General features: G+C 42.8%; 2 protein-coding genes, 1 long non-coding RNA gene and 1 pseudogene across 4 annotated transcripts in view; 1 reads left to right on the forward strand and 3 right to left on the reverse strand.

The window, feature by feature from the left end:
- Positions 1-936: 936 nt before the first annotated feature.
- STXBP2 (syntaxin binding protein 2) lies at positions 937-24,938 on the reverse strand. The gene is made up of 19 exons (XM_075206985.1): positions 24,799-24,938; positions 17,046-17,095; positions 16,282-16,363; positions 15,428-15,504; positions 13,317-13,395; positions 11,020-11,123; positions 9,369-9,517; positions 9,099-9,183; positions 8,503-8,633; positions 7,060-7,167; positions 6,924-6,981; positions 5,816-5,881; positions 5,539-5,619; positions 4,687-4,825; positions 3,943-4,049; positions 3,701-3,799; positions 3,415-3,503; positions 3,176-3,333; positions 937-3,020 (listed from the first exon to the last, which is right to left on the reverse strand). The coding sequence occupies exons 1-19, from the start codon at positions 24,833-24,835 to the stop codon at positions 2,959-2,961; spliced, it is 1,761 nt and encodes a 586-aa protein (XP_075063086.1). The 5' UTR covers positions 24,836-24,938; the 3' UTR covers positions 937-2,958.
- A 2,394-nt stretch (positions 24,939-27,332) lies between these two features.
- On the reverse strand, positions 27,333-37,415 carry PET100 (PET100 cytochrome c oxidase chaperone). Its single transcript, XM_075206986.1, has 4 exons — positions 37,310-37,415; positions 33,567-33,653; positions 30,277-30,309; positions 27,333-27,551 (listed from the first exon to the last, which is right to left on the reverse strand). The coding sequence occupies exons 1-4, from the start codon at positions 37,334-37,336 to the stop codon at positions 27,483-27,485; spliced, it is 216 nt and encodes a 71-aa protein (XP_075063087.1). The 5' UTR covers positions 37,337-37,415; the 3' UTR covers positions 27,333-27,482.
- Positions 37,416-48,343: 10,928 nt separating this feature from the next.
- LOC142155738 (U2 spliceosomal RNA) lies at positions 48,344-48,458 on the reverse strand (annotated as a pseudogene).
- An 18,320-nt stretch (positions 48,459-66,778) lies between these two features.
- LOC142151393 (uncharacterized) overlaps positions 66,779-72,089 on the forward strand; it is a 7,272-nt gene continuing 1,961 nt past the window's right edge. Inside the window, exons 1-3 of one of the 2 annotated variants that reach the window (XR_012691186.1) lie at positions 66,779-66,853; positions 67,779-67,831; positions 70,957-71,205. This is a non-coding gene — a long non-coding RNA (uncharacterized LOC142151393). Of the gene's footprint in view, positions 66,854-66,959; positions 66,984-67,778; positions 67,832-70,956; positions 71,206-72,089 lie in introns of those variants that run through there. The other variant, XR_012691187.1, reaches the window with a different exon arrangement.

The raw sequence follows: 72,089 nt of genomic DNA on the forward strand, positions 1-72,089 counted from the left end.
GTAGAGGTGTCTTTAAACTCCATCCAAGGATACTAGGTGGAGGAAAATTCCTGGAAGTTGTATTGACCCCATAGGGTGAGCTCATCCATAGAAAGACAATAATTGATTCTGGTGACAGATTCCGTGATAGAGCCGTGGGTGGGGGGTACAGTGGACCGCCAGTGACGGGGAATAACAGCTTCTGCAGCATTATTCAGATGGTTTATGAGAGACTTTTTGTAAGTGGGTATCAATGTATTGGGGGAGTGAGAGAAGCCAAAAACAGGGATTGTCTGATCCCCCAATTTCTCTGGATAAACAGATCACCGTTTTCCAACAGAGTTTAGGGCAATCCCACCATATGTGTAAAAGGGTTCGAGCTGCACCTCCAGCAGGATGCTGAAATCTCAGGAGAAAATTTGTGAATTCGGATAGGGGTCAAATACCAACCTGATAGAATCTTAAACTGGGTCTCAACTACTGATAAGATGAGGGAACTCGTCTGTGTGTCTAGAAATATTATCTGCCATTTATTATCAGTGAGGGTCCGAGGTAGATCCCTATTCCAGGCTTCTACAAACTGAGGGACTGAACAAGACATATCATCTAAGAGCACTTTGTACAGCAATGTAATGCCTTAGAGCGGTGGGGGCTAAGCACATTAACTCAAAAAGCGTTGGATCCCTTCCAAAATCTGCTATGTGTCCTGACGAGGGGATAAAATATAAGTATATATTTGTAAGACAGCGAGCCCATCCAGTTTTCTTCTGATTACATATTTTCATATTTTGTTTAATCTATTTTTGATTGGTTGCTACAAATAATTATGTTTTTACTATTGTTGATTTTCTAGGACTGGCAATTTTGTGTTAGAGCAGCATTTTTTGGACAGTCACATTAAGTCTCCCAAAGCACATGCATGGCTGTAGATGAACACAACTACTGCCACAAATAGAGACATCGGTATACTTATTCTTTATTATTAAATTATCACAATCACAGAGCATTTTCATTAGACGTTATTACAATCACTCACTCTACATTGGAGAAATTTGTACGGTGACACAAACTTTACCACCGCTTGAATGATGACTATTAGGGAATGTATTGCTAGGTGTATGCTCTGTAGAAATATACATTTATAACATGTACTATACACTCTACAAATTGGGAGTCATAGCTTAGATGTGGATAAACGTGGTCCTACAGCTTTACCCAACACAGACCTTACAATCAGATCTCCCACATAAAACTCCAGAATATGACAGTGCGAGAGACAAGAAGTAGCAGAGACAACTAGTTTATAATGGCACAGATAATCTCATTACACTCATACCAGAAGTTACTTGCTAACATAGGTGCAAACAACCAGACACTTGCTTCCATTAGTCTAGCTACTACTACACAGAACAATGCTGGTTACCGATTGGTTACTATCAACAATGCATCTTTATTATTAAATAAGCTTTACTAGGTACAAGATATAAGCACGTTGTAAATAAAAAAGGAGAAGCTGCTATTCAATGGAAAAGAAAATGAAACAGATTTAAAAAGGTGAGAAGACCACTTACAAAAGAACCATTCTAAACTACAATACTGACTTACAGCTATATAAATGTATATATATTTCAAGATGAAAAGGAATGTTATTTTCAATAGCAATATTAAAAAAAAAAAAAAAAGGCAAAGCACCGTATGTAGGAATATTCACAAGGTCAGATGTGTACATACACTGGATTGTGCACTTCACTCCAGTTTCACACCAAATCCTTCCTGCTCTCCTAGTACAAAACATCAGCAGTCTTCCCACTACAGACAGAATGGAGGAGAAGCTAATCTCCCTGGGAAGGGTGACGCTCCCTGACCTCACCCATTCCTCTGACATCTGGAGAAAAGGCTCCACCAGCCTTCTTCCCTGTAATTCAATGCCCCAAAGCTTTATAGAACTCCGACAAACTGCTGCAGACACTTCAAGAAAAAGCCATCCATCTCGTATATATAGCATATAAAAGAAGCATCTCTTTAAAAAGGAAAGCATGTTACATAAATATGTATTCACACATACTTCTTTCAATACGTGAGGCGTATGAGCCCCATAAAACAACCTGTGTTACTACATGACAAGATAGAACGGTGTTTAGCCATTAGAATGCTCTGTTTTTATGCCTGACAACAACAACTCCTCCCACCAAATATCAGTTATAGCCATATACTTTTGTCTTTACAGACTTTTGGCAAACGGTGACCTGTACTAGGCTTCTTCTCAGCATGACATCACTCATTTTTGAACAGTTTGGAAAACATGGGTGAAAATAAATGCACGGATAAGACGTATATAAGGTGCAATGCCCATCACAGGATCATACCTACAAGGGTTGAATGTCATTAAGTAGAAGTCATGAAATGTCTATGGAAAGTGAACCCTACTTACCCAGATTATTGCAGTGCTAGTAAATATAACAATCCTTCCGGTGTTTCAGAGGTGAGGGTGGACAGGTAGACTATCTGTCCCACAGCAACTGCGCACTAATGATTATAAGAATATCCTTACATTAACTCTTATTAAAGACCCCGCTGTAAATTCTTCATTATTTTATGGAGTTTTAGTAAAAAATATATTATCAAAAAGTCATAGCAATTTAATAGGGGGTGAGAGAAGAGCAGAGGACTCAAAGATTCTAACAGGGAACTAGTTGTAGATATCGCTGGAGATCGGACAAGATAAATGATTGTGCGGTTATACAAAGTGGTTTAATAAGGCAGGTAGGTAGCCCCACGGACATCTGGCAGGATGGAGTAGGTGTAACAGCTCCTCTGTGAAGAATGTCCTCAATGGAAAGAAACACAAAGGACTTTGCAGTCTCCATTGTTGGTATGGTCGCAGTCTGACACTGGGGAGGACGGAGAGCCAGGGTGGAAAAAACTTGCAAAGAATAAAAAAAAAATTATAAAACAAGCTCTTCATGAATTTTTGATGGGCTACTGATCCAGAGACTTCAGTCCATCCAGGAAGATGGTGGGTGTTAATATGTGAGTAGATCCTAATATGGAACACAAAGAAAGAGAAAGTTCAGTGAGCACAATGCAAACGATAGAAAGGAGACCAAATAAAATAACTTGCAGGCATGTTTTTTCATTTAAAAAAATAAATAAAATAAAATAAGAAAAAAGACAAAAATGATTATTTAGAACTGACCTATCAGAACCTCCCATTTCGATTCGGTAGCTTTGGTTAACTCGTAGGCACATCTCATTTCTGACATGGAGACCCCACCCAGGACATAGACTAGAAGCCGGGGTCCAGATCGGTATTCTGCAGCACTACGCGTTTTGTGCCAGTGTCCAAACCGCGCACTGAGAGATACAGACAAGAGTATGAGAACCAGAGACTGGAAAGGAGTTCCAGGCATTATACACAGACTAAGAATTCCTCACCTCACCACTGTGGGGGCCGATCCTACTTGAGCACAAGGCTCTGACACAAAAGGCCATTGTTTTTTATCCAACTTATCATCAATGGCATCCTAAAACAGAGCAGAGAACACAGAGTTCATTATACTGTTGTTATCGAGCACAAACATGGGCAATACACAAGGTTCTATTAGCCTCTGTCACATCCATAGAAGATAGTCAAAGTAGAGCTAGATTTAAAGGCTGCAGCACATTGAGCCTAGAAAATACTAATAAAAACATTATAGATAAAGGTCAACAACTAAATTACCTCCATGATGTCTTTTAGGGCTGGCGTCCAACGCGACAGCTGGTAGGTGGACTCTGGACGGACCTTTCTCTCAGGCTTGTTGGGAGTAGAGGTTGGTTGCTGTGAAGAGGAGGAAAGAAGATGACGCAGTCTCACCATGTAGCGCAATAGTTGTGTATAGTCTCTGGGACATAGTGTAAAACAAGGAGCAATCTGCAGACTCTAGAGACATAAGATGGACAGGCTATAATCGAATACCATACCCCCAATATCACACGGGTCCCCAGGTGTTGCAGGTTGCGAATAATGTTGCTGTCACTTTGAATATTGGCATGCTGGATTAGTTTAGTTAAATTTTCTTCTGTTATACCTACATGCGAGAAAATGACAAAAACAATATTAAATTAATTTCAATTCCTTGACACACAGCAACAACAATGCACAAGAAAGAAAATATGGCCCTAACATTTATCATACAGATGAGAAGAGTTAGTCGGTTTGGACCATTATAAGTGACTTTGGCCAACAGAGATATACAGTTGCAATGTATTTGTCTCCTCAAGCCTATTATTAAAGTACTGCCGACGTTGTTTGATGGCTCCAATGCCTATTACCAAGGTATGTCGTTCAGCATCAGCCTGCCCTGATCTATATGTGATGCAAGATTGAATCAATTTGCCTCATTCAAGTCATGCATTGCCCTATAAAATGTTTGATCTTACATATCATTAACAAAACAGTGACTAGTAATATTATTCTAAAAAGCAGATTGGGTCTCCTGTTTTAGTTTGTCACAGATATATTGGTCAGTAAAAGGTACTTATATATAGGTGCCTGTATGGAGAAGCAGGGTCAATATGTCTGGCTGGATATTGAGCATACACTATTGTTCTCTCATATGATTCATAATTATTATTGCTCTGCTGGGAGCAAGCCTGCCACCATCAGGCAATAAGCGGTATTACAGAATGCTGAAGTATTAAGATTGCCCTATAGCAGAACCTTACCATTCTTCAGATAGATATAAAGCATGATAATACGGATTTTGTCGTAAGGTTTGACGTTTGGATCCAGTAATACAGGGACAATAACCTTCATTGGATCCTTCAGTTTCTCGCCCCCTGCGTCAGAACCCATGGCCAGGTCCTTTGAGGGGAAGAAGAAGTAGTCAATCTCTTACAGGACCTCTAGTTGTATGCAGTAATCACTTTTCACATCGTTAGGACTTTCATGTATATAGCAGCCCATATTCACAACCTTTCAACCCCATAAAAGTTTAACTACCCTGCCACATAGGAGTACATTGCAGCTACAATACCACACAAAGTTTTAACTCACTTTTAATAATGGCATCATTGACAAAAGAAAGGAAGGGAAAAAAAAAAAAAAGTGAGCCTAAAGGTGGGTGTGATGGTGGGTATGACATGCAATTATGTAATGACATTTAGGGGCAAATAATTAGCATGAATACTTTACAGTACAATTCTGTGGTTGTGATATGACATTCACTAACATCATTATAGAGCCTGTGAGTTTGAGATCCACCAATTGGACCATTTGCCTATATTTGTGCATAAGGCTGTCCCTGTATGGACAAGTAAAGCAGTGGTGGCACATACATCGATATAAGCTTAGTGCCCCTGATCTCAGCAGTCTATGAAATTTGACAACAGACTTCTGAGAACAACCAGGACAATTGCGAATATAGTCGAAGCAGAGCTCGATCCGAATACAGTGATAATTCCCCCATTTGGCACGTATGTATTAACCATGAAAGTATTATCTACATATGAACTGTAACACTATAGGAATAAGCTTTCTTAGCGGTCGCTTTCTGTCCTTGGTCACGACAGACATACCTGTTCCACAGAACAAAGCTTTTCTATGGTTCCCTTGAAGTGCTTCATGCAGTCCTCTGCCAGGTGAAGGTGAGTGGAGTACTGGGAGCGAACAAGGAAAAAGGAGGAAATGGTAAAGTGTTGGTCCATAAAAGTTCCTAGATAACCTGGATTGTTTTGTTATCACTAGTTCACCCTTCGTAATCCCTGCCCCAGCAATTACTGCCAAGAGCTACTTATAACCCCCCATTTCCCTTGCTCTTACAGTGACTTTGCACCCCCAAATAACAGCACTTACCTTGTTTAACTCCTTCTGATACTGGGGCATTTTTTTCAGTATTTGGGACAAATCTTTGATGTTGGCCTTAAAAGAAAAATACTAACGTTACAAGACAAAGACCAAGTGGTTTGCATGAAGCGATCCTTCACCAGCTGCTACATATTCCACCAAACACTGTCTGACAATCTAAGGGAAGTTACAAAATACAAACACAAATCTACTATCCATACAGATCTCTTATCCTGACAGCACACAGTGGTCATTTAAACACACCACCTGTCTTGGACAACCATCTAACCTTATCTATGTCTTGTAATATAGTGGGAGCTATTCTACATTTAATGATCTTCTTTTACCTAAAAATAATCTGAGGATGTTCCGGGAGTGTGCCTCTTATATGGTGTCTCTACAATTGGATGTAAACATATCTATTTTCATATCAAAATGCTATGTATTCAAACATAAATGTATATTATATGATTATTAGGATTCAATCTATTATATTCTTCCATTAGAGAGTGTTTGTGAGAATCAATCTTATCTGAGGACTAAAGTATTACTTTCTATAACCTAGCACACGTAGTATGCTGCGTGGAAAAATAATGGTGGACTTTTATTTAATTTTATTTATATTTTCAATTTACTTAGTTATGTTTGAAAATACATTTAAGAACTTGTACTGCCTGCTGCACAGATGGGATTTGTTATCTTACAGGTTTAATCAGTGAAGATAGTCAAAGTGTAAAGCAAGAGTAGTAAACTTAAATGTTCTATTAGCTAGGTTAACTGACATCCTTTGACTTCATAATATATCGTTTTCTGTGTGTATCTGGGTGTTTAAGTGCATTGGATAGAAGTGTTTGTTGCGGTCACTTCTCTTTGCACTGCACCTGGTTATTGTAGTGGGCGCTTTTCTCACTTTCACAGCGAGTTATCTGACACAAGTGAGAGAAATCGGTTGTCGGTACGTGTACTACATAAGGAAGATGTCTGAAGACTCCAGTAATTAATTCTGTTATACCATTAGATGAGCCATGCAGTTATTTAAACACCCTAATATGGAAAATGATTTGCACTATTTATATGTAACCTACTAATCATGTGCACATTAGAGGACGAAATCTACCTTGTCTGTTGTCATTCTTTTACTCTCACAGAATGATCTCAGAAGCTCTGTCACTTTCCTGCAAGAGGAGATACACGTTCAGAGGAGGACATGGGGACACAACCCTGCGACAGGCTGATAAAATACATTTGCTTACTTGGACACGTCTGCAATGTGCATATGACGGAGCTCCACCCACAGATCGTCATCTTCATCTAGAAGGACCTGCTTCTCCCGGGAATCCCCAATACCAGTGGTCTCATAGCTGGAAGGCAGAATGACAAATAATGGGGTATTAATGAGGGAAGGTGAAAGTAACAAGATGCAGAAACAAAAAAAAAAAGAAATACAGAGATTGCATAGCCTGGGTGATGCCACACATTCAGCAACTTGATATGTGGTATACTCATCTATACTTCTTCAGCCTACTGAATGGCTGCCTGCATTCATGTAAGTGGCAGACACATTAAACACTGTACTTATGTGATCTTAATGTCTATATATTTGTTCAATACTCTTTTATATTGAACCACATTTAATTTTAGCCAGCGTTCCTCCACAGCAGTGACCAGGCATTCCTGCACATGGGGGCTCTGTTGAATAATACGATTCCTACAATGGATAACCTAGGTAGAAGCACAGTGAATACAAACACTACATCTAGTATATTTCCTGTGACATACACAGTGGCCAGCTTGTATTGTGTGGTATAAATAGGCCATTGTTGCCGCAATCCATGGACATTCACATGTCCTTCAAAAGATTCATTGACATCTTAGGTATAATTATAGCTGCTTAGCAAAAAGATGCCTTTACACAGTCTCCACATTTCAGGGGCTATTTGGGTGCACTGCCACCCCTCTTATCCTTTATACCAAAGGAAGGCAACCCTCTGGCTCTCCGGCTGTTGTGGAACTACAAGTCCCCACATGAGCTGCAAGAAAGCCACTGGCAGTACCACAACGGCAGAGAGCTGTACGTTGCCTGAGCCTGCCTTACACAAAATAACAGATAAAACTAAATACTAAAGAAAAAAAATTAAACAAATCACAAATCACTTATGAAGGTTTTAAGGGTTAAAATGTTCACAACAGACTCAAATGGCCTATTTAGTAAATATAACCTATATCCTGCGACTGCATGCTATATACAGCCTCTGGTAGAGAGTAAATAGCACTTTAGTACTCTCCAGAAGGCCAGCCCCGCCACCGGGCCAAATTACTGACATTAATTAATTTTAAATAGATTAGTGTGAAAATCTGTTTGTGCTACTCGGCTGGGACCCGATGACGTTGGGATTGTGACAATTGGGTGTGGGCTGGCCACGGACAGAGCTGTCAGTACAGCTAGGGTCACTGCAGATGGCAGGAGAAGTAAAGGATATTTACACTCCACCAGAAAGACTAAATGGTCCAAGATAGCATACTGGTTATATTTGCAAAACGGCCTGTGTGTTTATGTTGCATATTTAAACCCTAATAAAGAAAAAAGTCTACCAAAGTGGGCTCTCTCTGTAAAGAATGGAAAATATATGTATAAAATTGAGATTGTTAGAGCCATATCTGGAAAACACACTGCACCAGTGATCTGTAGCACCTACTTGTATATGTCTTGTTGAATATCTAGGAGATCGTAAGTCATAGCCTGAAAGGTGAGTTCATGCAGGAGGGGAGATACAGGGTCATAGCCACGATCCACAATGAGAAGCTGGGAGCGGGACTTGTCTGGGCCCTGGGATGGGAGAGAAGTTGGTGAACACACAGGGAGGGAGAAGCTGCATTCAGGACCGGTATGAAGGACCAGGAGTGTGACAGAAAGATGCTCAGAGCTGAAGAGAAAGGTGGAGAACAGAGACACAGAGCTGAAGACAAGGAGGTAGAGGGAGAGAGCGCTAAATAGGATGAAAGAAAACAGGACAAAGACTACAAGAACAGGAAAAGGTTACAGAACAGGAAAAACAATGTGAGAGGTTGGAGAAACAAGCCATGGGAAATGTGGGGTTTTGGATACCATTTCTAGGTCACATCCATCATTATTACCCCAGTTTAGGACAGCATGTCCTCTACAGATGTTGACAGTAGATAATGAAAGCTGAACAGCTGATGAGCACTGCTGCCAAGATGTATTAAATTCATTTCTCAATCAAGATATAGATAGACCCATCCCAGAAAAGCATCACAGCTGATGACATCTCACCTCTCCCATACTGGGGTTATCTGCTTTGAATGCATTTAGCCTGTCTTGCACCATGTGAGCGAGAGTTGTGTTGTCCTCGTAGCCACTGGCATAGAAAGAAAAACAACAACCGTGGTAGATGTTAGAATTATGGGGTGATAACAGAAAAGGAATTTATTGTGATTGCAGGGGATATTCTGCCTCTAGAGTGAAGGACCATGAGATCAGGCCTGTGAGACTCGTTATATCAGAATGCCCACCAGCACAGAAATGACAGAATGTGGGGCTTACCTGCGGTATCGGACAGATGGGTACTCCTTCAGTGTCTCACATAATGTGGCAATCTGTTCCGCCAACATTTCCAGGCACCTGTTACGTTCTGCCTTCTCCACTTTGCTGAAGAGGGTGCGAAAAGAGTCCTTTGCGTCTGAGCAATAGACCTGGAAGTGCAGAGTTTGTGTCAGAAATGTCCTACGTTATGTTCATTTAAAAATGACCAATTGTGTCATAAGAGCAGGAACATAACATTTACTGAAACACATCTGCTCAATTCATGATCAATAACACCAAGGTGTCACAGAATACGTCTTCACCAGTAACAACACCGGCTCTCATCGCTATGTGATAGTTGCAGTAATAAGCACTATATTTAATGCTCATCTCCTTTTCTAAAAGTTTGTGAAACAAAGACCTTCCCTTCTATTGGTCTATTTATTGATGTCAGGTATGGGCGCTGATGCTACCGGGCCCCCCACCGTTTATTACTAGTTATATTTAACAAATCTCCTGTTTAGATTCTCCATCTTCAATATTGTGTACAGCACTATGAGATCTGCAGGCCACAGAGATTATTATAGGAGGCCTGAGATATATTAATGTGCACGTTCATCACACTTCCAAATTGGTTGACTTGACTCTATAAATACACCACCTGCTGAGAGCAATGTGTGTGATCAGATGTGTTTACATTACTTTACCAATCACTATGAGAGGCGTTGTCGTAAACCATCAGCATATTAGAACGGATATCAGTCCGTATAAAATAGCCTTTATAACCATCACATGTACCAGCAAGTTCCTCTGACACTTCATTCTTTGGTTTCGCTCAGTGCTGTAAATACCCACCCATTTTTAATTCATACTCCCTATGCCATTATTTCTATGGTCTTACAGCTGAAGCATAGCATATACATAGGGTAATCCATGGATAGTCCTGCTGACTACATCTAAAAGGTCGGGTGTAGTGAATGAGGTCATCTAAAACTACCTAACAAACAAGTATATGTATAAAAACGGCTTCAGTCAGTCAGTCAGTGTGTTATTTCCATCACAAGGCAGCAGGAAAAGAAGTAACAATAAATTGCCAATTATCTTATTAGTAATAGGAGGATAATAAATTACAGGATGGTGTTCTATTTTATTTAAAAAAAAAAACAACACATTTTTCAAACATCTGAATAAATCAGAGTGTTCCCTTCATAGATTCTGTAGTGTTGCTTGTATTAGGTGACAGGTAGAAGTAACGCTACAGAAAGCAAGAACAAGGTAACATACTGTATAAGAACTCTTATTTTATCATTTACTTGGTAAGAAAAGTACTTCAGGTTAGAGATGAAATGCTCCTATGTCACGTCACACACCCACACCCCCCCAATCCAATCCAATCCCAAGAACATGACACACGAGGAGGAATTCAATTCCCACAATGAGCTGCCAGATATCACTGCGATGTCTGGCTGCTGTCATTTCCGGGCACTACATTACCCGAATGAATATCAAAGAATTGTCACAGATCATCGCTGGGAATTGAATCCCCTCCCCCCCCGCCAGAGATGGAACCATGGGCTATCCAAATTTTCTAGTGTTCATGTGCAATGGTCTATTCAATCATAAAAAGTACAAAGTACACTGATCTAATATGATGGTAATAAGTATGCCTTACCTGGCACTCGTAAGGCAGGAACGCCAAATTAATTTCCTTTAATGTTTTGATCACTTTTGGCACCCTCGATTTCCCCATCTCATTAAACAGTGACTCAGGACAAGCTGTGGAGCAGAGGTTTATAAGTTATTCCACATTCTGACCACTAGGCTCTGTAACCTTCCTCGTCCTACTGTACACGTGCCGGACCACTTTATAGGTCTTATTTAACAAGGCTCTCCACACAGGGAAAAGAATTCCAACAAGTATCACCACCCCATATAACAGTCATGTATGGCTCATTCCACTGGCATTCTAACCGTTACAGCCTTGTGAATCCTCAAAACCATCAATCAGGCCACCAGACTGGGAGATGAAGTGGCAAATTACTACCACATCCAATAATACAGAACGTCTCATGTGATGCCCAACGCGCTAACTGTAGTTCTGGGGACACAAGGCGATCATTTAAGGCAGTGGTGGTGTAAAATTTCTACAGGTCGGATTTAGAGCTAGGTGCAAATTTTTCCTGGGTGCAGAATTTGCAGCGGAGCAAACCATGTTGCACTTTAAGGGGTGCAAATGCTATTTCTTATATGCAGGACAAGTACTGCACACACACATGCTGGTCAGGTGTATTTTAGAGTTGGGCTAGAACACCCCCCTGAACTCCCTCACAAATAGAAATCATGTTATGCATTATATATTCTGTCTCCTTCAGCATAAAATGTTTTTTGCTCTTCATTCTATATTAGCACTTATGTTTGAAAAACACCTTCATCACAAAGAACACCTTTCATAGGCTCTAAATGCTGCAGACATTTGCTTTGTTCAGGCTAACCTGCAGCAGGCTAAGAAATGCCAATGATACACCGATCAGCCACAACATTACAACCACTGACAAGTGAGGTGAATAACATTGATTATCTTGTTACAATGGCACCTCACAAGGGGTGGGATATATTAGGCAGCAAGTGAACACTCAGTATTTGAAGCTGATGTGTTGGAAGACACTGAGCAAAATGATTTGAGTGACTTTGACAAGAGTCAAATTGTGATGGCTAGATGACTGGGTCAGAGCATCTCCAAATAGCAGGTCTTGTGGAGTGGTCCCGGTATACAGTGCTAAGTATATACCAAAAGTGGTCCAAGGAAGGACAAAGTGACAGGGTTATGGCGCCCAAGGCTCATTAGTGCGTGTGGGGAGTGAAGACTAGCCCGTCTGCTCCATTCCCACAGAAGAGCTACTGTAGCACAAATTGCTGAAAAGGTTAATGCTGGCTATAAAAGAAAGATGTCAGAGCACAAAGTGCATCGCAGCTTGCTGCATAATGGGACCAAGTAGCCGCAGACTGGTCAGAGTGCCCATGCTGACCCCTGTCCGCCACTGAAAGCGCCTACATTGGGAACATGAGCACCAGAACTGGACCATGGAGCATTGGAAACAGGTGGCCTGGTCTGATGAATCAGGTTTTCTTTTACGTCATGTGGGTGCTGGCATTCATGTGGATATTACTTTGACACATGCAATCTACCTAAACATTGTTGCAGACCAAGTACACCCCTTCATGGCAATGGTATTCCCTGACGGCAGTGACCTCTTTCAGCAGGATAATGCCCCCTGCCATGCTACAAAAATATGTACAGGAATGGTTTGAGGAACATAACAAAGAGTTTAAGGTTTTGACTTGGCCTACAAATTCCCCAGACCTCAATCCAATCTGTGGGATGTGCTGGAAAAACAAGTCAAAGACACCATGGAGGTCCCACCTCGCAGGACTTGGGTGCCAGATACCACAGGATGCCTTCAGAGGTCTTGTGCCTCGAAGGATCAGAGCTGTTTTGGCGGCACGAGGGGGACCTACACAATACTAGGTAGGTGGTTTTAATGCTGTGCCTGATCGGTGAATATGGGCCTAGCACATCTTGATATATACAGCATGGTGGCAGACCATTTTAGGGATGGATATTCATGAGAATTCAGCAATCAATTAACTAGGAACCAGCGACATGGCTGAGCCACAAGCTCTCACGCTCAGTCATGGCATGTTCTGATCATGTCACAAAGTCCTGTTTAATCCATAGGATGAATATCAGTTCAGCCCCAAAATGCTTCATCTGTGTGTAGGTGACGAGCCCGCTTAAATAAGCCTTTTTATTTAGTATCCACAGGTGTCACACTATCCTGTTACTATTCCCCTCTCCTATTGCAGACAAATCCAGCTTTTGTAGCAGTAGAGCAAAGTGTCAGAATGTACTACTTGTCACCCCACCCACCACAGGTGATGATCGCTATATTCCAGCCCTGCAATACTCACTGTCTGTGAAGAATATATGAACAGCTTTGTACATAGGAGAACATAAATCTTTGAAGTCCGATATAAGAGCTTGGACAGACTGTGCAAAGAAAAAAGATAAAACAATGATAATGTTAATATACACTAAGCAAGTCGCTAAAATATGTATTGAATGTCTTAATAACAAATAATATATGCTGCGTATATTAAATACAGGTCAGCATGGACAATGGTAGCCATGAGATGTGGGCAGATTGTAACAGAGTACAGCATATTTAACCATTGGATGACAATCAGAAAATACACATAGAAGCCAAAGATAAGAAAGATGTTGCATAATAACATCACAGATAACATTAGTGCTGGATAATACTGTAACTATTCATGGTAAAGAGCAGCTAGGGGTCAGTTTATATCCATGCTACAATTGATTAATTTGGTTTATTTGATGATGCTTTCCCCTTGGATTGTAGTTTGTTATGAAAGAGATATAACCATGGCAGGGTGAATAGAAGGAACATATTGTTGTAGTGCAGTATGGCTAAACAATGTAATTATTATTGTATGTTCTAAAAGTAGCATCTGAGGAACTTGTCTAACTGGTCCAGGCCATGACCGTGAGAATACAGCCTTTATACACTGAGGAAGAGACAATGTGTTCTTACAGTTTATGCAGGTGAGCAAGAGACACAGTAATTTATGTAACATGTACAAATTGCAGCATAGGGTTGTGTCCCCGAAAAAATTACTTTTTTTTAATTTTATTTTTAAATGTCCTTAGAGGTGATGGAAACTGAGCCTCAGCCTCGACACCTTTCCTACTTTCTAGACATACAGCACTCACCTAAAAAAAAACATTTAAACACACAAAAAAGGCACATATAATAAAGAAAGTCCCACTATATAGATAAATATAAATAATTGTTACTAAACCAACAAAAAAAAGCATGATTTTAGGACAGATAGAAAAATTTACTTTAATGAAGGGTGTGGTCCAAAAAGACCCAAAATAGGAGGTTCAGGCGGCTTCTACGGGACAGCTCCAAATGTCGGCATGAAGGTGTAGTGAAGGTATGCCGATATACACAACATTTAGGTGCACAAATAGAAATTAATTGCACCGCCGCATATTTTGTAGTTCATAAACATCCTTTACTGACTGTTATCTTAGCGTAGTCATCATGCGTCCAATCCTGTGATCAAGTTGCTAGTTTTGAGATGTATGGTATAAATGAAACTCAAATTGGAGTGCGAAAGGGACGTGGTTCATTACAACTTCAGAGTAAGCTGGGAGTCTCTCGCCAACATTCCTTGGAGCTTCAATCTACTTTGCGTCAATAACATATCATTATCTCCAGTACAATACGGAAACCTTGTCAGTGCATCTACTATAATGTTTCACACTATACTGCTATTGCCGCACCAAACACCCTTAACATGAACTGTAGTACACCCATGGCAACCTGTAGCATTTGCCCTGGTGATATCTACTGATATACAGGGAAAAAATCTGTTGCTAGTTTATTAATGAAAAGCCATAGTAACGCAGCTACAAACACAGGGAGAATATGCTTATCATACAGTGGAGATTTGCCAGTTACATTGATATCATAGGAATTATGGATTTTCTATTTTGTCATTTGGGGAGATACAATTACTGGCGTTTTCCAACTGTGCACATTGTCAGCCTTTACGGTAGGAATTTTCGCTCATTGTTCTGCACAACCCTATGGGGTGCAAGAGAAAATGAGCAGAGATTCCTTCCATAACACATCTCAGTGAATTAAATCCCCCCCTTAGAGTATCTAGAAATGCAAACATCTACATTTTCTTATACAATTTATTATACAGGCCAACTATAAAGTCAACATCTTGAAAATAGAGTAAGATGAAACATCTAACTTTGTTTTTCTCTCATACGGAACACACAAGACAGAAATCCCCTGACGCGTTTCACAACTGTGCTTCCTGTTTGAGAAAAGTGTGTCAGATATTCTGTTCTGAACTGGTAAAACTAATCTTACATAGTGACAGAAATCTAATATGCTTATAAACAATGAAGTATCCACATGTGAAATGCAAGAATGGATATCATATGACGACTAAAAATATATACACAAGGATTGAAATACCTTCTCAGTGGGGGTGATAAGATAAATGGCTTCCAGGCTGGGGATCGGTTCTCTCCTCTTATTAACGTCTTCAACAACTGAAATGTGCAAAGGGAGAAGATATGGTGTAATTGTGCACTCATACTTTCCAGTCCACAGTCCACCCTCGGTAACAGAATTTACACAGTGTAACTGTAATGCACCTGTATTTAGAATGCCCAAATCATGCCCTTATGGCCTCTTGCAGGTCAGTGGCGTTAATATGCTAGCGCAGTACGGTATGCATATGCAGACACAAGTTAAGCACATCCCTTTGAAATGAATCACATTTACATGGATGTTCAAATAACTAAGCTAAGAGACATACATTTTTGCTCCTACATAAACTGGGTGCAAGTATTGGAGCTGAAGAGAATTATGAGTGGCACGTCTTTACTCTGGACTCATCTCTATACACTAGATTTAAGGTTGTGCTTAACTGAAGATGTGTGTAACTCAATATACAGATTTAGTAAAGCAGGTGTGCAGACCCATCTTTGTTCATACACAATAGGGTCATATTTACCTTCAATTATAAATCTGGCCCTGCATTTCAATATCCCTGAAACTATATTTTAAATAAAGGTTATTACATTTATTTTACTTTCTCCAAATGCTCTGAAAAAGTATTGGTATAAATAACTCAATCCGGTGTGCCTCCATATATAACTGGTCCTATACTAGACACCAATGGTACAGTTACGAGCCCTAAACCAGGACCACCCTGTATCAAGCCCTAAACCCCCCGGTGCCGAGCCCTAAACCCGGGATCACCAGTGTTAATGTCTGCACAAATCCGCAACTTCAAGCATAACATTCTTCCATTACAGACTTACTAGTGATGCCTTCATCCAGTATATCTGACATTTTACAGCAGGAGGAGAGTATACGCATACTAGTGTGATCCACCAGCAGAACCTACAGGATACAGAGAGAATACAATCACATTGATTGCCTGTAAAAATACAGGAGCTGATCTGTATAACAATATGAATTTGTTTATTTAGAATTTACTACATACAACTCAACCAACAATTACCTAAAAAAATACACAATTAAAGCAGACATGAGTCAATATGCCAAATTATACTGAGAAGGAACAATAGTGAACAATGGGAAGCTGACTGAGATAGAGATAAAAAACTAGATAGACAAGGAAAACAGGCTTCTATACCAGGCATTTATAGTAAAATGATCTCTAGCCTTGGATACCACATGCTGTACAATTGTTGTACAAAAAAGAGACCATAAGGTTTCAAGGAATGTTTATGCCAAAAGTGATCCAGTATAAACGGTCACTCTTGTTCTCTGGCAGCTCTGAAGATAGCCATGTATCCACAGGTGAGGAGACTGCTGTGAAACATGTGTAACAGGCTAATTATCAGACTTCCATGTATTGACATGGAAGAAGGTGCCTGCACATCTACACACACTATATGGAGGGTCGTTGTGATTATGGCGTATCAGATGTGATGTCAATAAACACAACTCTAGGATAACACAGAGTGGATGAGTTAGGGAACCGTACACACAGACTTTCTCAGTGTATATGAGCGAGCGTCTGCAGAACACCACAGGAATCATTACCCTGGACACTTACCTTCCACTCCCCATCCTTCTTTACACTGCCAATCACCCCATTCAGGATTTCTGCAGAGGACAGGAAAACAAGTTATTCCTAACAGCACATATCTCAATACCACCGGAAACAAAATAAGATATTAAAGAAGCATAAAGATATAATCCACCAACAGGGCCACCGTGAGTAATCTCAGGCCTTCTTACGTCCACTTGTTGACCCACCACCCTCTCAGGCTGCAGGTACCTGTGGCTGGGACCCAGGTGATTTTGTACCTACCACAGTCCTCTCGGCACACCTGTCACAAAGTAAAACAGTATACTGCGAGAAAATGACTAGCTCACTCACAGCTACTTCCTTCAGTGCATTTATGATTGGCCATCTTTAATATACAAAATGGCTCTTAGGCCACACGGATACCACAGTGTGTGGCCCAAAAATGACCACAAGGCCCAATAACGAGTCAATTGAAATTCAATGTATTATTGGGAACGTTGCTAAACGCATTTGGAAGATTTACAATAGTCGGCCTTGTTTGTGTTTATTTTATAAAAGCTCTTACAGGCCCCAGGGAAGCCAGAAATGACTACCTGCCTTTCCACTCTATGAGCTGCAATAACAATGTTATCATTTAGGTTTTATCTGCTTGATATTAATATAGATAGGTTAGGGATTGGGTTTGATGTTGGGGTTTGATGTTGGTATTTATTAGGTGGATTCCATATTTGTCTGGATCGATGCATCCCTGTAACTTTTCCATACCAGCTGCACAAGACCTCCTCAGTATGTTGTAAAATGTCAAATACCCATACCATAGAGATCTATAATACACCTCTCTGTCCCCCTTTAGAGGGTAAGAGTGGGTGTGGACTGAATGCATGCATGTACTGTTTCTTTAAATACTTTTGTGGGGGTGAAGAAAGGCCAATTTTAGTCATAAAACAACTTCTAATGACCCACTCTAAAACTTGCAGTAGAAGTTTAGATGTGTATGGATGGGGTAGTACTAACAGCATGAAAATAAAATCCCATTTCTGCCGTTTTCTCAAAATAATATATATATTTTGCAGTAAACACTTATCCCTGTGTAATCGACACATAGAGTAAGTATATTCTGGTCATGAAGGAGTGAGCCAGCTCTGGACATGAAGGGATTAAAGAATATTACCTTCATTATCTTTCTGCATGCATTTAAATGGTTAGCAATATGGTTTTTATTCTCTTAACAGGGAAGAAGCATTGCATGTTAAAAAGAAGAACTGTATGATACAAACTGCAATATGTGGGTGATGTGTTCCTGTCGCACATAAAAAGAAATATGGAGTTTTTCCATCACGTTAATGGCATTTACGTGCACCCCTCACATTCTCCATATGGCCATGCTGCGTTGTATTTTTGAATACTCAGCACTTTGCTTTTTGAGATACAAGTGATTAAAGAATAACAAAGGGAAAGGGAAAAATATATTTAAGCAAATGGAAAAAGAAAAAAAAAAAGAAAAAGAGGAAGTTTGATGCTACAAAGCTGGGCGTGTGTGACTTGTAGGAAATCCTGTGATAGTCTATCACTTGGTAGATAAGCAGGGAGCCCCTGAGCTGAGCTACATGCAACAGACTTCTGTAACATAGTTCTTGATGTATTTACAAATACAGGCTTAGGCTGTGTGGTGTAATATGACTAGGCTGGTCATATACTGGACTGCAAGACCTGCTCTGAGGGTGGGTGCATGGACAGTTCCTCCCTGATTTATATATGTATACACATAACTCAGGAAATAACAGCACAAGTACACAATCAGGTACAGCAGCTCAAGATCCGTTTTCTTCACATTGTGCATACAAAGAGTGCGGAAGCTGGCTCGCTGATTTGTATAAATACATACAAAGTCCAGGAACTAACTCTGTATTTACAAAAACAGATACAAAACACACAGTAGCTGAATCATACATAGCCTACTGGGTGCTCAAGTGCTAAATTCTAGCTGTGATGTTGCATTTCAACAAAAGCTACGTGGGCAAATCAAGCAGAGGCCAGCAGGACAATATAAAGTGTAACCACTGACTACACATGAGACAGATATTTTGAGCACCCTCTGCTAATGGGTCTTTGTACTGAGCCACAAAACTTGGAACCTTGAAGTTCTAATTAGGGGCCATGAGGTCCACCTTGGGTGTTCCTCATCTGCACCTGAGCTAGTGAAACACATTGAACAGGGCCGTAACTAGGGCTGTGAGATAGGGGACACCACCAGGGTGCAGTTTATGAATATTTTAGGTTCATTTGTTTAAAATGAAGGGCTAGCTGGGCGGCATTTTTGTTTCTCACCCCAAGTGCTAACATTTTAAATGATAGCTCTGTTGCTGGATGCAGTGCCCATTTTGTCAACAAGCCAGTTCTCCACTCCCCCCGATGTGAACGGGATATATATATGTGCACAGGTAAGGGTCATTGTTCAACTGTACTCATACCAGGTGGCCCACAAGGGTCTCACAGTTCAATGAAGGAGGGTTATGAATACAGGCCTCATTTCCAAAACATTTATGGGAGGTCGCAAACTGTGAGGAAGTTTAAAACGCTGCACCAACCTAGACCCATCTAGCTAATAGAGGGTATGGTGGGAATGAACCAAATGCTGGAGACTAATTGCAGATCCCTGGTATGGAACGAAGTAAAGGTCCTGTCTCTATGTTTAACACCACCAGTCCTATAACCTGCATGAAATCTTGTGTCCACACAAAGCATGGACAATGGAGCGTTAACAGAACTTCTAGCAGTTGAGCAACCAGCCGATTTGTGAATTGGCTAAGGCTAATGTAAGCTCGTAGCGTTATGCTTCCTTGATTAAAAAGTCATACAGTTATGGGGGTCATCATTAACCCTTGGTAACTGGAGCAGTTCAATGACCATCACCACCAACGTTTCTCAAAGCCATCAACAGACAGAAAGGAAGTACCACCAAAAATTGGAAGGGCAGGCCTAGGAACAAAAATTGAAAGGAAATGATGATGCACTGGGCAGATCAAGATGTGGAAGTGTCCTTAATATGATCAGAGACTTACTCAGTGCTTCATTGATGCCACCACTGTATACAGAAATACCATTTGGAAATGGAAGGTCATTCAAAGGTTCTCAGAGGTTTGTAGAATACCACTTCAGGTTCCATTGAACCACAACCTCAGAAAGAAGAGGACCTCCAGAGTTTGGTATAGAGCAAAACAAATCTCCTGTCTTTATGAGAAAGACTGAAAAATAGGTCTGAGAGTAGGAATGCAAATTAAATACTGCACTCCTGGGAGACCACCTGCTAGACTAAGTCTTGGGTTTGGAGGTGGCGCACAGGGGGGTGACCATGCGGAGTGGCGCACAGCGGTGTATGACCGGCAGTGAATGGAGACATGAAAGATATGTGACTGGTCAGTAACAATGGTTGAAGCATTGGTGTGGCGTTACTGCTAACATGGAGATATCCATGTCCTAATTCAACCTGTATGTGTGGCTGAAACATCAGTATGGTTCACGGGTACCCGAAGACCGTAAAGGGGGGAACCGTACAGAGGTGAGCGTGGGGGAGACCGTACAGAGGCGAGCGTGGGTGAATTTGTGCAGAGGTTTTTGTGGTGAAGATTATGCGGAGGTGTGAGGGGTTGCGCGGTGGTGTGTGTGAGAGTATAGTGAGAGTAGTGTATGACTGTCAGTGAAAGGAGACATGAAATGTGTGTGAATGGTCAGTAACAATGGTTGAAGCCTTTGCGTGGTGTTACTGCTCACATGGAGGATATCCATATGCTAATTCAACTTGTATGTATGTCACAATGTATGGTACAGAATCCAACACAGTCTGCGCTGAAAGAGGGAGTCTGCTTTTCTCTCACACTATTGAGCTTCTCATGAAAGGAGCAAACAGGTCTAGTTATTACTTTTAGTCTTATTTTAGAGATAAATGGTATTTATGCTTCCTGTCACCTGGCTGATCATTGTATTAAGCACAGGCCCGAAGATGAGCTTTCCCTAGTGGGAATACCAGCCAGGAAATACTTTGACGTGTGCTCCACAGACCAGACACTCTGTCAGAAAATGCAGTGAAAGGCAATGGTATACGTAGATGCGCAAATGGTGAGGCTAACAACCTCAGGGCACCACTTCCAAAATCAAGAAATTTAAATAGTTGGCTCTGCCCAGCTCAGAGGGGCAGGTACCATCAAAGAGGCCCTTCCTCAACCAGTCCATGCAAAGCGAAGAAGTGTGCAGACATGTACCAGAGGCCAAAAAAAGATGAATTGTCTTCCACATTCATGGTGTCTAGAATTGCCTTAATAGGGCTACCAAGGCCTTTACTGACACTTTCGGGCATCATTAGAGTTCTGAAAATAGCCAGGTACTCCTAATCAGAGTCCTGAAAATAGCCAGGTACTCCTAATCAGAGTCCAGACCAAATTCTGAAAAAAGCCTGTGGTCATTGTGAGTCAGAGTCTAAGCCTGACAAGAAAGAGGCACAACTGAGAAGAGGAAGCCGCTGATTAAATACCCTGGTGAGCAAGTGAAGTGTGTGCAAAGGACCCAGCCATGGATCTTCAGTGATGGCTCTGGTCCCTGGTGAATTGGCTGCATTCTAATAAATATTCACTCAGCGCAGAAAAGAACTGGCTTCAATGTGCCTTTAGTATGTGTACCCACTAGAATACCTCAAACAGATTCAAGTGATACTTCCATCTGTTTATTTAATTTCATTAAAACAGTTGAATGTATTTGTAAAGCATAAAACATACACAAAGCTAATGAGTAGGGGGGTATTTCTTACCTATGTAAGTACATTAAAGTGTTGCTTAGAACACATTAATATACATTAAGGGGTATTTTGAATATATGTAAACAGTTTATGTGGTACTCCTATAAGTAAAACACCTTTGAAGGTACTTGTTAAACATTTGCTGAGATAAGGCTTTTGGGTTCAAATACCAATGTCCCTCTTTCCTTCAAAGCTGTCCCTATTTAAGCTCTCTTACAGATTTTAACAAAAAACAAAACAAAAAAACAACAACTTTTGGCTCACTGGCTCCCAAAAATATTTGTCTACTTCCTAAATATCAAAACATACAATCTGTGTGTTATTATAAGCTGTGTTTGTGATTTGTTGCGTGTAAAAGTCTGCAAAGTGTAGTAGGCATCTATAAATTCAAGAAAAAAAAAAAGACCCAAAACAGTATTTATTACCAATTACTTTTAAGAATATTTAGTGAACTGTTTGGTGGAATCTATCCCAAAACAAGTAACCCAGTCATTTCCACAGCTGTGGGTTTTTTTTTTATTTATTTCTTTTTTTTAAAAAAGGGGGTTATCCTCAAACTACCTGGCTTGTATGATTACTGACAATAAGCCTTTCTTCCTAAACTGACAATGCACACATACTGCTTTTAATATGCTATATTTACCATATCAGTACTGTGAACTATGAGATTTAAAAAGAACTGGCCTAAAATGACAGCGTGTTGTGGGGCTACCAACAAAACACGGCCTCTGATCACCCAAATTTTATTGTTCCTGGACAAAATTGCAGTCGGCCTATGACCATTTTGACTTTTGTGTGAGGAGACAATGACTTACTGCAACAAGGGACAATCTGTTCAATTAGGTCACTCAGGTGTGTGGTCAAGTGAAAACACTTTCTGCTTCAATTTTGAAACATGAGCTGTAATTAGGAAGAAATACGCCTGCTAGGATATACGTCTCGCTTGATAAGCGGATTACCTACACAAACAAGTTGGTAGTTTAGAACACAAGAAGACGGAGTAGCTCAATAATAAAATGCACTAACAATAAAATGAAGAGATATGTTGTAGACCACAATTCAAATTTCTTTGTGACCTAGGACAAGTCACATTTCCTCTATGTATTCCAATTAACTAGAGAATTAGATTGTAACTTTAGTTTGTCGTGAAAACATACCGAACATTTCAGTGTGTTGAGCGCTGTATACAATTTGCAAGAACTACATAATAAATAATTAAAGCTCAAAAGCACAGAACATCTCAGAAATATGACAGCATCTTTATTAATGGTTTGCTAAATAATCAAATCTGCTCTAACAGCAAACACATTTAAGGGTGTGCAGATTACTTTAATCATTGTCACAGTCAAAATGAGAACAGTGTATGTGCACCACATCACCCTGGGCATGCTTGGCCCTACTGAAGCACCAGACCGGACAGTCAGGATGGCCAGGCAGTCTGCTAGAATCGGGATTGTTCCATCTCAATCGGGACAGTTGGGAGGTATATTCTAATGGCCAACGATCTGCTATAGAAATATGCACTTGTTCATGCTCCCTGGCAGACTTTTAGGTAGACACAGGTAAACAACACTGAACAGACAAAAGACACAGCAGCTACCCAACATGACCCGAGTACTGGACATGAATAAACATTCTGTGCAAGCCTTAGGTAACCTGTAGCTCTCCAGCAGCACTGGGACTAGAGTCCCCAAGTAACTAACCAATCTCTGGTTTATACAGGCAGAAGACACTAGACTACACCTATGGAACATGACCAGACCTCTGGACGCTATCATCATACTATTCTATTTGTCATCATTATAAAGCATACAGGATGAGAACAAATACTGAGAAATGCAACCACAAGCAAGGGAATATTGGTCAGTCAATAATAAAATCCTGGCCCTTGTTTGGGACATAATCTAGGGACACATAAAAGATCACATAAACAAAAATAAAGACAATGTGGAAATTATGAGGAACAGGGAATTTGAACAACAGAGTTTGAAGGTATCCCATAGATTGTAAGCTTGCGAGCAGGGCCTTCTCACCTCTTTGTCTGTTTCACCCAGTTTGTTTATTAGTTTATTATGTTTGTCCCCAATTGTAAAGCGCTACGGAATATGTTGGCGCTATATAAATAAATGATGATGATACTACAGCAAAAGCTTGTGTACCCGACAGCTCACTGGCTGGATCTTACATTTTATTTGTGTCCCCGACAACTGTGGTAGACACTTAAGTGTTGAGAAAACAGGGATCATTCAAGTGGCCATCATATGTACTCAGATGTCCAGCCAAAATGCCCTTGATTACCACACAATAAAGGATTTGACAAATCCAGGGCTGTGCGATAGGGGCATCTGCACAGGTTGCAACGCTGAAGGTAGGTAGGGGGGGGGGGTGCAATTTAGGAATATTTTAGGTTCATTTGGTTAAAATTGAGGGCTAGATGGGCGGCATTTGTTAAGGCTCTGGACAAATCTATACTTTACAATTCAGTCAGAAAACAAATCATTTTACCCAAGTACGCTAAAAATCAAACAATTTGCACCTCAATTTTAAAGGAAGGGACCTAAATTATATTTTAGCATGTAGAGGGAAGGTATACCCAAGTACACTACTTAAATTAACTATAGCACTATAATATACAGATATATTATGTCAGATACCTGGATATTTCTGTGCACACAATATGACACAGCTGTAATATCCTCCAGCTTGTGAGCACACACTTATATCTTACATATAGAGCCCATCAGTACATACTTGCATAGTATAGTAAAGTGTGCATATATTATATATCTTTACACTGTGGTGACTATTATAATAACTCAGACATATCCTATAGCATGACGTCACTTCCTGTTATCTTATGACGTCACGTTCCCATAGGCTAAGCTGGCACTCTGCCCTCTCAACCGGTCTGCCTGGCACAAACCGCTAGGGCTGAGCTCTGCGCACGGGTCCGGACGAGAAACCCCCCATACAATGTGGGACACTTACTCTCTCCGACCACTGCCTTCAGCCCGGACGGCGCCATCTTGCCTTATCCCACCACCGTCGCCAGTTTACGGTCCCCCGAAACTTCGGCGACTTCCGCGTTCTGACGTCACAGTCACTCGTAACATCACGGGAGGAGCAGGAAGTCAGTTGCTAAGGGGAGGATACAATGGTTGATAGGGGAGGTGGACAGTGAGCCAATTACGTCAATTGTTTACAAGACAATCCGGAACTGGCATAGGCGTGGCCAGATGACGTCTAACGCCTTCGGCTATAACAACGCTGGAGAGTAGGAAGGGGGCGTGACTACTAACATGGGCGGTGTTAACGTGATTCTGAATTGGTTAGACGGGTTCCTGGTGTTCATTGGTTGCTATGGGCGTGAGGAAGTCCATCAATGCTGGCCAATCATGGGCTGTTGTATCAGTGACGTCTCAGTGCGGGAAATACAATTGCGTCACACAGATGTATCAATAAAAACATCTGTCGTGTTTCATATACACACATTATTATATACATATATAGATGTATATATAGATATATAAAGTAAAAGAATATTACAAGTCACCAAGGAGTGGTGACTAAGTAACCAGGCTGTGACAGCTACAACACTCTGACTCCTGTCTCCAGCATTGATTTGTCATAATTGGTGTATGATGATGTCACAAATATGTTTACAAGAATAAAAAACTTATCCCCCAAATATGTTGTGACTATAGCTGCAATGTAAGGTGAAAATGTCATATATGCACAGCCATGTGGGTGGCCAGTCTGACCGACACCAAATGTTTGAATATGGGCTCTAAATGATCTCCTGTCCATACTCACATGTGACTGACTCAATAGGGACTGTTGGAAAATCCAGTTGTCTGATAGCAGCAATCTGCTAACGTGATTAACAAGGGCTCCATATACTAACTGGGTCCCATAGGATCCAGCTGTTTCACCTCAGTCTCCAATTTTGCTGCCTAACAACCATGTGGACGGCCACCACTGTGCCTCTTAACCTGTGTTTATGTTAGCACAGTGGTTAGCATTGCTGCCTTACAGCACTGGGGGCATGGGTTCAGTATAGTGGCGGATACAGGCAGGATGGGGGGGGGGCGATGGCTACCCCTAGCAGGGGCTTTCTGCCGACAGCTGTACACTGTGCGGGTTCGTTCGGCAGTGGCAGTGTGCTGCCCGGCTGCTCTGATTGTGTTTTAAACACAATCAGAGCAGCCAGGCAGCACACTGTCACTGCCGAACGGACCTGCACATACTGTGCAGCCGCCGGCAGCCTTAGAAATCAGAAAGGGGAAGGGGCCTAAATCGCCCCTCCTAAAATCACCCCAGATAGAACAATTGTCTAGATCCGCCCCTGGTTCAGTAAGAGTCAAACCCTTACCTGCGTGGAGTTTGCATGCTACGGGGGCTCTGGCTTCCTCGCACAGTCCAAAAGCATAATGGTAGGTTAATTGGCTTTATGACAAAATGGTCCCTATTACGTATGTGTGAGGAATTCAGACTGTAAGCTCCAATGCGGCAGGGACTAATGTGAATGATTACATATCCTCTGTAGAACACTGCATAATACAATTGGCGCTATATAAACGGTAATAATAATAATGCCGCTCAGACTGAAGATGCTACTAGTTTTCTAGTGCAGTTTACAAAATGATCGCCTACTGGTTACAACACAGTGCATTATTTTTCATAAACGTCACTACAGTGTTATTGTCAATGGTGTAAGCTCAGAGGAGTAGTCGCCAGTGGAGATCCTCAGGGGTTGGCACTGGCTCTTGTTTTGTTTTAAAAATTAACATTTGATCGTTAATGTGAAGGGCTATCTTCACAGAAATGTATTTTTTTTTTATGGGTGGATAAAGTGGGTTTAAAAAGCTGTACTCCCCTTCCACATGTGTTTTCTTCAGCAGCATTCCCAGAATCATAGTGCCCACATGCCAGGAACTGCCATGCAGAAGGCATGAGTTCCAGGGGGTAAATATATTAATCTGAGGGGCATATTCAAATGTGCCGTTTCCGCGGCGGCGCGCTAAAACTACTACCGTTATTACCGTAATAACGGTAATAATGCGCGGACAGCGAGATTTTCAGCGTTTCCGCCGACAATTGAATATGCCCCTAAGAGTTCTGCAGCTTGCCACTATTCGGCGATTTTGACAGCAAAACTTGCCCTTACAGGCATTGCCGTTTTAAATTTAGCTGTCAAACTTGCTGAATATCGGCAAATTGCAGAACTCGCAGATTAATACATTTACCCCCCAAGACACCCTCCCTCTCTGTGTATAGACAGTTACCTGACCTGCTGATTCATTACAATTGTGCAGAGATGAGTGCAATCACAGCAAGTAGGAAAAGTCAGTAAAATACTTGGTTATGTAGAAGACTTAGGAGCAGGGAGAGATAGGTTATACTACCACTATTTACTTCACTAGTGATGCACGTATAATGTAACATTCAGCAATGACAGTATAGAGTTAGGCAAGAATTTGACAGTAATGTGATGGTAAACAAAGGAATAAAGACAAATGCAATATTTACAAAACACAGCTTTACTGTAGCCTTAAACATGAGGTTACATGCAACCATATACATCAGTGTACAGAACACCTGTCCGTATACATTGGGACAACAGAGTAACACAGCGATGGGTACATCAGGAGAAGTGATGACTGTAGGATGTTCTAGTCCTGCATTAGTAGCTGCTCTCTCCTCTGTCTCATTGTCTCTTTCAAGTCCGCCAATTGTTTCTTCTGCATGACACAAGATAAGTAGGGTGATTAGAGGAGGTAATTCTGGTTCCTCCATCGCTGTGGGGACAATTCTAAGAACCTGATTTTATATTATTATTATTTTCCATTATCTATAAACATTAACAATGCCATAAATTAGTGCAATTTCTAAAGTTACAGCAATAACTTTGCAAACAAGCAATTAGCAATTCCAAACACCGGACTTTGACCTTTTTTAACGGCAAGGAAAACTGAGTCTATCATTTACCCCTCATTGAGAAGCTGTGCTGCGGTAACATGGTTACCTAATAACTAAAGGAGGGTCATCTTTGTCTAGTAAACCAAGCATGTGGACAAGACTAAGGGCTAGATTTACTAAACTACAGGTTTGAAAAAGTGGTGATGTTGCCTATAGCAACCAATCAGATTCTAGCTATCATTTATTTAGTACATTCTACAAAATGATAGCTAGAATCTGATTGGTTGCTATAGGCAACAGCTCCACTTTTTCAAACCCACAGTTTAGTAAATATACCCCTAAAACTGTGTTGTCACTGTACATCCCACCTGAGAGTACATAGAACAGGTTTACAATACAATCTTTTCTGTGCGAACACTATATACCTCTTGTACACAAGTCAGTTATTTAATATTGTACCATGGTTTGGTTATTCAACTGCTATAAAACATGTTCTCCATCCAAATTAATAATTCTCCCTCCCCTGACCCATATATGACCCCTCCATAATGATTACCATACAGTAATTGCAGTGCTAAGTGGTATACAAACAATGGACATTGCTCAGCTCCCGATATCTAACCTCCACGGAAATGATTTGATGGGTCCGCAGACATGTTTCCATGCAGCTCTCCCCCTTCCCATTATGGTGTACTGCAGAGCTGTCCAAACGCAATCCTCAAGGGGTACTAACAGTTCATGTTTTCAGGATTTCTTTTCTATTTGACTGGGTCAGTAATTATCACACCTGTTTCTACAGACAGAAATCCAGAAAACATGACCTGTTGGTAGCCCTTGAGGACTGAGTTTGGACAGTATAGAAAAAATTATTATTATAGGTAGAGAGGGTGGTATTTTTTTTGTGTGCTTCTCTTCGCAGGACTGCTCTCATCATAAGGGAAAGTGCACGGTTTAGCATGTTAATATGGCGAAGAAATAGGATGTGCAAAATATTTGCCTTCCAACAGAAGCACCTGGGTGGGTCGTGTGTTCCTTCAGAATACAGTTGAGGGTCAGGAAAAGGCCTAAATCTGCTCCCACATGCAATAACGAGGGACAAAATATGTATATGAGCTTCAGGGGGTGGTGGATATTTAGGGGGCATGATCGCATTAGCTGGTGGCAGCAGAGCTTTTATTCCACTGCAAAAGCTGCCTTATTTTTACAGGTCTTCATATGTATAAAATGGTGCCAGTGCCGCATGCTTAAACACTCTGCTGCTGCTGCAACCACTGGTCACTGTTAGCCTCTGGTTCCATCACTGTGACCCAAACTCATTGGATCCAGTTCCCAGACACATGATCGCTTTGCTTCTGAATTGGGGTTGCCCAGTAACAGACTTTTTCCAAAAGGGGGCTGGCCATATTAGAGCGTGTCTCTCCTGCCTCTCAGCAGCAATAGGACACGTCTGCCCCTCCCCCCACTCCTACAAAAATTCAAGTGAAATAGAAAAAATCTAAACAAGATAAAAGTAAACATGTAAACAATTCCCTGCCAACCATCGCACTACTTTCCAAGCCTATCAAACCGTAGCCAAACCATCCTGCGTGACATGGGTGCATTTTGCAGTGTCATGTACAATGTACGTTGCCCAAAACACACAACAACTGTCCATTCTCCCACTTGTTGTCTGCCTACCCTCAGCCTTTACGCCTGTATGACCACCCTAAAGATTTTTGCTTGCAGAAAGAGTGGCATGTAAAACTAAGATGTGTACTTTTGTTCTTGGGCCCTATACCTTGAATAAACAACATATTTTACACTAAAGAACACAGAACAACTAGCTGATTAAATTGTGGGGGCACAAAAATCAGTATCTGCACTAACTATTAGGGGAGTAATCATAAACATTGTATTTTTTCCTATGTTTACCTGCTTCCCCTTTCTGATGCTTATAAAATAAAAATATATTTGTTTCAATTTGTTACCAAAACAAAGACCTAGCTGTCCTGTAAAACAAGCAATATAAAACATGTCTGGGTAGTCTTAGAAATAAATTATTCCCTTAAACAGATGCCTGACAGTTGGTCTGATCATCAAGGGGTGAAAACCCTCCCGTCATTAAGTGGTTAAGTCAATGGGGTGGTATTAAAGTGTTTGCAAGCAGACCTATAAAGTGACATTGTTACAGTTGCTGGCAAGTACTTTCCCATGTCAGTCTCCACTCCTGCAGAGCGTCGGCACAGAGCAAAGTTGAATGGTGTGTGCACCTATGTAGGTACAAGGCTGACAAATAGGCACATTATAATGCACTGCCATCTGCTGGCTAATGGAGAAGCAGCTAAGACATGACCACTGGTCCAATCATCCAATCATAGCTTACAGACTGGCTGCTGGACCCTTGCTTACATAGCCCGCACCATTCTAATATAGGGACAAGAGATTTTATATATATATATATATATATATATATATATACACAGTCCATGTACAGAGACAGAAATGCATCTGCAGCTTCCTCCTCACACAGTTGCATCCTCCACACATACATGGCAGTGATTTTATTACCTGCTCAGTCTGTTCCGGGGGATAAATCTCTCTCTGAAACAATAAGGCAAAAGATAAGAATACAAAATTAGCATCTTCTAAATTTGCTGTAGATATAGTGACACATACAGGACGAATTGGGTAATGCAACCATACTCACCTATGCCACATGCTTTGTCATATAATAGAACATTCTCCTATATTGCTGGTTCTCACACCACTATAGGTTCTTGTGTCTGATTTTCAGAGATTGTAAAGTTTTTCATACAGTGGTGAGGATAAATAAATGTTACACATGCGCTTACAGGGCCGGATTAATCTAGGAGCGTAATGTGAGCGCAACTTACATTTAAAAAAAATTTGTACATAACTTGCAGCACATCCGCCCATATTCAAGTACAAGCGGATGTCAAGAAACGTTCTCATGTGAGTATGAGTACATCTGACTATACGGTACTTGCCGTATGCAGACAGGCAGAACACAATGCAGAATACACACATACATATGTGCAATATAAAGTCCCATCAAAACCCATACACCCCAAAAATAATTATATAAAACAGATGCAAAACGCCTAATAATATAATAATTGCTAAAAAAAATATTTTAAACAACATTGTTTTTGTTAGTTAATACATAAATCAGACTGTTCTTAATGCGTACTGTACAAAAAATGCATTTTTCTCTTACTTGCAAACACATGGTCTGACATACATATGTATAGTCATCACTATCACTCGGCACTTACACCTGATCTGTAGCTGGTGCAAGTGATACAGCCATAAAACACGTACCTAAGAGATGACCAGAGCTTGAATCAGCCGCATGTACGTATGCTCTCCCTTGGTACGGCTTACTGTACACTGACTATGTGCATACGCCCATTCCTTGCCCTGTGCTGCCCTTCAAATCACAAGTGTCATTTGTGTGCAACCATGAATTGCATTCACTGATATAAGTCCCATTCTGGCACATGCACAGATCAATTTGAGCCTTTATTATCTTCTATTATGGTATATTTATACTAGTCTTACAGGGTTCCAGATAGTCTATGTTTCCAATAAATGTATATGGCATTGGCACAATACTATAACAACATCATAATGACAGAATCAGTGTCCAATTTGGCTACACATGTAAGGGACTAAATTGGGCAAGATCCAACCACTCGGGCAGATATGTCGGATCACTGCTGGTGGGTCTGGTCTGCAGCACTGCACTGGGTCACGTAGGAGAGAGGTAGAGTAGAACCCACACACTGCATATCATGATAATAATAGAAGAACATAAGAAAGCAGGGTAAAGTGGGCTTGACACTCGATCGATTAGACATCAATTAACTTTTCTGTTTTCTACAACCCCCAGCGGACATCTGTGTAACATTGTCCAAAGTGTTTATCTTACCAAACAATCACATAGTGTACACCATTATATTTATTTCTAGTTTTTTGGTTTCACACTGGAGTCCTAAGGATCCATAAGTGCCGGAATAACCCTCTCCTGTGTTAGATGATCCATAGAAGAAAGACTGTAAGTTTAGTTTTTTCTTGGCTGCTACTTTTGATTCTGAGAATTTGTCTTTATTGGCTCTGGTCACCGTTTTTATCTAAAACTGCTGGTGTAAGGTGTTAGTGCAGATGGGAGATGACCACACACAGGACTTAGCAGTCATCTCCTGACTGGGTTCACTAACATGTCCTATAATGAGCCAATCAACTTCAATCTAATTATAATCGGGCATCATGGTTATGTTGTGGCCAGGCATCCTGCAATATGCATTTACAAGATATGACTTGGAATTTAGATTACAAGTTTGACTCCTGGCTGGCTGACAGAAACATGGATTGTTGACTCCCCGTTGAGTTGACTCCCCATTGAGTAATCAATGTAAGTTTAATATTAAAAAAAACCAATGAAACACCCGACACTTAACGACTTCAATCATTTGAGATCTGCTGAGTGGTAAGATACATGCCCTGACCTACATCTAACGAGAGCTTATTCAGCGAGATATTTCTTGAACATGTTCACTGTCAGTACGGTACTCTATGGACTAAAGTGTCAGAACGGTGCACTATGGAATAAAGTGTCAGTACGGTACACTATGGAATAGAGTGTCAGTACGGTACACTATGGAATAGAGTGTCAGCACGGTACACCATGGAATAAAGTGTCAGCACGCTACACTATGGAATAAAGTGTCAGCACGCTACACTATGGAATAAAGTGTCAGCACGCTACACTATGGAATAAAGTGTCAGCACGGTACACTATGGATAAAGTGTCAGCACGGTACACTATGGATAAAGTGTCAGCACGGTACACTATGGATAAAGTGTCAGCACGGTACACTATGGATAAAGTGTCAGCACGGTACACTATGGATAAAGTGTCAGCACGCTACACTATGGATAAAGTGTCAGCACGGTACACTATGGATAAAGTGTCAGCACGGTACACTATGGATAAAGTGTCAGCACGGTACACTATGGATAAAGTGTCAGCACGGTACACTATGGATAAAGTGTCAGCACGGTACACTATGGATAAAGTGTCAGCACGGTACACTATGGATAAAGTGTCAGCACGGTACACTATGGATAAAGTGTCAGCACGGTACACTATGGATAAAGTGTCAGCACGGTACACTATGGATAAAGTGTCAGCACGGTACACTATGGATAAAGTGTCAGCACGGTACACTATGGATAAAGTGTCCGCACGGTACACTATGGATAAAGTGTCCGCACGGTACACTATGGATAAAGTGTCAGCACGGTACACTATGGATAAAGTGTCAGCACGGTACACTATGGATAAAGTGTCAGCACGGTACACTATGGATAAAGTGTCAGCACGGTACACTATGGATAAAGTGTCAGCACGGTACACTATGGATAAAGTGTCAGTACTGTACACTATGGATAAAGTGTCATCACGGTACACTATGGATAAAGTGTCAGCACGGTACACTATGGATAAAGTGTCAGCACGGTACACTATGGAATAAAGTGTCAGCACGCTACACTATGGAATAAAACTAGTATCACAGTGCAAAGAGCTAGAGCAAGACCATATCGTTTGAGATTGAATGTAGGGAGACTGAAGGTTGACATAATGAAGAACATTTTACAGAAAGGGTGATAGATCCACAGAACAGGAAAAGTATTTTAAAAACAAACAAACACATAAGGCAAATATAAAGCTCTTTCAAGACCCAGAACAGAAAAATCAGCTATTTTCTGCCATCAAATTCTGTTCATATGTATAGCACCATTCTGGAGATAGAAAGGTGATATTTTATGCTTACCTTACGTTTCACAATGTACTCTTCAAAGTACTTTGGTTGATTAGAGATCCAAAACATTGTCACAGGGAATGACAGGTATATCGCCATCTAGATGGAAGGAGATGATAATGACAAACAGCTCTATTCAGAAAACAATAGTGCTGGTCACATGGCCACACATGCAGCAATATTATCGCCTATATTGGCAAAACTGGCTTAATATCACTGAGTTGCATCAAATGACTGGCTTGCTTGAGAATAAGCTGATCAACTTTTATGTGAAAACCAGGTCAGCAGACTACTGCCTATGCGGTCATCTACTGATAACATTAACAGTCCACCCACGTGATCCAACTACTAGCCTCAATGCAGAGAAGTCACATTGTCCTTTTGTTAGGTGCTTAAAGATCATCAGAAGAGACACACTGTGCAAAACTGAATCATCACATGAAGTCCAACCATCTACCACCTTAGAACGAACTCTTTAATTTGTTTAAAATGTTCAGTTCCCACCCTACAATACTGCTTATTTAAACCCTCCACTCCACTGGCCTCTCCTTCTCCATCTCCACCCACTAACTCCACCTTCCCTTTTCTTTCTCTGCCTGTTGATGTTCATCACGGACCCTTTCTCTGCCCCTTTCTCTAATCCCTGTACACATTCTCCCATGGTGATCGTATGAGCTCCTTTGGCCTTTAATACCACCTCTATGCCGTTGACACTCAAATTTACCTCTCCTTCCCTGACTTTTTCCCCCCTTCTTCCTCTCTGGCCTCTTCTACCTTCATAATATCTCCAGGATCAGACCCTTTTTTACCGTAGACGCAACCAAAACTCGTTATCTCTCACTTTCACTATTGCAATCTCCTCATCTCCAGCCTCACTCCCCACTCCAATCCGTCCTCAACGTCACTCATTTTACTCTCTAGTCCAGAGGTCAGGGAACTTTTTTAACTTTTACCCCCAAATATATTTAGATATGCCGACGTTACCCCCTTGACTTGAAAGGAAGGAAATCGTATATTATTAATTATTGGAATTCAAAATTGTATTGAATCTACTCAAAATTTCTTTGAAAGCTTCAACTTCAAAACTTCAGGTTTTGGAGAAACGATGTTGCTTAATTTTTGATATGAGAGCATCAATATTGGGGCATTTTGATGTCAGAGCAATTTGGGTAAAGTCTTCAGCGTCCAATCGATTTCTCTGCTTTGTTTTTATGTTCGTTAGAGTGGAAAATCCTTGTTCGCAAAGGTAGGTTGTTGCAAAAGGCAGCAACTTTTTGACTGCCTCCTTATGTGCAATTTTGATGCCTTTGCAGCTGTTGACATCCAAAAATTTGACAGATCTGCTTTGTTTTCAAATGCAATATATGCTTCATTATTGCATCAAAGCTCAAGAAGTGCCTCTGCCAACCCTTGAGGCTCTTCTGGTACAACAGAAATTTCACATTTAAAGGGGTCTACAATCCAACTGACAGCATGTGACTCGGCAGCATTACCCCCAGGAATTTCATTTTTACCCCATTTGGGGTAATTTACCCGTTCCCTGACCACTGCTCTAGTCCCTATGCATCGTCCTCCTGTCTCTGCCGCGCACTTCACTGGCTCCCTGTCCCCTACAGAATTCAGTTCAAACTCCTTACCCTCATCTTCAAAGTCCTCAGTCACTCCTCGCCCCCATACATCTTCATCCATATGCCCTCTGGCCGTATTTGCTCTGCCAATGATTGCTGCCTCTCCTACCCACTAATTTCCTCATCTCACTCCCGCCTCTAAGATCTCCCCAGTGCAGCTCCCCACATCACTTCTACGCTCTATTGATAGTCTCCAAAGCTTAAAATATACCCTAAAAACTCATCTTTTCATAAAGGCCCTACTAGCCATCCTCCTAACTCATCCACTACCGCATACCCCACACCTACTCACCCACCTAGTGTCACGCTCTTTGTGTCTGCCCATTCCCTCTAGACAAGCAGGGCCCTTTATCTTTGTTTTTCTCCATTCACTGTGATAGCCACCTGCACACTCCTGTCAATCCCCTCCTGCATGGACTCTAAGGGGTATATTTACTAAACGGCGGGTTTGAAAAGGTGGAGATGTTGCCTATAGCAACCAATCAGATTCTAGCTGTCATTTTATAGAATGTACTAAACAAATCACAGCTAGAATCTGATTGGTTGCTATAGGCAACATCTCCACTTTTTCAAACCCGCAGTTTAGTAAATCTAGCCCTAAATCTCCTTCGGCTCCTCGGGCCCTGTACCCTGGCTCACTTCATGCTGACCTATTCACTGATCTGTCCTTTTCAAGTCTGTTCATTGTGTAATTGGTAGTTGTTCTGTCCTTCTACTAAACTTGTTGTCTGTTCTGCCCTACTATGTGACTTGTTTGCGCTTTGCTCAGTGTGTAATATGTAGTTGTTTGCCCAGCCCCCATTGTATGGCAATGTAGACTCATTGGGGGGAATTCACTTCCCCCCGAATTTCCGCGGCGTTAAAACTATTACCGTTATTATGATAGTTTTAACCTGGCTTTCTGCTCGCAGCTCCTTGAGCTGCGAGCAAAAAGCCGGCGTTAAAATTACCGTAATAACGGTAATAAAGCGCCGCGTTACTTTTACTCGTAACGCGACCAACTGAATTTCCCCAATTGTGGTACCTTATAAATAAATGATAATAGAAATACGCTTGTCGGCTGAAGTGCAGCTGGCTTCCTGATAAAAGTATAGGACATGACCTAGTCTTCGCCAACTCTGGGCTGGTGCAAAATTCAAGTCCTTTTACAAAGTGGATATGGCTGTGTGCCTCTCTGCACATAAAGCAACACCTCTAAAAATACAATGTCTCAACCCAATTATCTTATTTTAATAATCTCATTCTGCAAAATGATATCTCTATAAAACTAAGCCCAACAATGGATATGCTCTGTACCTAGCGAGAAACGACCTCTGTGCTGCTCAGATCCTCGTCTCATGCAAATTCCGCAATCGTCATCACCTTGCTCTGTAAATCTACATGCTTCCCAGTGGTACTTATGTAAACCAAGGATCACTGCACCAAAGGGAATTCTGCACTAACAACAATCCTGACAAATTGTAGACAAACTTCTTACTACAGCAGGTTTTATTTTTCTAATAAAGACATCGACCCAGCATATGATATTTTTAAGTAACATTTAAGTAAGAGAGATGCACATTGAAAGAAATGAGTGTAAATCATCTTGAGAGGCCGGTGGTTTCTATGCTGTTGTGGAACTACAAGTTCTGGCTGGACTTGTAGGACGAGAGCAGGCGACTCATAAATTGCTATACTCTTGTCTAACAATTTGCATGTATGTATAGTGGAAGGCACACCCAAATAAACACTGAAATATTATAATAGTTGCCAACTGTTGCATTTATTCCCAGGCAACGCTGGTCAGGTGTATGTAAGCAGGTTACACATGGTGCACTACAACCCCTATCATAACATGAACACTAATCATTGTTAATAATCATATATTTTACATTTAAATGCACCTTATATTAAATAGGAGGAAATGTATTGTACAGTAGATCAATACTGAAAAAAGGAAAGGAGTATGCATTATAGTTACATGTAGTAGGACAATATATAAATGCAGGCTAGGACAGACATATAACCTTAGCAGGGGTCACTATCAGCCTATGCAGAGCCATAGACTGGGAGCCTCCAGCAGTTACTCAGCACTACAAGAAGCTATAGACAGTACAGGTTTCTAGTGTCCCCTCCACGGAAACTCACCCTGAAAATCTCCAATTTGACCCCCATCTTCTACACGCTAAGGCCCGGCCACGCCTCCTCCCTTGTCATTGGCTGTAGAGATTGTCACTCAGCGCGTTCCCCGAAGTGCAATATATCCGTGCGTGCGCGTCCCAGTAACCAGCCGGGCATGTACACTAGGCGCCGTCTGTGTTACGGCGCATGCGCAAGATCTATTACAAAGGGCAAGCTGGGTCAGAAAGATGTTGTGTTGTCTCTGCTCAGTCACAATCATAGGTTTTGTAAACATGGAGCCTGTATTGGACTGTAATAAGATCTGGAAATTAATTTGACATTTTGATGTTGTTTTATCATTATTACACACTCACCAATGAAATAGACTGCAAACTCACTATTTTGCAATGGAAGTCACAGATTGTGTCCCTGGACATGACCCTATTTTTCAGCATTGACCAATTGCACACTAATGGTGTGATGCAGAGTGAGTAGTATGCCAGTTTGTATTGTGTATTTTGTGTAAAATCGCTCTGCGTGTACATTGAAAGTGGGCACATGCATATGCACACTTGCAGATTTACATGATTCTGGGCGGGGCCGGACTGGGACTAAAAATCAGCCCTGGCATTTAAAGCACACGGGCCCACGTGTTGTGGGCTCCATGCGCTATATTGTTGCACACTGATGCTGGCGCAGTGCACATTACTGGTGCAGTACAACATGATGTAGTATGAGTGTGTGTGGGGGTCTTTATTTCTTCTAATGAACCTCAACATTACATTGTTAGCACCCCAATTACATCAATAAATAACCCCACACACACACTCATACTACATCGATATCCACCCACATCACAGCAACCAGTATCACCCCCACATTACAGCAATCGGCATCACCCCCCACATTACAGCGTCCAGCATGACCCCCCACATTACAGCAACCGGCATCACCCCCCACATTACAGCAACCGGCATCACCTCCCACATTACAGCATCCGGCATCACCTCCCACATTACAGCAATACCATCTCCTACTTATTAGCAATACTAAGCTACAAACACAATACAACATTGCCACCACCACGCCACCCCATACTACAGCAATACCACCAATTATACAGGCGCCACTGTAGGAAAACAATGTTTTGCTTTTTTCAAATCTCCCACAAAATAGCAACAACAGAATACTTACACACATATAGGTAACAGGTACCCTTTTCCCTCAATTAAATAATAATGGCAGAAATTTCATAAATCATTCCACATGAAATAAAACTCTAACATATATCTAAAAAAAAATATAACTATTGAATGATCAATTGAACCCACACGGCCGCATTAAAAGTATTTCCATCTACAGCAAAATGTTACTACAGTAACTGGATATGCGTCTGTTCTATTCATTTTAAATAACGCAGTATATAAATTAATGGGGGTAGAGGAGGTGGGTGAGAGATAATTGGATGTGATCCATCAGTTTGATTAGATAGGAAACATTTAGATTATTTACCTGGAGACGTCTACCCCCTTGACTCACAGGCAGGGCTGACAAGAGGAATTTTGGGCCCCGATACAGCAACTTCTTTGGGCTCCCATCATATTCAACATTGAAAGACTTGCCTTTGGCAGAAGTTCATATGATGCTACACCGAAGTGTGCCCAGTTCATATTAAGCCACATCGTAGTGCCCCATGGTCATATTATGCCACATAGTATTTCCCTCAATTTATATTTGGTCATGCAGAAGTGCCCACAAATCATATTATGGCATAGTAGTGCCCCCAAAACATATACCATACAGTAGTGCCTCCAAATCATATTATGCCACAATAGTGCCCCCAAATAACATTATGCCATAGTAGTGCCCCCAAATCATTAGTAGTGCCTAGACAAACTCATTCACAAATAAAAATTGGTACAGCATATCAGATACTGAGTGTGAGTCCCAAGAGCAGCTTAATACATCATTTACAATGCAAACAAAAATAGATATATTGACAAAATTACAGATAAAATTTATGACAAGCAATGTTTTTTCCTCTTAATTAAAAATCTCTGTACAGATAAATATGCAACGAACATTACAGCGCAATAGTGAGCAATACATAGTGTTAAACATTATTGGATACGCTGTAGTGTCCCCAGTTCAGGAAAGGATGGTTAAAAACACATTGCACACGAGAAAATATATGAACTTACCTGATTATGGCATCCTGTTTTCTGTTCTCCTAATGGGCGCTGGGTTAGGAGGGATCAGCAGGCAGTCGGGAGCAGGGACAGAGGGCAGTGGTCGAAGCAGAAATTTAGAAGTGGGGGTATAGAAAATATAAGTGAATGGAGTATGAAGGCTTGATTTTTTATTTTTTTTAACACTTGTCCCCTCTGTGCATTTCTATTCTTCATTACTACTTGTGTTTTATGATAGCTGCATCCCTGACATTCCCATTCTTAAGATGTCTCTCCCTTTACACTTTCTTTTACCTATGCCCCTGCACCATCTTCTCCTTTGTCCCTCTCACTTAACCCCCTGCACCACCTTCTCCGTTGGCTTTCACACATCTTCCTGCACCACCTACTTCCCTGGCACTCACACGTCTTCCTGCACTCTCTACCCCCCGGCTCTCTCACCCCTCTTCCTGCACCCCCTACCACCATGGCTCTCTCACCCCCTCTCCCAGCGCCCCCTTCTCCATGGCTCTCTCTCACCCCCTCTCCCAGCACCCTCTTCCCCTTTGGCTCTCTCACCCCTCTCCCAGCACCCCCTTCCCCTTTGGCTCTCTCACCCCCTCTCCCAGCACCCCCTGGCTCTCTCACCCCCCTCCCAGCACCCCCTACCCCCTGGCTCTCTCATCCCCTCTCCCAGCACCCCCTTCCCCTTTGGCTCTCTCACCCCCTCTCCCAGCACCCTCTTCTCCTTTGGCTCTCTCACTCCCTCTCCCAGCACCCCCTTCCCCTTTGGCTCTCTCATCCCCTCTCCCAGCACCCCCTGGCTCTCTCACCCCCTCTCCCAGCACCCCCTACCCCCTGGCTCTCTCACCTCCTCTCCCAGCACCCCTTTCCCCCTGGCTCTCTCACCCCTCTCACAGCACCCCTTCTCCTTTGGCTCTCTCACCCCTCTCCCAGCACCCCTTCTCTTTTGGCTCTCTCACCCCCTCTCCCAGCACCCCCTTCCCCCTGGCTCTCTCACCCCCTCTCCCAGCACCCCCTTCCCCCTGGCTCTCTCACCCCCTCTCCCAGCACCCCCTTCCCCCTGGCTCTCTCACCCCTCTCCCAGCACCCCCTAACCCCTGGCTCTCTCACCCCTTTCACAGCACCCCTTCCCCTTTGGCTCTCTCTCACCCCCTTTCCCAGCAACCCCTACCCCCTGGCTCTCTCACACTGTTGACCCCCCCACGAGAATGACCCCCCCCAAAAATAAAAAATCGTGGCACCCCCCCCTCACCCCCCGCGAAAATCGCAGCACCCCGCAAACCCCCTTCAGTAAAAAAAAAACCAGGAAACTCACCAGTGTAACAGTGCACAGCATAACTGAGGAGCGCGCAACAGAACCAGCCACCACAGGAGGAGTCGGCATTTGCCAGAAGTGCCAGATGGCCAGTTCGACCCTGATTCTGGGACTTACGCAAGTCTGCGCCTGGAAAGGCGGGTCAGGGGAGTTCTAATGTAGGCTGTGTAGGTTGAGTTTGCGTGATTGCGAATGGATGCTGACCAGGACTTAGACACATGTGTGCCTAAGAAAGCCATACAATTTGCGGGCGTTTAGGGCAGATGCAAATAGCGGATTATGTTCCCCAACACTAGCATACCAATTGTCATTGGCTGTTTATAATTACACGACTAATGCTGATTGGTGCTTTCTGCATACCTTGGAAATATATTACGCTTCTGTGTGCATGTACACTATATGGACAAAAGTATTCGGACGCTTGGCCATTACACCAACAGGGATTGTAATGACATTGTATTCAAATACATATGCATTAATATGGAGTTGGACCCCCTTTTGCAGCGATAACAGCTTCCACTCTTCTTAGAAGGCTTTCCACAGGATGTTGGAGTGTTTCTGTGGGAATTTGTGCCCCATACCAATATCCCTCCTCCACCAAACTTCACAGTTGGCATAATGCAGTCAGGCAGATAGCATTCTCCCGGCATCCTCCAAACCCGGACTCGCCCATCAGACTGCCAAACAGAGAATTCGTCACTCCACAGAACACGTTTCCACTGCTCCACAGTCCAGTATCAGTATGTTTTTCACCACTCCATCCTCACATCACAAAGATGCATTGGTCTTGGTGATGTGAGGCTTGCATGCAGATGCTCTGCCACAAAAACCCATTCCTTTAAGATCCCGCCGCAAAGTTTTTCTGCTTACATTAATGCCAGTGTAAGTTTTGGAACTCTTCAGCTATGGAATCAGCACCATGCGCCGTAGCAGTCGTTGACACCGCTCTGTGAGTTTACGTGGTTTTCCGCTTCGTGGCTTAGTTCCTGTTGTTTCTAAATGTTTCCCCTTTCTAATAATATTATAGTTGACCGTGGGAATATCCAGCAGGGATGAAATTTCATTAATCGTCTTATTGTAAAGGTGGCATCTTATCACAGTACCACGCTTGAAGTCACTGAGCTCTTCAGAACGACCTATTTTGTATCACAAATGATTGCAAATTGAGACCGCATGGCTAGGTGCTTGATTTTATACACCTCTGGCAACATTTCTGATTAAAACACCTCAATTCTATAATTAACAGGTGTGACCAAATACTTTTATGCACATAGTGTATAAGCAACATTTTTTGTTCTGTATTCCGGGGGGGCGGGTAAAATACCTTCCTTAATCTCCTAAAAATCGTCCCCACTCCCCTATTTGTGCCCTGTCAGTGAGAGCCCCGAGGTCACATGGGAAGTGCACCATGTGACAGGTGCTGTCCCATGTGTGATTTGCTGAGTATTGAACAAGGTAAGGGAAGGGGGGGATGTTAATATAGAGCATAGTTGCCTACTCTCCCGGAATGTCCAGGAGACTCCTGAATTTCTCCCAGACTTCCGGACGAGCAGGCTAACCTCCCGATTCCTAAAGACCGAAGTAGTAAGGTGGCGGGGGGCGGGGATTTTGATGCGAATTGCGCCTCTTCGTTGCCCCGTCCCCTGTTGCAATTGGTCAGAAGAGGTGATTGCCGTTCAGGGGGTTGGGCCAAATTACACCTGCCCCCCCCATCTCCTGGAGCTGGCCTTGCCAAAGTTGGCAAGTATGATATAGAGTGTATGTATAATATTAATATAGTGTGTGTGTGCATGTAGTATGTTAATATAATGTGTGTGTGTGGACAGTCTGTTAATATAGTGTGTGTGCAGCAAGTTAATATAGTGTATATGTGTGTGTGGGGGCAACATGTTAATATAGTGTGTCGTGAACATAGGGAACTTACAGTTACTTATAAACGATAAATCATAACTGCAGTGTAAATATGTTATATCAAATTAATCCATTGATAAGTGTAAAATGCGAGGACAGAGAGACTGATGTAAATGTATTGGAGGTATTTGCACATTCCAGTGTGAGAAGATAGGAGTGTCACCTGTGGCAGCTTCAAAGAGCTCTTCCTGTGATATCCGGGAACAGCTAAAATCACATATCTTTGGAAAAAGTATGTCACATTGTCAAAATTTCATCCTGTTTGGAATCAAAAGATGGACAGAATCATAGGGGATTTATTAATGATAAAATTGGATCAATGTGACGCGCTACAGAAAAGTTAGATCACATTCATTCCATCAGGTTAGCATCTACTCTCAAAGGCTTCAAGTATGCCCTTAAGACTCATTTCTTTATTCAAGTCTATCAGTGCTCCTCCTAGTTTTCTTGTCCTGGCTCTCTCCCCCAGTTAGTACCACCTTATTTGTGTCTCTCCCTTCCCTTTAGAATGTAAGCTCTCATGAGCAGGGCTCTCTTTCCTTGTGTGCTCCTTCTACTATTCCATCACCCTCTGTACCTCTTGGCCTGCTTCGCTAGCCCTGTTTTCCCTGTTTCCTTAAGCTTCGGCCTACTTCTCACTGATTTCTACCATCCCGTTCACTATACATCCCAGAAATAATCTTATTTGCTTTACCCTGTCACCTGTGTTTGTATATATTTTTGTATCATGCTGTGTCTTGGTTCTCTGTTTTCTGTATATGTAATGTACGGAGCTGCGGACCTTTTGTGGCGCCTTATAAGTCAAAGATAATAATAATAATCACATAGTAGAATTTTTGATTGAAAAAGTAACTTTATTTGTATAAAGTACAAAAATCACAGGTCATACGTTTCATTCAAGTGTACACAGTACACCGTAATACATGATCATGCATACATTTTAGTACAATACAGGGCATAAAGTACAAGACATGACATCCTACACTATATACATCACTAACCATTCAAACTTTAAACCATTTTACACTGCAATAAAATTACATTGGATGTGAGGGGGAGGTAGGTGAGAGGGGTAGGGTGGGGGAGTCACGAGCAAAAAGTTTTTATTGAGGACAGACACAAAGGGAAGGGTGCATAAATAGACATTACATTCAATAAAACTTCAAGCTGTGAAGGGGGAATGGGTTGGAGGGGGTAAGGGGGTGGGGAGCAGAAACCAAAGTTTTTTATTGAAAATAGACACAATGGGGAGCATAGGCAAACCGAGAGGGGTTTCCTAGTGCCTGAAGACCCCCCTCCAAGCCTGGGGCACTGTATAAATGAGGTGGCTGGACCCTGCCCCCGCTTCACACGGCTCTGCTTGAAAAGGGAGAGTTGCGTACACCTAACAGTAGTCCTCGCAGCATTGCCCATGTATATTGGGATAGGAAGAGTTGGAGAGCAGCCAAGCACATCTAAAATTATAGCCACGCCAACATACATGCTGGTCACACCCACTGGCAGCATGGTGTGGAAACCCCCCTCTACAAATCTTGCGTTTGCCCCTGGGGAGAAGGAGAAGAGGGAGACAACAATCAATAACAATCAATCGTCATCTTCTTCTTCCTCAGGACTGTCAATGGTGTTATAGTCTCTTAGCAGGCTGTGGATCAGTCTGCGACAGTCCTGGATGGTCATCTTCTCCTGCTTCAAGATGAGGCGATTCCTGGCAAGCCACATAGCATCCTTAAAACAGTTCACAAGGCGCCAGGCCTCCTGGATTGCCCCAACGGTGTGTGTGTCCCAGGAAATAATCCATAAAATACAGAATGGTATGAAAGGCAAGTCCTGGGCACATTGTCCTTAAGTTCATGTTCCAGGGCATTCAACAATGCCTGTGCAGTGGGGCAGTCCCAAAAGATATGCTGAGCAGTCTCCCTTCTGGTGATACAAAAGGGGCAGTGAACATATCTGCACAAGTTCCGGGAGTGCATGAATGTCCTGAGAGGCAGACCCCTCTGGATAGCCATCTATGCAATGTCTTTATGTCTATTAGTCAACCTCTTAGAGGCCACATTCTCCCAGACGTGTTTGGCCGTAGCCACAGGGAGCCCTGGAACAGACTCCATAACGTCCTTCGCTCTGATGATCTTGTGGATAGTTTTAGGCTTCCACAAGTCTGGTTTAAGTCCCTCCAGATGGTGCTCCCTCACAAATTGTCCAACATCCAGGTAAAACCAAGTTGTAGTCCAGTTGTAAGGGAAGGACTGTCCCACTTGTCTCAACCAAGGTTCCTCCAAAGAGGCAGAAGGAAAAAGTGAGACATGGACTTCCCAGCAGAGCAAATGTTTTTTTCGAGGAGTGTCCTGCGTATACAGTTGCAAACAAAGAAGGCCCGCAGCATGGTGGGGATATCGGGGATCCCTTTCCCACCTTTGTGGGGCTCCTTGTACATCACTGACTGCTTTACTCTGTCCATTTTGGAGCCCCAGATGAAGTGAAAGACTGTCCTCGTGATGGTCTTACAGACGACAGCAAGAGGTGGCCAAGCTTGAGCCGTGTACTGCAGAACGGGAAGAATCACGTTGCGCAGCACTAGTGCTTTCCCTTCGATGGTAAGGTCTCTGAGGCTCCACAGTCCAATCTTTTGCCTGACTGTCGCCAGTCTCTCTTCCCAGCACTTCAGGGCCGCCTCCTCTCCACCAAACCAAACTCCAAGGATTTTGATGAAGTCCGGCTTGATTGTGAATGGGGAATGCAGCGGGGGATGACAGGTGCCAGTGACCAAACAGCATCGCCTCTGACTTCCCCCAGTTGATCTTTGCCCCTGAAGCTCGGCCGAAGTTCTCGCAGGTCTGGATGAGTGCTGCCACCGAACGCTGATCAGCGCAGAAGACAGTGACGTCGTCCATGTAGAGCGAACACTTGGCCTCTAGACGGTCTGGGCCTGGTGCGGTGATGCCTCTAATCTCTAGATTCCACCTTATGGACGTCGCAAAGAGCTCTGTACAACAGACAAAAAGAAGAGGTGAAAGAGGGCAGCCTTGTCTGACCCCAGACATTACAGAGAAGGGGTCAGTCTTCCAGCCGTTCACCAACACCGAGCTGTAAATATCAAGGTACATCAGGTTAACATAAGAACAAAACATATCACCCAATCCAAACCTGCACAGAACCTTACGCATAAAATCATGAGAAACACGATCAAAGGCCTTCTCCTGATCAAGACTGACCAGGGCCACGTGTGCATGGCGATCTTTGATGTAATGGACCGTGTCCCTCAGCAGCGCAAGGCTGTCTGCAATCCTGCGACCAGGAATGCCACAAGTCTGGTCAGGATGAACAATCCGCCCAATGACAACCTTTAGCCTGTTGGCTAGTACCTTGGCCAGGATCTTGTAGTCCACGTTCAGGAGGGAGATGGACCTCTAATTTTTGAGGTCGCATCTATCTCCCTTGCGCTTATACAAAATCGTGATCAAGCCCTCTCTCAGAGTCGGAGGCATTCTGCTCTCCACCACCATCTCATCATACAGCTCTAGCAGGTCCAGGCCAATGAGGTCCCACAGCGCTACATAGAGCTCCGCTGGGAGGCCATCACTGCCCTGGGTCCTGCCCGGCCTAAAGGATTTAGCCGCAGAGTGCAGCTCCCCCAAGGTGAGGGGGGCGTCCAGGGCTGCTCTACCTGTAGGATCAATAGGGTTAGTGATACCTGACAGGAAGGATTCAGCCGCATCATCGTCTGTAGTCTTAGGGGAGTAGAGTTTGCCGTAGTAGTCTGTGACGACTCCCATGACGCCCTCCTTCCCCTTCCTGGGGGTGCCAGTCTCGTCCCGCAGTTCAGTCAGGGGCGTGTGGCCGGAGTGGAGTTTTCTGAAAATGAAAGAGTTACATTTCTCACCCTTCTCCAGATTCTCCACCTTGGAACGGAAGATGATGCGTCTGGACTCCTCCTCGAAGTGCCATTTCAGGCCCCCCTTGGCCTCAGCCAGATCATCCTTCACGTCCCAGCCACAAAGTTGGAGATCCAGCAGGGACTGCAGCTGACGCTGGAGCCTCCTGAAGTTTCTCTTCCTCTCACATGCCTGTTGTCGGCCCTTAACCTGAAAGAAACTGCGAAACTTGCACTTGACATAATCCCACCAATTAGACATACAATCAAAATACATTTTGTCATTTTTCCACATTACATAAGCATCCCTCAGCTCAACCATCACCTCCTCTCTTCCCAGCAGATTACAGTTCAGCTTCCAGGAGCCAGGGCCGGGAGGAAAACCGTGGCCCAGAACACCCTCAAAGAGAATGGCCCTATGATCAGAAAAGAAGCAGGGAACCATGAAATGCCTGTTTTGTCTTACCGCTCTCGAGGTAAACACAAAGTCAATCCGGGAACACACTGAGCCATCAGGGCGGCTCCAAGTATAATTCACAGAGTCAGCCCCCATGGATCCCACTGCATCCAGCAAGGATGCTTCGGCTACCATCTCTTGCAACAACCTGTAAGAAACATCAAGTTTAGCATTATTGTTAGAACTCCTTCCGTCTTCCTCTATAGGACAGTTAAAGTCCCCAGCCATCACTACCGCCCTGGTGGTTGCGAGCTGGGCCCGCAGGGTCTGGAAAAGCTCCAAACGCTCATTCTTACCCGGGATGCATACACACAGATACGCCTGATAGGCTCATCTGCTCAGGAGCCATCTACGATAAGCAATCTGCCGCAGACAAACTCCTGAACGAAATCTAGTGTGAAGAGGCTTCCCCTGATAAGAATGGCGACCCCTGCGGACTTACAGTCACCCCCCCCAGACCAATAGGAGGGCCTGTGAGACCACTGCCTACCCAGATGCCTGTAGGAACTAGAGAAAGGGAGAGAACATTCCTGCAACATGTAAACATCACATTTCTGACTGTCAAGAAAGCTAAACACAGACTGACGTCTAATCTTATCCTTCACACTCCTCACATTAATGGTAAAAAGAGAAAAATTAACCATTAGTTGGGAGAAAAAAAAAAGTTAGCACAGTCAGTACATTAGTTACCCTCCTTGTGCGGTGGGACTTGGTCCTGTCTGCCCGTTTCCCCATGGGGTGGGAGCAGACCTCGCTCTTCAAGCTGGTCGAAGAGACGGGTGTTGGTGTTGGGCAGCTGCAGGAATTCATCCGCTTCCTCCTCCTGGTCAGAATCCTGAGCCAGCCACTCCTTCACCATCTCTTCCAGGGCCCCCTCCAGCGGGAGGAGGTCCTCTCCGAGCTCGACTGCCTTTTTCTTGGAAGGGTCAGATTCACTAGCTGGGCTGTCTAGCTCTTTCCGCTTCCTCCTTAGCGTGTTCTCTTTACCTGCAAAGACAAGAGAGGGGAAAATCTTCCAGGGAAAGGGAGGGAGCTGCAGTAGCAGTGGAGAGGGTTTGTGCTACTACAGGGGAGAGAGGGGGGAGGGTTGCGACAAGGGAGGGTGGGTGAAGGTAGGAAGAGGGCGGGTTGGGGAGGAAGGGGGTGTTGTGACAGCGGAACAGGAGGGAGGTGCTGTCACAACAGCTTGTCCCAAACAGTTCCTCACCAGTGTTAGATTGTGCTATCGATGAGCCCCAATCAGGTTCTGTCCACTGGGTTTTGGGCAGGAGTGAGACAAGTGCACCATGCAGCAGAGTCTACATCAGCCCCTCACTGATGTTAGATTGTGCTATGGATAAGCCACAATCAGCATAACCTCCACCGGGTAGTTGGTAAACTGATAAAAACAGATACTACACTTGATCTTAGCCAAAAGGCCGAGAAGCGTCCTACCTATCACTATCACTCTGCACTTACATCTGACGTGTAGCTGGTGCAAGTGATATGGCAGAAATAGACGTACCTTTGAGATGAGCAAAGCTTGAAGTGGACGCTGCTGCATGCGATCAAGCTTGGCATGCTCTAACTGTACATTGACTACATGCTTCCTCCCTGTCCAGTCCCCGGTCCGCCCCTGAAATCCTAGACTTTAGTAAGATGAATTGAATGTTGTTGCATTCTCTGGCATATCATTTGGTTCTAGGCATGCGTAGTGTGATTTTATGCAAAATACGCCACGTGTTGCCATTTACGTTCCTTAATAAATCAGGCCCATTATGTAAAGATTTCTGCCAAGGTGCATTGGTACATAGAGCAATATGACATGTTTGCAGACGTGTTCCTTACAGAGTACAGAGAAGATGCACCAGAGCGCCTCCTGTATAAGATGCACCAGTGCGCCTCCCGTAGAAGGTGCACCAGAGCTCCTCCTGTATAAGGTGCACCAGTGCGCCTCCTGTATAAGATGCACCAGAACGCCTTCTTTATAAGATGCACCAGAGCGCCTCCTGTATAAGATGCACCAGAGCCTTCTGTATAAGATGCACCAGAGCCTTCTGTATAAGATGCACCAGTGCGCCTCCTGTATATGATGCACCAGTGCGCCTCCTGTATATGATGCACCAGAGCGCCTAGTTTTGCGGAGAGGTACAGAAATTAGATTTCCGCTTGCGGAGTAAATTTATTGAAATTGGACAAACTTTTGTATCAGCTCAGAACTGGCATTACGTGGGTCTCGTCCTATACTTTTAATGGCAAAATTGCTACATGTAATAAAGACACTAATGTTCCCCCCTCTCATTATTAAATTAAGTAATACATGAGGCTAAGCTGAGCAGTATTTTAGGATCTCTTTTACAATATTTACTTTCTAACATAGTTATTTACTGTCCCTAAATTCGTTGGGCAGTCCCACATTGGGTGTCTTTTGAACATTCCTTATTTTTCATTGTGTAGTATAATTTCTCTTGTTTTGCATGCAGGGTGTGGATATTATTACTTTCTGGGCGTTGTATGTTGCTATATATGTAGTATGAATGTTTAAAATATCAGAAACGGCATAATGACATGTGGTACAAACACAAACAGTAAAATAAGCCTTTCACTCCCGAGTGTATCTAAGCAGTAATTTTAAGATATACAAGAACAATTTATTTTGCCCTGCCACCAACTGAAGCAAGAGGTGGTAACAAGGTGGAATTTCACACTTTATATGCTTGTGAGGATAGAGGAACAGGTAAAGGCTATCCATACTTACTACACAAGTCATGACATTGGGAAAAGAGGGGGAATGTATATTAGTCCAGCGCAGTGGAGAATACTTTCCGTGTTGTGCAAGGTGCTGAAACAATTCAAAGTAGTCACCTGTGAACTGAGTTCAGACACTGCTAGCTTGGGGTTGGGTACTGTTTTCTGAAGCTGTAAAAGCTGACAGTACTTACCCCAGCAGGATGAAACCGAAGACTTCATCGCCGACTCACTGAAAAGACTGACACCTTCAAATGCAGACTTTCCTCAATTGCGGCACCTGAACAAGCCGGCAGCGGGCATTGACGTCACCTTGAAGAGACTGAATGTTATCCGAGTTCTTAAAGTAGTAAATTAAGAAGGCGCCGCCTGTACAAGATACATGCTTTAGTAATGTACAGGCGGCGCCTTATTAAATAACTGTCACAAGCTGTGGCTCCACTGCTGGATGCCGTGGCTCGCTTCTGTCTGCTTCGGGCGTCCCGGCCGTCACCATGACGATAGGGACGTCACTTCCGCCTTCTTCGTCCCGGTTGCCTGGGCAACAACAGGGACGCTTGATTCTCCCAGCCGCCACGCTAGGCCAGCTGTCAAACAGCAGGGCGCGCATGCAGGTCTGTAATGAGTTCAGCCTCCTAAGGCTGATTGGGGGGAAATTGTATTATAAGCCACCTGGGCTGATAATTGGCAGGTGGGCACCCTGCATTCTCATTGGGCCACATCTCTATTTAAGGCAGTGAGGGCTTAGCCTCACTGACGGTAATAGTTTTCAGTTGCTGTTTGCTAACCTGCTCCTGTGCCTTGAACCTGTTTGCTGTTTTGGATTGCTCGTGTATGACCTTTGGCTTTGTTTACTGGACTTTGATTCTTTGCCTGTTGCCCTGACCATTCATTCCTGGACCTTCCCCGTTTGCTGCCAGCCCTGACCTTTTACCTATTCCTGACCACAGTACCTGCTTCGGACCCTTGATCACGGCTTGTTTTCTGACCACGCTTCATTTACTGGCTTCTGCTGTTCTATGCTGCGCTACATTCATAAACTTGTACTACTCTGAGCGTAAGACCTGGGGGCATTCGAGTACCTGTGAGCGGGACTAGCTTTATGGCAAAGGTGGCTGCTATAGGTGAAGACCTCTCCATCTTGTTCTACAAGTTCATGATAGTAGCTGTTAACCGTAACAATTACTACCTTAAGAACTCGGATCACATTCAGTCTCTTCAAGGTGACGTCATCGCCCGCTGCCAGCTTGTTCAGGTGCCGCAATTCAGGAAAGTCTGCATTTGAAGGTGTCAGTCTTTTCAGTGAATCGGCGATGAGGTCTTCGGTTTCATCTTGCCGGGGTAAGTACTGTCGGGTATTATAGCTTCGGAAAAGGGATTACCACCGGATAGCTTGAGCAAAGTGATTCCCTTAAGTAGACTTTTTAAAAAGCACCTTGAAAAATTGAAGGAGGAGATGAAACAAAGAAATTATGCTAAGTATGTCGGACTTGTAGATGAAGTACTTTAATCGCTTTGACAGGATCGAAGAGTTATCAGCTTCTGTAAATCATATCACTACATTTTGGCGACTATGCTTGATCTTAGGTTTAAGAGCTATATCTTCTCTCTATTTCTCACTGTCCCAGATCACAAGAAATGCAATGAGCTCCTGGTGAACAAGTTGACAGCTGAAGTGGCACCTGACACGACGGCGTCCCCTCCTTCAGTTTCTCAGGCTACTGCTGCTATGAAAAAACGTAGGTTTCCCGAGCTACCCAGTGGTGATGCAGATGAGTCAGCACAACATTTTGACATTTGGTCTGGTGTAAAAGAATTGCTCAAAAATCATGACAACTCTGTCGTAAAATGAACTACAAATTCCGCGGGTAAGGTCATTACCGACATCAAAGTACAGAGACTTCTGTATTGGTGGATTCCAGCGGGGATGAATTAGTATTGTGTGAGGATTATGTACCCACTGATGAGGGTGAGGATGATGACAGTGTAGATTGCAGGTAGTGGGATCTAGTTCAGAGAAGGGAGCTAGCTGATGCTGGTATGCTTGTTAATATTTTGGGTATAATGGGATGTTGGCAATTTTATATTTTTTTACAGTAAACTTTCACCTTTATTAGAGAGGTGTTTTTTTTTCTTTAAAAAGGTACAAGCTTTTTTTTTTCATTTTTGTTTCCCTGACTTAAAATCACTATGCACTTGAACATAGGCTTTAGCGCATGATGTAGATGGATTAGTATCATCATGACTGAGACTGGAGAGTGACAAGAACAATGTGACTGAAGACTGGATAGGGACAAGAAAACTGCTACCCCCATTTCTGTGCGACCAACGGCACTGAGACTGGAGAGTGACAAGAACAATGTTACTGAAGACTGGAGAGTGACACGAACAATGTGACTGGAGAGTGACAAGGACACTGCCACCCCTCCTGTTTCTGTATGAGCTATGGCACAGTAAAATGTCAATGAAGACTTTTAAAAACACTGCCAGCCCATATATTTGAATTTCTGTTTCGGCACTAAACACTGCCACCTCTCCTATTTCTGGGTGAGCTATGGCACAGTACAATGTGTAACGAAAACTTACCTTCCTGGTTCCCCTGCTGCTCCGTCGGACCCGGAAGCCGCACTTCAGGGTTCGGCAGTCACATGACCGCTAAACCTGGGCGGGGAATTCAAACAGTGTTCTCTATATAAATCTCGCTCTGACACTTGGTAAGTGTCAGAGCATCTTACCTGTTCCTGGCTCCTACTCCCCTGTTCCTCCTTGTGCCTGCTCCTAGTGAATTGACCTCCTGTGTACCAGTCCCTGCTTGCTGACCTTTCTGGATCTCCTATACCTGTGTACCGACCCGGCTTGCTGACCACTCTGATTGCATGTGCCCCTGACCCGGATTGTCTGACGTTCCTCTCTCTATTCGCTATATCTGCTGTACCTGTGTACCGACCTGGCTTGCTGACCACTCTGATTGTCTGTGCCCCTGATCCGGATTGTCTGACGTCTCTTTGCCTCCATTTGTATTGCCGCTGCCAACTGTATACCGAACCGGATTCCCTTCACGCTGCATTCCCCTGCTGCTCCAGCCGCTACACTACTTCTTGAGGTGAGCCTGAGGACCGTGACCTGCGTCTCCCGGCAGCTAAGCCCATACCGCCTTGCGGCGGTTCTTGGTGCACACCGGGGAGTTCGTTAGACTCCGCACCTCAGGTAAGCAAGCACTAATAAAGATTAGTACAGAATCCAGTTAATCCATTACACAATGTGACTGCAGATTTTGAAAAACACTGACAGCCCTATTATTTCTATTTCAGCAATGACAATTAGCAATGGAGCAATGCCACGTAGACTGTAGACTAGCAACAAAACTGGGACCTCTCCTGTTTCTGTGTGAGCCATAATAACACAGTACAATGTGACTGCAGATTTTGAAGAACACTGACAGCCCTATTATTTCTATTTCAGCAATGACAATTAGCAATGGAGCAATGGACCTCCCCTGTTTCTATGTTAGCTATAACTCAGTAGAATGTCACTAGAGACTTTTAAGAAGCTGCCACCCCTCTGTAACGGACTTACCTGATCCCCACCACTCCGTCCGGAAGCCGCACTTCCGCATCCAGGACCACGTGACCGCACCCGGAGGCGGTCACATGACCACATCTCAGAGGCTGGGATTTTGAATCCCCTTCAGCATAAAAACCTCACTCTGGCACTCGCTGAGTGTCAGAGTAACACTTACCTGTTCCTGGCTCCTGTTCTTCGTGGATTGCAGTGTCTTCCAGTTTCCAGTGTCTACCTGTGTGCTGATCTCTGCCTGTTTGACTTCCCTGGTTCTTCTATCCCTGTGTACCGACCCGGCTTGCTGACCATTCTCCTATTCTTGTGACCCGTGTACCGAACTTGGCTTGTTGACTCCGAATTGCCTTCTGATTCTGCCTGACTCCATTACTGTGTACCGAACCGGCTTGTTTGACTCCGCTACCACCGCTTCACTCCGCTGTACTACATCTTAAGGTGAACCTGGGGACCGCGACCTGCGACTCCTGGCAGCGAAGCCCACCCCGCCTTGCGGCGGTTCTTGGTGAACACCGGGGAGATCGTTAGACTCCGCACCTCAGGTAAGCCAGCGCTAATCAAGATTAGTATATAGTATCCAGAATCTGTTACACCCTCCTCTTTCTTCCCAACTGCACTAGAGACTCGCAAGAACTGTGCTACCCCTTCTGTGTCTCTCTGTGAAATGGCACTGGATCGCCGTGGAGGGCGGGTACTTATAGAATCCAAAATTTGCGAGATCCGACAATGCAACAATGACGTTTTGCCTCGTTTCCACTTCCGAGGGCACGTGAAAGTACCGAGTACCTGTACTCGGATCTGAGAAGTTCAGGTGGGCTTGGTTTTCGGAGAACCGAGCCCGAGCATCTCTAGCTTAGATACACTCAGGAGTTAATATCTATATATATATATATATATATATATATATATATATATATTTATTTATTCGAAGAGGACACCCTTTGGTTCTATTGCACTTCATTATTTTGTTAATGTCATTGTTATTGTGTTGCTACTTGTGGTATGTTTGATATCCCTGTTTATACAGCACTGTGAAATATGTTGGTGCTATGTAAATAAAGGATGATATAGTAAAAAACAATTACATTTAATTATAAACATACTTGCCTACTTTTTATACCTTCCACCTCTCCTCCAGGAGATCCCAGCGGGGAGGAACAAAGGCAGGGGCTGGCTGGAATGGGGGCACGGAGGCATCTGCAGCCCAGGCCGGTCCCATAGTGGGCTACTTTGGGCTGGGCCACCTGCATTTTTTTCATTTAAAATGTTCCTAATAGGCTGCTGAGTCGAGTCTTGCCCCCCAGGCAAAATATTGCCAGCCCTTCCCCAGTCCACAGGACAAGCGCGGGGTGGGATGGGGGGAGGAGATGTGAATCACATAATCACAGAACCATCCTCCCACTTTGCAAGAAGATTTGGGATGCAGGAGAGTGGAAAACTATCCTGGAGAACTCCCTGAAATTCGTGAGTAACTCGGATATTCTGGGAGAGTGAGCAAGTGTGATTATAAAGAAGAAAAACTTTCTATAAAAGTGGAATATTTAGGTGGTCCACTGTGTGTATTACAAAGAAAGTACATAAAAATTATGCAAAGGTAAAACATGGTCACCATTTACAGTAAGTGAATGCACTGGGGAAGCCAAGATAAGCTGCATTGACCTCCTGGACACTAGTGAAAATGCAATTAATTTATTTACATATGGGACATCTGGTGACTTGACTGGTAATGAGGTTATGAATATTTAACGATAACTGACTATGGAATTCATATTTCTAGATAAATTAATTCATAGCACAAGGAGGTTCTTTATATATTTCTTGTTACCTGTGCCAACTTTGTAATAGCTGTATGAGAATTTAGCTGCCACCATTGGGCTCCTTTGCGGCACCCAGAACCGTTTAATTCTGGGGTAGTTGGTAAAGCTGATGCAGCACCTCTTTGCTGTGAGCTGGCTGATACCTCCTGACTTCTTGCCATGGATCAGGACTGCTGGGTAGCGGGAAGAGCGTTGACACAGACGCTGGGTTCAACACAGAACAGCCGGGAATGGATTAGAGTGTAAGCTCTTATCTGTTGGTCACAGGATACAGCAGGTAATAGTTTCAGGCAGAATCTTCAAGCTGTGAGGGTGTACTGCCCTAGAGTCCTGACAAGGACTTTTACACACCAGATAATGGTACTGGTGATCACCCAGAAGTACATATGGAATACTACTACATTACATGGTCAAACAGTGCAGATGAAAAGACATGATTAGAAGTTACAAAAACATATTTCCTCCTCCATGGCATACATCCTCAGAAATAAATAAATTTCCGATACAAAAATACAACACAATATCAAAAATCAGTACATTTGCAATGTGCCGTAATTGAAATAAATATCTACAATAAGTTATTTCTACATGATCCAGCCACACTACCTAACCTCTCTGTCCTGTATTTCCTAAACATTACCCTAGGCATCATACAAACAAGCTGTTGGTAGGCATAGCCCTGGTGAAGAGCTTATGAGGAACCTGTCATTTATTGTAGCTCTAGAACCTCCTGCATAATGGTTCTCAGGAGCATAGTTGTCATGTTCCTGCAAGTACATGGGATGAGCACACTCAGCTTAATGATAGCTCATAAACCAAAAATTGTGAGGTAACAAGTGAACAAACAGGAATTGTAAAGAGAATGAGGGCGCACAATAGAATAAATTCCTCAATATATATTTGATGGTACATGTTTTATATTTTTGTATATACACTAAGCTATGTCTTAGTTTATATGTCATTTAGTTATATCTAATTATTTTCATATGTAGTTTTACTCATATATATATATATATATATATATATATATATATATATATATATATATATATATATGATAACAACAGCAGAACATCATAGTTGCTTGTAGTATAGCAGTATTCAACAGTAGCAACAGGCAATACAGGTTTAACTTATACACTTGTAGGTACAGTATACAGATGCAGGCAGGTTAGTAATGCACTTGATGGTTCTCTATTATGGGCATACAGACTCCTCTTCTATATTGCTACGGCAGCCTCTGGTCACCTACTCAATATATTATGGGACTTTATACATATAGAGCGCAGCCAATAGTTCTGTGCCCGTTACTTTACTGTTTATTCACCAGACCACTGGGGATGGTGATGCGGTTGCCATAGCAATGCAGCAGGGGAGACGGAGCGGAAGCGTTCCTATATACTAACAATCTCTACACTATTATCTATTATCACCTCTGTCTCAAGTCTGTGCCTTCTGTGTGTCCAGGGCCGTCTTTCCGACTGGGCACGATGGGCAGTTGCCCAGGGGCCCAGTGGAAAAGGGGGCCCCCGAGGCAGGACTCCTATTAAAAAAAAAACAAAAAAAAAAACGTACCTTTTGCGATCACCTGACCGTTCAGGTCAAGTGACAATCCCTGGTCCCCTTTTCCGTGATGTGCTCACAGTGAACGCCCGACATTCACTGCGAGCACAGCATGGAGGAGCACAGAACAGCGACGAAGAACAGAAGAGGATTCGACTCGCAGAACAGGGCAATTGAAAGTTAATGGTGATTTAAAAAAAAAAAAAAGTGATATATATGTGTGTACATATATATATATATATATATATATAATCACTTTTTTTTACATATATACATATATATATATATATATATATATATATATATATAATGTTAAGATGGCTCTGTGTGTGTCGTAAGTCATCCTGTCCCCTATGCTCTAAATGCGTACCTTAAGTGAGCCCAGCTGGCTGCCCACCAACTGGCCCCTGTCACATGTCCGTCTCATCCAATATCGTGTGTAATTTGCCCCTTGTGCCCCTCAGACATAACCTGAGTGCGCCCAGGATGGCTGTCTCCCCTATGCTTGCCCTGTACCTAATATTATGCAGGTCTTTGTCTTATGTCTTCATATCATATGATTTATGTTTACTGTATCATGTGTTCTTTATATGTCAAGTGTAAAGTGCTTTGACTCCTAAATGAGAGAAAAGCACTATATAAATAAAATTATTACTATTAGTTCACATTGACTTGTTATCTACAGTTTGTCTGTTGATCAAGACCCTGTGTGCCCTACTAGGGAATATGTGGAACTTAGGGAACTCAGGATCGGGATAATAGACTTTAATGGAAAGGAGCTGCTGTAGGAAGTCCCCACTAGCCCAGTTCCATGTGGTCGCAAACAGTTTCTGAGCCTAGGATTGTTACCATGCAGGCCAGGAGCTGGGCAGGAGCAGGCTGGGGGTCAGAGAGGCATCTGCCCCCCGGGCCGATCTATAGTGGGCCACCTTGTATTGGTTTACTTGGCCAGTTGAAAAAGTTCCTAACAGGCTGCTGATTCGAGTCTTGCCCCCCGGGCTAAATCTTTTTACAGAAGTGAAAAATCCTGCCGCTTCCAGCTGCGTAACATTGCTAGCATCCGGCCCTTCCTCTCCCATGATGCCACCAAATGCCTTATCCACTCTCTGATCATCTCCCGCCTGGACTACTGCAACCTCCTCCTCACTGGCCTCCCCCACTCTCATCTTGATCCCCTTCGATCTGTTCTTAACGCTGCCTCTAGGCTTATTTTCCTTTCTCGCCGCTCCTCTTCTGTCTCCCCCCTCTAACTAGTCCTTCACTGGCTCCCATTCCCCTTCAGAATCCTCTTTAAGCTCCTCACACTCACCTACAAGGCCCTCACCAACTCCACTGCACCCTACATCTCCACCCTCCTCTCTATTCATGCTCCATCCCGCCCTCTCCGTTCTGCCTCTGACCGTCGCCTCTCTTCCCCCCTTATAACCTCCTCCCACGTGCATATCCAAGACTTCGCCCGCGCTGCCCCCCTCCACTGGAACAAGCTCCCTCCCTCCATCAGAACTTCCCCTAATCTGTCCAGTTTCAAACGGGCCCTAAAAACCCACCTTTTTCTTAAAGCCTTTCTTTCTCCCACTTAACTTCCTACCTTATCTTCTGCCTCCGTCCTCCTACTCTCCCTCTCTCCCCTGCATCTCTCTGTCTGTCCACCCCTCCCCTTAGATTGTACGCTCCTCTGAGCGGGGCCATCTCTCCTCCTGTTTCCACCACTTCTAACTCTGCTCTCCAGCTACTTAACCCTCCTCCTCGAGGGTCCTCCACCCCACGTCCACTCTCGCTCCCTCCTCCCCCCTGGGGGTCTGCCTGTCTTCCGCGCTTTCCTTCTTGGGCCCCGTCGTTTGCGGATCTTCCCTCCCCCTTCCCCGCCCTCTCTAGCTGTGCATTGAGCTTACTGAGTTGCTGTGCTTACTGTTTACTGTACTGTGCTGTCTCCCATTGTATTCTAATTTGTTTGTCTCTGTACGGCGCTGCGGACGCCTTGTGGCGCCTTATAAATAAAAATTAATATTAATAATAATAAAGTGCAATTCCAATGTTATGTTGTCCCGTCATGTGCCTATTTTTTCACGAAGGCATGGATTTGTGGTCCCAAAGTGGTGTCACGATAGACCTGGATAAAAGTGTTGTTATTACGGTTTCCATCTTGCTTATTTTCAAGTGAATCTGCAAACCTGTAATACATTTGATCAGACGTGATGCAAACTTGCGTGGGTGTGTTATGTTTTGCTGGTATATATTTGCATGTGTTTCTATGTTTTTGACAGTGATGAATATTGAGCAACCCTGCTTATTCTCCCTTGATACGCATGTATTAATGCTACAGGACTGCCTTCTGACTAGCAAGTATTTCAGGACAAAGTATTACTTGTAGTTAACTCATATGACCCAGCTGACAGCAGTGATGGATTAATTGTATTTTTAAATAGGTGATTCTTGATGGGATGTATTGATTTAATAAAATGTGACATATACTATATTTTCATCCTTTGTGGCTTTTGTTTACTGCCCTCTATATTTCTTTTGTTTAGATAGGCCCTACTTAGGGAGCGCGGTATGTAACTAATGTAGTGGTGGAAAGTAGGGCAGATAGTCACCAATTCTCCTAATATTACTTATGTAAACTGTCAATCTCGTGAGATTATAATGTCCAATAAATGAAATATAGAGAGAGTTTCTACACCCCAATTACTGTGATTATAATGTTTAACAGTGTGAACAAAATTATAGCTGTTACGAAAAGACAATTGTTCTGTAATTCGAAGGAGTTTCCCAGCATTATTTGGGTAGATAGAAGTGAAGTACATTTTTATATCCAGCCACTGAATAGCTGATTCATCCATTTAAGACAGGTCACATACATTTATATTCTGTATGAAAGGCAGAATGCATTAGAATTGTATCCTATCTACCTGCAGCCCTGAACTGAATTCCATGCAGCCATGTACTATATCCTGTGTAGCTATTAACTGGACCTCTGGACTTCCCATATTCCTAGAGTGACCCAGGGTTATGCTTTTCATTCAAGTCATACACCATTTCCAAATAAAGAAAAAATCCCGCTTCTGGGGCCTGATTCATTAAGGATCTTAACTTAAGAAACTTCTTATTTAAGTCTCCTGGACAAAACCATGTTACAATGCAAGGGGTGCAAATTAGTTTTCTGTTTTGCACATATGTTAAATACTGACTGTTTTTTCATGTAGCACACAAATACTTGATAGCTTATTTGTACACTGAAATTTAAAGTTGATATTTGTGTGCTACATGAAAAAACAGTCAGTATTTAACATATGTGCAAAACAGAAAACTAATTTGCACCCCTTGCATTGTAACATGGTTTTGTCCAGGAGACTTAAATAAGAAGTTTCTTAAGTTAGGATCCTTAATGAATCAGGCTTATGGATCTTTAAGCTTTCCGATGGGGGTCTGTAGAGTGAGCAGACAGGCCCCAACCATGATATTTTGTATTTATTCCAACACTCTAGATCCCTATGCTCTGCTATAGCCAAGGAAGGATTATATGGAATGTCTGTCTGTGCCTGTGTGTGTGTGTGTGTGTGTGTGTGTGTTAGGGAATTTAGACTGTAAGCCCCAATGGGGCAGGGACTGAAGTGAATGAGTTCTCCGTACAGCGCTGCAAAATTAGTGGCGCTATATAAATAACTGATGATGATGATGATGATGATGGAATATTAAAATACCCTCCTAAAATGAAAATGTGATTATTAAATCTGTTGGGAATGAAGATTGCCTAAAATTATTTTCTTCTAAAAATATAAATAAGCATTCAGTGTTAAATTATTTTATATGCACTTTTCAGAGAGTTAAACCCCTTGGTGATTGAGAAATAAATGTTACCTTCCTTGATCCCATCATTACCAATAACAATGTCTATAACCCTGTTTCTGATAATTATATGTGTTGAAAATAAAGGCTTGTCACAGGAGAGGAATAAATAGTGATGACAAACGCTATATATCTGAATGTGATTAAAAAAATAACAACATGCATTTGCCCGTACAGTTGCATTCAACCTGGGCAAATATTCAATATGATTTAGCAATTACCTGTCACTCACCGAACCATGAGTGCCTCTTCACTGGTGCGTGGCTCTCCAGTATTCCTGCCAGCACCTATCCTGAACCGTGGCCGCCCGCCATCCTGATGGTCTGCGCATGCGCAGTTCCTAAGAACTCTTCTGACCTTTGCTTTTAGTTAATTAGTTGATCGGGCAACGCTCCCTATTTAAAGCACCTGTGTTCATTACCTCGTGGCCTGATCTTGGAGTCTCATTCCCTGTGAGTCTCTCAAGGTGTTCCTGTGTACTTCTCCGTGTCTTCAGCTTCCTGCTGATTCCTGCTCAACTCATTGCCGGTTTCCAGACCGCTTCAAGTCTCCTGTGTTCTACTATGTCTTCAGCTTCCTGCTGATTCCTGCTCAACTCATTGCCGGTTTCCAGACCGCTTCTACCTCCAGTGTTCTACTCGTGTTTGCTATCTCCAGTGATTCCTGCATTGCTCATCGTTGTTCTACTCGTGTCAAGTTCTCTGCCTGTGTGCTGACCCGGACCCTGATTACCGCTACCACTCACCTGTGGTTTCTTTACTCGTGCTGGCGTGCAGCCGCTCAGCTGTTCCTGTATCCTCTCGTGGACAGCCTGCTCAACTGAACCGCGGTATGCTTACTTTCTATTGACTGTATTCGTTTACTGCATATCCGCTTGGACTGTTCTCCACTTACCCACGGAATCCTCTATCTCCCTGAGACTGTGTTATTACTCCGCATATCTGCTGGGAACTTTACCTCTTTGTTCAGTCGTGAGATACATATACTAATTGACCTTCTGCTATTAGCCTGGATTCCAGTAGTGAATTCGTCTCTGTCAAGCAGCGCCTGCCACACCAACATAGACTTGTGCATATTGTTTGGGATCAAGTTCCTTGTGCTCTCAGTGTCTACATTCTATGTTTCCACTCATCGACACCTGTACCTATCCCCACCTATAGCAGTGGTACACCTTGCTGTACGCAGACCACTGACTTCCCCGTTACCTACCTGCACCAGTAACAAGTCCTCTCACTATAAGCAGTGGTACAACTTGCTGTACGCAGACCACTGACTTCCCCGTTACCTACCTGCACCTGGAACAAGTCCTCTCACTATAAGCAGTGGTACAACTTGCTGTACGCAGACCACTGACTCCCAGTTACCTACCTGCACCAGTAACAAGTCCTCTCACTACAAGCAGTGGTACAACTTGCTGTACGCAGACCACTGACTCCCAGTTACCTACCTGCACCAGTAACAAGTCCTCTCACTATAAGCAGTGGTACAACTTGCTGTACTCAGACTACTGACTTCCTCGTTACCTACCTACACCTGGACAAGTCTTCTCACTATAGCAGTGGTACAACTTGCTGTACGCAGACCACTGACTTTTCCGTTACCTTTCTGCACTTCTTCACGTCCATCAAGATCCTCCTGTTCATATCTACCTAATCATTAACCAGATTGCTGCTAGTCATTGACTTTTCTATTTGCATCCACTCACCATCTGCTGAGTCATATGTTCCGCTAGTCACCCTGCTACCAGAGGACCACTGTGTAACCCACACTACTCTGGTAAGATCATCATCTGGTGATATCCTGGGCAAAGACTCCTAGTGCCGGTGACATTACCCTAGTTTGTTAAACTATTGTCCCATAGATTGTAAGCTTGCGAGCAGGGCTTTCTTACCGCTACATATGTATGTTTTGCTCAGTATTGTTTTATTACTGTTTGTTCCCAATTGTAAAGCACTATGGAGTCTTCTGGCGCTATATAAATAAATGTTGATGATGATGATGCCCAAAAAGATAGTAACATAGTTGAAGTCACCAGTCCATAAAGTTCAACCTTTTTTGGATCTCCTGCGATCCCTCTCTTATATTTGAAATTGATTCAGATAAAGCAACCGCCCATCTGTTTAAATCTGGAAAAAGATCCCTCCTGACCCAAAGATGTGTCAGGAGAACCTTCAGCTAATTGGGAAGGAAAAGGAAGACAGATCTTCCAATCCTCAAACTTCATGGAGTATTGAAAAAGGAGAACTTCAGGTGTCACAAACACAGACCCAGTAAGGGGATCTGGCCTGACCCAACCAAACTTGAACAGAAGACAACCTAGGCCATAATTAATTCTCCTAGAAAAATGTATGATTGCTCTATAGAGCCACCAGGTAGAGTCAGTGCCTCAAGCAAGAGTTGGCTTGGCCGAGTGGTCCACCTGTATCCAGTTCTGGATTACACAAGTGTTCCTTGCTAGTGGTCAGTTTGAGACTGGCTAGTCGTTGTCCAGTAGGGGGAGAAACCTGTAGTCCCAACTTAGAGAGGAGTCATTCCCCCTGTGCAGGGCTTCTCATGATTAGGCTGGAACCATTATAATTTACCATTAAAGGAAAGGGGAAAACCACTTGTTTTTGACATTGTTAGCTTGCAGAACATTGTAGGTTTGAGCTTCGTATACTTAAATAAAGCAAGTATTGGCAACCCACAAATATCTAGGTGCTTTTTTGAAGCTACAGCCAATAGCAATAACAGTTTGTGGTGGATTAGATTTGTCAATCTCTGACCAGAGAGCCATGTGAGGGCATTAGCAGGATTCTTCAGAACTATGGGTAGTGGTAGATAGTGCTATATATGGCTGGAGACATTACGTTAGTCCTTCAGGACTATGAACAGTGGGGGACATTACATTGATGACAATGGCCAGCGGAAGATATTACCGTGATCCTTCAGAGGTATGAATAGTGAATGTAAATCATTCTTCAGAACTATGAACATTGATGATCATTTCATGGATTATTATTCAGGCCTAAGGACAGTAAATAAAATGAAATCAATGCTTCAGAACTATGGACAGTGGTGAACATTCCATTGATTCTTCTGTTGAAATTGGAAGACATGATATAGATAGTGTGGCTATGGACAGTGGGAGCTATCACATGCATTATAACCAGCAAAAGGCATTTCTTGAGACTGGTGAGAGTAGTTGGCATTTCATTAATGCTTTAGAACTAGGAATAGTGGAGGACATGAAATTGCGTTTGTAGAAATATGGCCAGTCATGGACCATATATTAATATTTTAGGAATACAAAAAGCAGTGGGCATTATATTGTTTATTCACAATAATGGTAAGATGTTTTTTCAGGCTAGTGTAAGCTGAAGACGTTACATTTATTCAGAATTATGATGAAGAGTGGAGAACATCTCATATATTTATGGACAGTGGGAGACAGTACACTGGTCTTCTGGACTATTAATAGTGTGGGAGAATACATTGTTTCTTAAGGATTATTTTGAGTGGAGGTCCTTATATTGTTTTTTTCATGCCCATTGTTTTAGGATAATTAGGAAAATAGTATGTTACTGATTCATAAAATGTCTGTTTCTTGTTTCTACCCTATTACTAAACAGAACATCAAGGTTTATTGTGTTTAAACCCCAAATTATTGTTTTTTGTCTCTTATCATATTGTTGATTCCTTTGATCCTTTTTACCAGATGAGGAGCCTTCAAGCCTAGTTTACAACCTCTCGGACAGGCAGAAGTTTGGTAAAAAATGAAGGTTTCTTTTTGAAACTTCGGTTCAATCCTTGTTCAGCATTGGAAACATACTGTAACTGAGGAATAATCATATCCAAATGTACTTGTGTGTAATAATTAGATCAACTTGCTTGAATATATATTTCAAATGTGGCCATTCGTAGCACCATGTGGCCTACAAATACCATACCTTCATTGTCAATCAACATCATTTAAGTAATTTTAATATCCATTTAATCTGATAGTCCTAACCTATACATATTTCTGCTATGGTCCACAAGGGTGGAGCAAGGAATAGAAATATTCTTGCACAAAAGAACAATAAATTGCATGTTAAAAGGGTAAGCATGTCTCGTTCAGTTAGGTTACAAAGGAGGGGGTTTTGGACAAGATGAAAAGATTTAAAAACACATGCAAGCAAATGGAAAAAATGTCTGTTTGTAGGGTTTAGCTTGCTGCTGAGAATTGTCCAAATGTTGTAAGTCTTCCCCCAGACCACAGATTAACTAGAGATAATGAGCCTGATTAGTGTTCGGACACAACTTGCACGCAACTTGAGTTTAAAATAAGAGCACTGAACTTGAGCGTAGTTCCGACCATATTCAAATCCAAGCGGATCTCAATATACGTTTCCATTTGAATCTGGGTATAAATAGGCTCTGCCTAAACATTATTTGCTGTATGTTAACAGACAGAACACAGCGCAGGATACATACAAGCATGTGTGCAATATAAAGTCCCATTAGCATGAAAAAATTTTTTTTTAGAAAATAAATTAACAACTCATAATACTATAATCATTAATAAAAATGAGTATACAAAAAATTCTCATTAAATACATAAAACAGGATCTTAATGTTCTTAATGTGTACTGTACCTAAAATGCATTTTTATATTCTCTCTTACTTACGTACAAATGTTCTTTGCTAGCTAGTGGCTCGCACACATGTAGTTTTTAGTACAAAGATGATGCTGCGACAGTCATCACTATCAATCGGCACTTACACCTGCCCTGTAGCTGGTGCATATGATATGGATAAAAAAAAAATGTAATTAGAAAAACATAGGGCGTGAATCGGTCGCATCTGCATCAGAAAGCCCTTACTGTACATCGCCTTCGTCTGACTTTTAGGAAAGTGAAAGACAGTCGATTGAAATCACTTTCACATACTGGGCTACGTTCTATTGTGGATTAATTCTCTGTTAGTCACAGGTGATAACTAATAGGCTAATATGCCCAGGAAATAGAGAATGAACAAGGATCAGCACCAATCAAATTGCGTAACTGTTCTCTGTGTTCCACCAATACACTTCTCTAACTATAAAGTACACCCTTGTGTTTCCTTACCTATAATGCAGTAATGAAGGTGCACCCAGATATCATGTACAATGCAATAAAATATTGCAATCACCAGACGCGGGCTGGCAGAGTTCAGCCCGGGGGCGCCCAGGCGGCGGCATCACATGACACGCGATGCGGCCGCGTCCAATGACGCGCCCGCATTGCGTGTTATGCGATGCGGCCGCCTGGGCGCTAACGCAGCCGCATCCCGTGCCATGGGATGCGGCCGCCGTTAAAAAGCAGCCGAAATTTCGTCCTGGGGGCGGCCCGAACAGCAGTGAGAATGAGCGGCCCGATGCCCCCCTGCCCAGCCCGCCCCTGGCAATCACAATAGTTATAATAAGCAAGATGTTTCAATATTTTAGTAGCATTGTTTAAATCATTTACATAAAACATGATGGACCTGTTCATCTTCGAACCCAATGTGAATGCAACTTGCATGTTAAAGAAACGCACATAACTTGTAGGTCCGTATGCCCATATCCAAATACAAGCGGGTCTTGGCTTATGCAGACAGACAGAACATACTGCAGGACCCAGACAATGCACATGTGCAATATAAAGTCCCATCAGAACGCATGCAAAAAAAAAAGATTTCTTAAAATTAACTTACAATTCGTAGCACTGTAATTATTAATATAAAATATATGTATAAAAAAAATTGTTCAGACATGAATAGCATACAATTGTGTTCACTGGCGTAAGTTCCGTTCTGGGACGAGCACAGTGCAATTTCATGTAAGATACGGAACACAAATGGACTTTCGTTCGAAGATGACTCAGGTCCCATGTGTCTCTTTACCAATTGCCTAAAATGTAATTAACCATTGATGAGTTCCCTGATGACCCATAGCATGTGGCATCAGACAGTATAATAACATCACCCATGGGTGCTGCATCTGAGATAAATGTCAGCCCTACATTTAAAAAAAAAAAGTTACTAACTATTACAAAGGATTCTTTATTTTGAAAGAGCCTAATTTATTTAGCTTACCCTGCAAATCATAGGAGGGATAGCATTTAATGGCATTTGAAATATTTCCATAGGCTATTAATGGGCGGTGTCCCAAAATCAGTCAAGTGGGTACACACCTATATTGTAAATTATAGGGTGGCACAGGGAGAGGAATCTGTAGCGTGGGTATTTCATTGTTTGACATGATATAAAAAGGGACAGCTTGCAGTGCTTGCAGGGTTTGTACCTTCCAAGGAGAGGTAAGCAAAGGAAGCGATGTAATATGTGTCTAAGAACCAGTAAGGGATCAGATGGAACAGACAGTTCAGTACATAGAGAACAGTGGAGATGTAGCACAACAATAATGAAGGGTTCAGTACAGAGATAACGGTGGGTTGCAGAGGCAATGCGAGAAGACAAAGTACATGCATGGCAGAGGGATTGCAGGACAAGATGTATGTAGGGGTTCAGTCAGTCCAGAGATAACAGTGGAGTTATTGTACAACACGAATGAAGGGTTCAGTACAGAGGCAATGTGTGGAGACAGAGTACATACATGGCAGAGGGATTGCAGGACAAGATGCATGCATGGGTTCAGTCAGTCCAGAGATAACAATGGAGACGTGATAGCAGTGTAGGGATAACATAGAAGGGTAGCAGTTCAGCTTACAGGAAAACAACCAGTTCCGACCTAGAAGGATAAGCTGGGGAGTAAAGGAATATGGGATGGACCTTCATATATTCAGGAAGAAGAGAGTCAGATACCAGAGGGGCTTCAGGACTATTTCCGTAAGATGAGCAATTTCGACATGCAAAAGGGCTAACAACTTCACAGGAAGTAATGCTGCAGACCTGTGTGTGGGTAGGAATGGTGGAGGTGAGCGGTGGGTTCAGGATACAGAAGTATGAAGGCGTGTTACACAGGAGTATGAACGCGTGTTACACAGGAGTATGAACGCGTGTTACACAGGAGTATGAACGCGTGTTACACAGGAGTATGAACGTGTGTTACACAGGAGTATGAAAGCATGTCACACAGGAGTATGAACTCGTATTACACAGGAGAATGAACGCGTGTTACACAGGAGTATGAACTCGTATTACACAGGAGAATGAACGTGTGTTACACAGAAGTATGAATGCGTGTTACAGACTGTAACTTACAGTGTATCTACTCTCTTGCAGAAAGATGGCATCATTGACCCTTTTGGTCTGCAGTCTGCTGATAGCATTGTCATGTAAGTATCTGGGGCATCCTCCAACACACACTACACCGACACGTAAAAACACTACATACAGTCAATGCCACACATGCACGTCCAGTTCTAGAGTATGGAGTATGTACACACAGCATCTCACATGTACAGTACACAGCTCTTCACTCAGCTCTTACATTCAGTAGAACTTTGGAAATGGTTTCATCTGTTGGATGAATATCTCATTATGAATCTAACCACAGAGCTACCACAGGTATCTATGATGATAACACACAGTTTTGTGTGGATTCTGTTGTAGTGTTAATTTGGAAAATTGCAGGGAAAATATGTAAATTTTATATGTAAGTCTATTATTTGTTGAGTATGGCATGGTTGTAGCCCGTGAAAGATTATGCGTTTTCCACGGTATCACTGGGGGATTACACTTCTCATTACAACATTTGTTTCTTTAGCTAGGTCCCCCAATGTAGCACTATCCTAAAGGTCCTCCCCAGCACCCCAATTGTGTGCTGAACCCAGCTGCTTCATGCACAGAGGAGGGAACTGTCTGCGCTGCAAGACTGAATCCATCCTAGGGATTACCAGCGCTAGGATGGGAGATGTTTAGTGAACGTGTCACCTGATTGGCTTGGCTATGACTCCTGTCCAATCAGCTGCCACATTTATCTCAAACCTCCAGCCCGGAACAGATTGAATCTCCTGCTCAGAGCTCTCTGCCTTGCTGACAGCTGTAATTCAGGAAATGCTGGGGGCACAAGTGGGTGAACCCACCACAGTGATATCCTTGGGAAGCTATACATATTCCATAATAATAGTAACACATGTACTGTACACATTACATGACATTTGGCTTTCTAAAGTCTGTAGACTTCTTTGTATGTCAGTGCAAGCTGTGGATAGTCTGTCACAGCATGATAACTGTAGATGTAAATATGTAACAATGGAACCATCCTAAATGTCTTCCACATCAGACATGTCCAGTAGTACAACATAAATGTCACTGAGGGTTGCATGTTGAAAGTGGGAAGACAAACACACAACACTCAAAAATTTGGTGGTTTAATTTTCGGTCAAAGGGAGTAGCTTACCCAATGGGGTGGTGGTCACAGTACATTGAGGGTGAGGTGGGGCTGATCACAATAACTAGGCTGGGTGAGGCATAGTACCAATCTGTGTTCTGATTTTCATTAATGTTTGGCAGTATGCCTTTGTGACCTCATGTTATTTTCTGCGCTGTATTTCTGATGTAGACAAGAAGTGGGCTAGTGTACAATGTATGCCATACCGCCACGTCTCCTACTGTTTTAATTGAAAAACTTAAAATAATAATATTATCAGAAATCAACAACGCTGCTAATTCAGATGCTAAAAACTGTATTTTAACTATAGTGTGTACACTGTTTGGGACTTGTGATTTGGGTCTCCATTCTGACTTCAAAACAACCAGACATGTTCAATTTGGCCTCTGACACATTTGGCAGAGCCGTAACTTAGAATTCTGGCGCCTGGGGCGAGAAAGACAAATGCCGCCCGTCAGCCCTCAATTTTAACCAAATGAACCTAAAATATTCCTAAATTGCGCCCCCCTTCAGCGTTGCGCCCTGGACGGTCGCCCCTGTCGCACAGCCCTAGCTACGGCCCTGACATTTGGTCATAATAGACACAGATCCATTAGTCCAGTGATCAGTCCGATTGACGGACTCTTAGGGGTATAATTACTCTGCAGCGGTTCCGTAAAACCGCTGATTCCTGGCGCTTTTAAGTCATTTTCTTCAAATGGCAATTTTATTAAAGACAAAACCCATTGAATTACAGGGTAGCTTTTTTAAAGTTTACCTGTCACCATGAATTAACAATTAGCAGTACTTTCCCAATCTCTGCTCCAATATTCATCTTGCTAAGATGCTCCATTGAGAGCAATAGTCTCTATGCAATATTCCTTCTCAGATGATCGAGAATTAATTACTCCCTGTGCACAGACACTTCAGGCTGTTTTCTTAACCTCTCCTCTTGGCATTTAACGCCTAATGCCAGGGGTTCCAGTGAGCAGAACTATAGTCTTTTAAAAAGAAATTTGTTGCTGCCTCCGTGAAAAATTAAATGACAACATTTTATTTCTGTATTTAACAATCAAGCAGATAAATTATTACTTGATGTTTTAAAGATACAAGGGCAGCTTTACAACGAGAGGGTCATTATCCATCAGGCTAATAAGAAAAATATAATTCAGTTGTATAACATAATCTATACCATTACAATTAATTACAGCAATAGTGTACTGATATGGAATATTATAACCATAAAATACAATGAATAATCATGAAACATAGTTAGATCCGATAGTTCTATAAAATAGGATCGTTCCAAGATCAAAGAAAGCTCATTCAGAATGTACAGTATCAGCAGCTATTTATATAGCGCCACTAATTCCGCAGCGCTGTACAGAGAACTCACTCACATCAGTCCCTGCCCCATTGGAGCTTACAGTGTAAATTCCCTAATATACACACACACACATAGAGAAAAATTAGGGTCACTTTTGATAGCAGCCAATTAACCTATCAGTATGTGTTTGGAGTGTGCGAGGAAACCGGAGCACCGGGAGGAAACCCACGGAAAAACTGGGAGAACATACAAACTCCACACATGATTGGGAATCAAACTCATGACCCCAGTGCTGTGAGGCAGATGTGCTAACCACTAAGCCACCGTGCTGCCCTACAGCATGTAGGTATGCATTATGGAGAACATTCAGAGGGGAGATTCAATTCAACGCTAGGTGCCTCTGAATATCGCCTCGCACATTGCTGCCAATTATGGTAAGTAATCTCCCCTCGTTTCCTGCACACCGCTATGGGGAACGAGGAATAATGAGCGGAGATTTCCTCTCTGTGTCTCTGTGGACTGTTCCAGAGACACATCACGCTGGATTGAATCTCCCCCAGAGAGTCTTAAAGTAAGGTACTATACTGAGCTAGTATGGCTTTAGTTATTCTATCTGCAGCATAAAGTGAAATATATTAGATCATTGATTTATTTCCCAGAGGCATCCTTATTATACCATGTCAATGTAAAAGTGTTGGGTGTCTGGAATGTTATTTGTAGAACGCAGTTGTGTTACCTGTAATTTTTTTGGGATTTTAAAGATTCACAGCCCCCTTGGTGGTCAGGGAGCAATGGTGGAGCACCTGGAGGTTATGGAGGAGGAGGTTCTAATCACGGAGGAGGAGGAGGGGGTTCTAACAACGGAGGAGGTGGAGGTGGCTCTAACAATGGAGGAGGATATGGAGGAGGAGGAGGAGGAGGAGGTTCTAATCCTGGAAGAAGTTGTAAGATACCACAGTTGACCTGCACGACTAGGCAATCAAATGGGAACACTGCCAAGTGCCCGACAGGTGAGAAACCTCAGAGTTGCTCATGCCTTAGTGATGGCCCTGCTTCCTAGTGAATTGAAAACCTGTCTATTGGTTCACTTCACCTTTTCACTCTCTTTGCTACATGTAACCCAGCTCCTCTTTCATATAAACATCACACTCCATTTCCCATTCCCCCCTCAGTATATCCTTCCTCCATATAAACATTTTGGTCACCTCCCACCAACTCAGCCTGGATGGGTCTTTGTCAGTGTTATGTGCTTTGCCTTTTAATGTAAGTCCAAATCTGCCAACTTGTTCTCTTTTTTCACAGTATCGCTGCTAAAGCAGGGATAGGTTAAATTATCCAAGCCAAGTACGGTTTACAATAGCAGTATACATCCAAGTACAGCAAAAAGGTTATGCAGGGGGCTCAGTATAGTGAAAAAGTAAATTTGTGATATGCATCATATGGCAAAAAAAGGGGATATATTTATTGCACCATGAAAATTAACACAAAGTAAATAATGTACTGTGTTTATCACATGCAGCGGTCCAGGATATTGTACAGCCCTATCATCATCAGCTATTTATATGGCGCCACTAATTCCGCAGCGCTGTACAGAGAACTCACTCACATCAGTCCCTGCCCCATTGGAGCTTACAGTCTAAATTTCTTAACACACACAGAACGTACAATAGAGACTAAGGGCAAATTTAATAGCAGCCAATTAACCTACTAGTATGTTTTTGGAGTGTGGGAGGAAATCAGTTAAGGCCATGGTTGGGAGTCAAACTCATGACCCCAGTGCTGGGAGGCAGTAGTGCTAACCACTAAGCCACCTATGCCATCATATAGCGACCAAAACATATTGTACAACCCCAAATCCCCCTCAACTTTAACTCTGTAACCAGCATTGACAGCA

The sequence above is a fragment of the Mixophyes fleayi genome, chromosome 4 (assembly GCF_038048845.1).
Source record: "Mixophyes fleayi isolate aMixFle1 chromosome 4, aMixFle1.hap1, whole genome shotgun sequence".
In the NCBI taxonomy this organism is placed as follows: Eukaryota; Metazoa; Chordata; class Amphibia; order Anura; family Limnodynastidae; genus Mixophyes; species Mixophyes fleayi.

Bases quoted from the DNA above. Each gene is read 5' to 3' on its own strand.
- STXBP2 (XM_075206985.1), bottom strand. From the start codon at position 24,835: ATGGCGCCGTCCGGGCTGAAGGCAGTGGTCGGAGAGA. The intron at 16,364-17,045 runs GTAAGTGTCCAG...TGTATCCTGTAG, and splicing joins AGAAGGATGGGGAGTGGAAG to GTTCTGCTGGTGGATCACAC. The intron at 5,620-5,815 runs GTAAGTGCTGTT...GTTCGCTCCCAG, and splicing joins ATCAGAAGGAGTTAAACAAG to TACTCCACTCACCTTCACCT.
- PET100 (XM_075206986.1), bottom strand. From the start codon at position 37,336: ATGGGGGTCAAATTGGAGATTTTCAGG. The intron at 33,654-37,309 runs GTGAGTTTCCGT...CCTTCCATCTAG, and splicing joins TCAAATTGGAGATTTTCAGG to ATGGCGATATACCTGTCATT. The intron at 27,552-30,276 runs GTAATAAAATCA...TGTGTCATGCAG, and splicing joins CCCCGGAACAGACTGAGCAG to AAGAAACAATTGGCGGACTT.